This window comes from Mirounga leonina, unplaced genomic scaffold (genome assembly GCF_011800145.1).
Source record: "Mirounga leonina isolate KUSES-001 unplaced genomic scaffold, KU_Mleo_1.0 Mir_376, whole genome shotgun sequence".
In the NCBI taxonomy this organism is placed as follows: domain Eukaryota; kingdom Metazoa; phylum Chordata; class Mammalia; order Carnivora; family Phocidae; genus Mirounga; species Mirounga leonina.
Window position 1 is genome coordinate 3484943 of NW_023270718.1, and position 68653 is coordinate 3553595.

The window sequence follows — 68653 nt, forward strand, 5'->3', positions numbered from 1 at the left end:
ACATTACAAGCAGGGCAACCATGATTCAGGTAATCCTGGATTTCTCCAGAAACGGAAACCAGAGACAGCGAAACAACATCGTCAAGAGGCTGAAGGAAAACTGTCAACCCCAGAATTCTATAACCAGTGAAAACAAGTAAAAAGAAGACTAAGAGAACTTGTCACTGGCAGAAATACACTATACAAAATGCTAATGGAAGTTCTTCAGGCTTTCGGGACATTATCCCAGGAGAAACTTGGAACTTCAGGCTGCATCGAAGAAATGGTAACCCCACAGGGAAAGATTTCTAAAGACTATCTGGTCTCTTCATTTCTTTGAAATCTATATGATTTTAAAGCAAAAGTTAAAGGGCGCCTGTGTGGCTCAGTCGTTTAAGCGTCTGCCTTTGGCTCAGGTCATGTGACAACAAGAACGACAGCACAAAATGGTGGGAGGAGTGGAAAGGACCCATGGCCTGAGCGGTGGCGGGTTCTACAATGGAAGTGAAGTGGTACGATACGGACTCTGAATAGACCGAGAAAGAGGTACGCGTGAGTGGAGTACTGAGGACTGAACTACCAAGAGCGAAACCTCAAAGAACTGGAAAAAGCATTCAAATAATCCAAGAGAAGGCAGGAGAGAGGAAACTGGAATGAAAAGGGAAAACAAATACTAAAATCTATAGACCTAATTCAGCCATATCATAATTCCACGAATGGTTACTGGAAAGGGAAAGCCGTCGGTTGCCAGAGTAGGAAGCATCCTCTGCTGGGCACTGGACAGCGGGGTGTGAACGCCTCCACTGGCCAGGGGCCTTGGCCTCTCTGTGCAGCATTTAAGCCCCGATGGAAAATATGGAGAAAAATATAAAAAACAGCCAGGTACCTGCCATCATTTTGCTACTTGCTTTTTTTTTTTTTTCTTCTTTCTCTCTCACCGTTACTTGTTGTTTATTCATAGAGTTGTAGTTCATCCGGCTACCCGCTATTTTTCTGTTGCATGCCTAAAGCAGACTTGAGACCCTTTCGACTGCTGTTGGAGAATTTAGAGAGTTGCCAACCGTTGGACACTTGCGCACATGCACTTCTAAGGAAGGACACCCAGGAAGGCGATTGCTGGCATAGATGTGCGCATCCTCTGCTTGACAAGCTTCTGCCAAATTCCTTTCCAAAGTGATCCTGCCTATTTACCCTGATCTTTTTTTTAAAGATTTTATTTATCTATTTGACAGAGAGAGATACAGCAAGAGAGGGAAGGGAACACAAGCAGGAGGGGTGGGAGAGGGAGAAGCAGGCTTCCCCCTGAGCAGGGAGCCCGACGTGGGGCTCAATCCCAGGATCCTGGGATCATGACCTGAGCTGAAGGCAGACGCTTAATGACTGAGCCACCCAGGCGCCCCTACCCTGATCTTTTAGAAGGGCCTTTTCCTGAATTTTGCTCTACCAGTGAGGACTATCAGAAGGGCCAGAGCTGGGTTCGAAACCTGTGTCTGCGCTAGTCGTGTAGGAGAGGGCATAAGGAAAGCATTTTCCTGCTTGCCCTGTTTTCAGGAAGATAACGGTAGGAGCTCCCCTTCTTATATTAATTAACCACAGGCTTTTTATGCCAAGCGGCATGTTCGGCCTTAGGGCAGCCGCATGGGTGAAGCCCCACTTTGATCTTAGCTTGAGATGCTCTCCCGCCACCAGGGCGGGGACAAGGTCAGCCTCATTCCCAACATGTGCCCCAGGACTCCTCGTGGTGGTGCTTCTGAAGAAGTTCTAGGTTATTCATTCATTCAGTAAATGTGGAGCTTCCAGGACATAATTTTATCCAGTGGGGATAAAGTGAGGATAAAGCACCAAAGAAACCCACCCCTCTGCCCTTGGGGTCCTGGCTGACTCCGTGGGTGGAGTGTGGGACTCTTGATCTCGGGTTTTGAGTTCGAGCCCCACGTTGGGTGTGGAGATGACTTAAACATAAACTCTTAAACACGACAAAACAAAGCCCAGCCCTCATGGGGCTTTGCTTTTTTTGTTGTTGTCCAGTAAATAAGTTTTTTTTATTATGTTAATCACCATACATTACATCATTAGTTTTTGATGTAGTGTTCCATGATTCATTGTTTGCGAATAACACCCAGTGCTCCATTCAATACCTGCCCTCTTTAATACCCATCACCAGGCTAACCCATCCCCCCACCCCCCCTCCCCTCTAGAACCCTCAGTTTGTTTCTCAGAGTCCATAGTCTTTCATGGTTCATCTCCCTCTCCGATTTACCCCCTTCATTTTTCCCTTCCACCCTGAACGCGCCCAATCTCATCTGATCTCGGAAGCTAAGCAGAGTCGGGCCTGGTTAGTACTTGGATAGGGCTTTGCTTTTAATGGGAGTTGTGTAGGGAGGCACGAGGCCTGGGTATATACAGTGGCGCCCGTGCTCCTTAGCCTCCCTTTGGATACAGCTGGACAGCCAGATGTGCTCTGTGGACCGCCTCTCCCACCTCCCACCTCGTCCCAGATAGAGGTCACAGAGGCTTGGACCCGGCCAGGCACTGGGGAAAGAAAGCAGAAAGAGTATCCACTGTTCCAATCTGATTTTATTGAAAAGGAAACATACAAAAATCATGTACAAAAAAAATTAACCAAACATGTACAGAAAATTCATTCCGGTATCTACAGCAGCGCATATACAGTATTTTACAGGCTGGGCCTTCCCTCCCCGCTCCCAGACTCCTCCCTCTTCTGCGATTTCCCCCCCTCCCTGACTCCCCGTCTTCCCCCCAGCGCTTCGCCCTGGGGACTAAGGCTGGGGCGGTTTCCGCCAAAATATCCCACCCCCCAAATGAATGCCAGTGGTCACACGTGCTCTCTCTAAACCTATGCAATGGGATTGATGGGGGCGGGGGGTGGTCACGGGCAGAGCACAGGATTCACAGTCTGGGCCCCTCCTGGCCACCCCCAGATGAAGGTGAGGCAGGCATGCCCACCACCCGCCGGCTGGCTCAGGGAAGATGGCTGGGCGCTGGGCTGGGGCAGCCATCAGACCCACCCCATTCTCTGGCTCCAGGAGGCTAGTGGTCACGTTTGGCTCATTTGCTCTTCACGGGCCCCCTCCCCAGGAGGAGGGGGGGAAGCACCAGGGGCCTGAGGCCAGGCCCAAAGTGAAGGAGCACTGGGAGGGAGACTCCCCCCAGTGTCACCCCTGCAGCTGGAACGGGCAGCCAGCACCAGCAGCCTTTCCTGAGATGGTGGTGGGCGGCAGAGGCGGGCGGCTCCGTCCCCACCCTCTCCGTCACCGCTGCCTTCAGACACTGAGTCCGTCAGCCCTCTCTCCCCTGGCTTCCCAGCCAGGGACCCAGGAGTCCACATCTCCCATCAGTGCACCCAGGCTAGGCCGGGGCTGGGGCTGGAGTGGCTGCCCTGGCCTGCCCCTGGGACAGGCAGGGCTGGTAGTCCAGTATGCTACATGGTGCAGAAAAAGTCCCCCGCGCTGGCCAGGGCATCAGGAGGTGGGAGGGTCCTGCCCCCCAAGTCCCTGACGTCCACCGGGCGGCTGCAGGCACCTAATTGGGCTCCATCTCCGGGGCTCCGCGGCCCCTGGGTAAGGGCAGGAGTCCCATGATGAGATTGTACAGGACCCTCCAAGGTGAGGGGCGGTGTCGCTGCCGCTCCTCTTGTCTCTAGGGAGAAGGGAGAAGAGGAAGTCAGAGTGAGTGTGCCACAGGGGGACCCAGGCACGTGGGTGGTTAGGCCCAAGGGCAGTGAGGAGGGAGGCATGGTCCTACAATCTCCCCCAACCCTCAGCAGTAGGTACTATTACTGCTGATTGGGTCCAAATCCCAGCTCCTCCCACCACCTGGGCCCACGTCGTCACCTCGAGGACAGTAACTTCATCTAGAACAGAACAGGACGGAGAGGATGCGGACCGAATGCCCTCAGCACTGCCTGTGCCCAGCAAGTGCTCCCCTAGTCTCCCAACCAAAGTCAGCCAGGGCTGGGGCCTTGTGGGGGTGGGGGAGGCTGGATGGCGCCCTGTCCTGCCCTCCCCTCAAAGGCTGGGAAGTGAGAGAGAAGGGAGCGGGGAGCCCATCGTCTCAGTGATTCTAGAATGATCTGTGGAAGGACAGGCCCTGGGAACCACAGTTCACATTCTTTGCTGAGGCTGCACAGAAATATATCCAGGCAAAGTTAACCCCTGCCCTCTTTCCAGCAACAGGATAGGATGAAGGCTTGGGGTGGCCTCTAGGACCCTCTCAGTTCCAAATTGCTAGGCAAGTGAGAACGAAGGAAGCCACATAGAAGAAAAGACTCCCCACCAGTAGGAATTAAAGGTAAGCTGTAGCACTCTCCCACCCCCTATCCTGAGTGCATGGCCAGGCCCGCTGCTAATAAGCAGGGCCCACCTAGTCTCATCCCCGTGAAAGGATGAGAAACTCTTCTGACAGATGAGAACAAAGTCAGATAAACCATCCTGATGATCCTAGTGGGTGCCAGGCTGTGGGATGCCTTGTACCAATCCCCACCCTCTCATCACTCCCCACCAACTCTTGCAGCCAGGAGGTGGCAAAGGGGGCACGTCAGAATGGCATTAGTTGGAAAGCCTGCCAACGTCTCACTGCTGAGGGGTGCTGCCTGGCACAGTCATCTCTGTGAGCAAGCTAGCAACCATCTAGTAAAGCTGAGGTGGGCAGAGCACCCAGGTATCTACGCCAGAGGTACACACAAGTGCACTGCAGATGTGCATCATCGGAAAGAGACAAAAACCAAAAAAAAAAAAAAAAAAAACAAGCCACACAAAAACCCAAGCCAATGAAATTTGAAGCATTCTTTTTTTTTTAATCCTAAATATTCATCAATGAGAAAATGAACAAGGATACTATGTGTTGATCCAACAGAATGCTACATAGCAGGGGAAATGCAGGAACTACAAGCTGCTTTGCCCACATGGATCGATCTCAAAGCCTAATACGGGGGGAAAAGTTTGGAGAGGAACACACCACACCACGTATATGCAGCATTGTTTGTGGCCTGATAAATAGGTAGTAAAAGAATCAACACCTGCGGAGTCAGGGGACATGCCCGCTTGAGAGGTGTCCTTTGGAAAGGGGGAGGAGGAGAGGGTCAGGGAGGAGAACAAGGGGCTTGACAACATCCGGGTTTTGTGTTTCTTTCAACAAGCAAGCACTGCGGGTGTAATGTTCAGATTGGACAGAGCTGGGTGGTCGGCGCCCTGATATTCGTTATTCTCTGTTCTAAGCCATAGGCTTCAAAGATTTTCTTTTAACGAGAGGCCGAGGCGTGGGCTGGGGCGGGGCCTCCCGCGGGGGCGGGGCTCCAGGGCCCGCCCCCCGCCGCCCGGGAGGCTGTATGGCGCGCTGCGGGCCGCGCGCGCCGGCGGGTGGGAGGGGCGGGTGCGGCCGCGCCGCCGCTGCTGACTCACCGGCTATAAATAGCCCGGGATATATGAGCCGCTCCGCCGAGCGCCGCCCTCAGTCCCCGCGGCCGCGGGCCCCGGGCGCGCCGCGGCGCTCGAGGCAGCCCCGGCCCTCGCCCGGCCTGTGCCAGCCGCGGCGCGGGCCCTTCGGCAGGTCCGCGGGCCCGCCGCCCCTCCCACCTGCCTGTCCCCAGCGCGACCCCGCCGCGCCGGGCAGCAGCTGCCGCACATCTGGCGGGGCCCGCCCGCAGCCCCCTCCCGGGCGGGAAGCCCCACCTGCCGTCTACCCCGCCCCCAGCACTCACCCGCCGCTCGTACAGCGCATTGAGGTCGTCCGCCATCCGCCGCAGCTGGGCCCCGATCTCCCGGGCCCACTGCTCCTCCTCCCCCCGGACTCCCGGGGCTGCCTGGGTGGGGCCGCCCGCCAGGGCCCCCGGGGCACTGGGCACCGGCGATTCCAGGTGCTGCTCCGCCGGCGAGAGTGAGGGCTGAGGACCTGGGAAAAGACGGGGGGGGGGGCGGGGGAGAGAGGGGGCGTGGTCAGCACCCGCCACCCCTTGTAGGCGCTGAGGTGGCCCCGAGGGACCAATTAGCCAGGGCCCGCTTCTCCCTTTTCCAGCCTCCCGATTTCCTTTCTGCTCCCCGCCCCATTTCTACCGATTCCGTTTCTCCCCTCCTAAAGCCAGATTTCTCAGCTTCTGCTCCCCAGGCACCAGAAAGCATGAAGAGGTCCTGAGGAGGCCTCTCTGGGGGTTACCTGCCTAACCAGCTACCACCCCACTACCCGTGTTAGTCTGGAAGTCCTCCCTCTTATCCGACCCAACTATTCCAAAACGGGACCAAATTTTGCGGCTCCATTTAACAGATGGGGAAACTGAGGCCCACCCTAAGAAGTGGCCCAAGGTCACATAGGGATACGGCGACTGACTACACCCAGTCACAAGCCTCAGGTCTCCTGCCCTCTGGTGTCCAACCACAGTGAAGCCACACCCCCGGATGTGGCAGGGGCACGGAGACCAGAAGGCCAGACTGGCTGCCTCCGAGCGAGCCCGGGCCCTGGGGGGCTGGGATTCGGGAGATGCCTTCCTGCCCCACCCCCTTCTGAGCCGCCCCGCAGTCTCTGCCTCCCTCCAGTCACACCAGGTCCGGGTGAGAGGGATCCTAAGGCCTAAAATCGGGGCCTCAGTTTCCACACCTAGGCCTGTGGTCTTGAAATCGGGGCCCCTCTTGAACCCCGCTGCCAGGGAACCCAGCCGGGGAAGTTTTCTCTCCCCTGCCCTCCGTGGTGCTCCAGGGACAAGGTGAGGGGTTGGGGTGGGGGGGGAGAGCAGGACAATCTTCCCTGCCACCGAGCGTGCTCGCCGGGATGGGGCTAGCAGGGCACCACAGGGTTAACAGCCCATCCGGTAGGGGACCTTTAACCCTTCCCTCCCCAAGACTCACTTTCCCACTCTCTCGCCTCCCCCACCCCCACTTTCCCCACACAATGGCCCCTCCCCCTCTCCTTCCTCCTCCCGGACTGCGGAGAGGGGCGGCCCTGGCCAGAGATGCAGATAAAGGCAAAAGGCCAACCGCCCCCCCCCAAGTCCTGAAGTGACAGTCCTCTCGCTCTGCCCACGCTCTCTCCAACTACAGTCCTCGGGGAGGTTAAGGAGACCCAGACTAGGGGAGGGGGGCTGGGAAACAGCTGCTGCCCCGGGCCCGGAAAAGGCCGTGGGCTGCAACTCGGGGACTGCAGTCAGATTCCAGGAGGGACTTCCCACTCGGCCTCCCCCCACCCCCGGCCTCCCACTCCGTCTTCCTGCTTCTTGCAACACAAAGACCACACTGGCCACACCCTCCCTGTGGCCCGGCCGGCTCGCCACCTCCCCCCACTCGCTCCCACTTCTCCAGTTCCTCAGTGTCTCTTTCCTGGCTCCCATCATCCCGGGGCGCCGGCGTGGGGCGGCACTCACCGTCGGGGCGCGGGCCTCGGGGCCGGCTGCGGGGACCCCCAGGCCAGCGGGGGCCCCCCAGGGCGGCGGTGACGGCGGGCGGGGCGGTGGGGGCGCAGAGGTAGGCAGCGGGCAGCAGGGCGGGGGCGGCGGGGGCGGCGGGCAGGCCGGGCTCGCAGAGGCCGCAGGACACGGCCGAGGGCACCAGGCGGCTGAGGGGAAAGGGGCGCGGGCCGTCGCGGGCCAGGCCCTCTACGGGCTCCGGGGAGCTGCCCTCCTGGCGTGCTCGGGCCATGGCGCTCCCTGGGGCCTGCAGGACAGGGGGAGAGGTGCAGTCAGCCGGGCAGTGCCGGGGGCACCAGGGCCCCACAATACACACACCCTACCTGGGGTACACAGGACACCCCCATTCCTGCACACAGCTATCACCACATCTGGGGGGCAGGGAAGCCCAGGGAAGGCTCCCACAACAAACGGCCCAGATGGGACACTGTAGGCGGGTGTGATGGCCCCACAAGACACATGCCCACCGACGGTCTGACGCAGGGCCGCCCAGGTGGGGACAGCCTCCCATGCACACGACGGACAAGGAAGGGGGCACAGGACGGCTCTCACAGCAAGCCCAAGGGCTCACACAGGACCCAGACGGAGGAGTCTGTCAGGTGTGTGTGTGCAGGAGGGGAGACAGTCTCAAAACACAAACTCACCCAGCCTGGGAGTCACCCAGGGCACGGGCTGGTGGGGCTAACTTCCGGAACACAGTGATGCGCACACACAGGGACTCATGCGGGACCCAAATGGCAAAGACGAGTGGGGGGGGGGAGGTGCGAAGGGTACATGTCACACATGGAAGGACTCACTCAGGACTGGCCAGCCTGGCCTCCCCCCTCATCTCCCATTTGCACAGAAATGGTTCCAGTCTCTGATAGTGCTACCCAATACAGGACACACACACACACACACACCCCGACCAAAACGTGGACATACCCATACACACAGACCATGAGAAGAGTGTATACACAATGCAGACTGACTGCTACAACCCACCCCCCGTCCCCGTGCATACACAGATACGAACTGTCCGAACCTCACACGCTTACCCGCTGTGGATATGCATGCCCGCGGACACACACACACACACAATGCAGCCATCACAAACACAGAAACACACTACCTGGGCACCGGCACACTTCTCCGACACACATGCCCCCCCCCCATACACACCCACGAGGTCAGACCTGCACACCTCAGGACTTACACAAATATCAACACCAAACGGACATCCATGGACACACGCAGGCCAACACACCCGAAACCGCCCCCCCCCCGCCCGGGTCACCAACTCTCAGACCCCAGGACACACGTACAGTGGGCACACGCGGACTCCTGTCATCAGACCCAGATGCATCACCACGCACACCAGCAACGACACACAGATGCAAAAGAGCAGACATCAACTCACCCTCCTCCGCCAACCTCAAAACACCATCACCAACTGTCAGCCCCGGACACACACGCACACACGCACACACCCAGCGAACTCTAATCCCACACAGCCGTGGCGGCGCGCACACCTAGAGCACCCACAGAAAACACTGGTCTCACGTGACTGACATAAACACTCCACACACGCAGCCCACATGACACACATGAGCCAGCGGATCACAGAGACAAGCCCCTCAGACCCAACACACACACACACACACAGGCTCAGACACAGCCCCACACTACAAGAGGCTGCCAGCAACACCCACTGACCACTGCACAGACCCCACAGAGCTGAGATCCTCAATTCCCAGACACGGATGCCAGACACACAAGCCAAACACAGACCGAGACCCCCCCCCCACCACACACACACACACACACACACACAGAACTCACACACGCACCTGGACAGAAAACAGAGGTTGCATTCAGCAGGCACACCATCACAAACGCTTAGCTGAGACCCATGCCCTGGAGATATACACAGACAGTACACACACAGTCAGGACACACAAACACAGCACATAGGGCAAGACACACACATAGAGACCCTCAGACACAGCTCACTCAAGCAACACACAAACACTCCAACCACACACCGGAGCCCACGCAGGCAACACAGACCCAGAGAATCACCCCCAAACAGCACACACAGACAACTCTCACAGAGCACACAACACACACACACACACACAGGTACACCACACATAAACAGCACCCGTCCCTCGGGCACGGCATGCACAGACAGAACCTCACACAGACACACATGGGGACTCCAGCACACACCCCGACGGGCCGCAGCCCCAACATTCCCCTGGACGGACACCACCACCCCCTGCAGACCCCAGCACAAACTCGGAGCCAGACACACGCACACACCCAGGCGAGACACCTGCAGATCCACAACCCCGCACACGCGCGCTCCCACGGCGGGCCCAGACGCCCCCCTCTGCTGTCACAGCACCCCCCCCCAACCCCGCCGCCGCCACGTGCGCCTGCCCCGCCCGCCAGGCGAACGAGGGGCCAATAACCGGCTGTTGCTGGGGCGCAGCCCCCGCCCGCAGGAGCCGCAGACTCCACGGCCCGCGAGCCGCCCCCTGTCGCCGCCCCCAGCGGGCGCGCGCCTGGGGTGTGGCCGCCCCTACAAGCCGCCCCCCCACCCCGCGCGCGCCCCTCCGGGACTGCGGAGGCCGGGGCAGTCGGGGTCGACTCACTTCCCCGGGCCCGCACTGGCCGCCAGGGGGCGCTGCCGAGCCCGCACCCCATTGTTTGTAAACAAACCCGCCAGACCGCTGAGGCACCTGCGCTCCCGGACCCTTAGTGCCTCCCGCCCAGCGACCCCAACCCAGGGTCGTTCGTGGGATAGAGGGTGGGGGGAGAGGGAGGCACGGTGTGGGGATGCAGCGCGCCCCCACTGCTCTCCCAGCGCACTCCTGCCACCTCCTCCAGGGAGCCCACCCGGCCTGGCCAATCGCGGCCGGCGGGCACTCGAGGTGCGCACACTCACCCCGGGGGCATGAACACGCCGGAGGGGGCGGTGATGGGGGGGCGGGCGGCTTCCTTCGAGAGGGCGCGCCCGCCGAGCGCCGCTCGCTGCGGCGGCTGCTGCTGCGGCGGCGGCTACTGCTGCTCTAACTGCAGTGGCGGCTGCTGTGGCTGTGGCTGTGGCTGCCGCCGCTCCCGCTCAGGCTGCAGGCGTGTCCGCGTCGTGGCCGCCGCCGCCGATTCTGCTGCCGCCGCCGCCGTCGTGGCCGTAGTCGCCGCCGCCGCCAGGCGCCCGCTCGCATGTGGCTCGCGCCGCGTCTCAGGCCGCCCGGCGGATCCCCGGCCCGCTCGGCGGCCGCCCCGCCCCGCCCCGCCCCGCCCCCGCCCGGCGGGTCCCACGCCCCGCCCCCGCGTGACGCCACGGCCCCGCCCGCCCGCCCGCCCGCCGCGGACAAGTCGGGACTTGCAGGCGCGCGCCGCGCCCCCCTACCTCCGCGCGGGGGTTTCCCTGCGGCCGGGGGCGGGGCGGGGCCCGGCCCGCGGCGGGGAGGACCGAGGCGTGCGGACGCGGGCGGCCGGGCCGGCGGGACAGCCGGACACACACGCTGACACACTGACACACTGACTGGGACCCACAGACACACGCGCAGAGACATGTACGCAGACTGACCGACTGGCGCTCCAGGGAACACAAAGTCACGTGCTGACAGGGCCACGGCGACAAGCCGACTCACAGGCACTCGGCCACACTCGCACAAATGCACACCCTGGACCGGGGCGTGGATGTGCAAACTCACACGCTGACTGGGGCACACGCTCACGCACCCAGGCACAGACACAGAGGCCGGCTCGCTGAGACGGCCCCAGGGACACGCCGACTGAGGAAGGGGGAGGGGAAGGGGGCTGTGTTGCACAAACACCCACACTGATGCGCACACGGGGACCCACAAACTGTGTTCACAAACATTGCCACGGGGAAGGTACCCCCCAGCACACACGCAGTCACGGGCTGAGGCTGAGAGCTTCTCAGGACACACACACACACACACACACACACACCTGTCACAGGGACGCCTGGACACACAGCTTGATCTAGGTGACCCTCCTACAGGGACACACACAAACGCACGCACGCCAGTTCACAGCAGACACAACTGTCAGAAACTGACCCTCACGGACACAGATCAAGTCAGACATAAACAAAAACTGACCCCCCAGCACAGTCACAAAGCACACCTGTAACAGGTTCCTGGTAACTGGCCCACTGACGGGGACACACTCTGGAGCAAGCACACCTGGCCACACTCGCCACAAATCTGGCGGGGGGACTCAGGGCAAGAAGGAAACTCCTGGCACCTGACGGGACATGCCCGGGCAGCCCCTGCATTGACGTGCTCGCACCCTGCCTCCTGGCTTTCACTTCCCTTTCTGTTTCTCCTTGCCACTCTTTCCCTTGCTTGGACTTGGTGACCCCATAGCCTTCCCTCCCCCAGGACTCAGGAGCCCTGGCTCCTCGGTCTGCACCTTCCCTTCCCGCGATGTCACACCCCTAGCCGAACCACGTCACCACAGGGCGAGTCATCTGAGCACCTGGCACTGGGCTGGCTGAGAAGGAATGCCAGATCTGAGCAAAACGGGGCTTCTCCAGGTTCTCAGACTTGGTTTCCCTCCGGCGCCAGATCCCTTCATTTCCCAAGAGAAGCCGGAAGTGCACATCTCCTGTGAAATCTCCCTACTTTAAATACTGGGGAGTTGGGGGCGCCTGGCTGGCTCAGTCGTACAGCATGTGACTCTTGGTCTCCAGGTCCTGAGGTTAAGCCCCACATTGGGTGTAGAGCTTACTACTTAACTTACTTATGTAATAAATGAATAAATGAATACATACATACATACATACATATATACTTACATACTGGGGACTAATTCAGCCTCCCTCCCTCCTTCCCTTCCCTCATTCATTCATTCCCCCCTTCTTTCCTTCCAGTGTTTTTCAAACTGTGGGTCATGAGCACACCATGCATCGTGAAATCACTTTTGTGGATCTTACTGTTTTTTACTTCACTTTATTGAGATATATTTACACGTAATGAAGTTCTCTCTTTTTAGGTGCACAGTCTGGTGAGTTGTGACTAACGTCCACCGTGTTTCAATGCATGTACACCACCCAAGCAAGATTTGGAACATTTCTGTCACCCCCGATACTCCCCTGGTGCCCCTTTCTCGTCAATCCTTCTACCTGCGACTTGAGGGGCTCTTGACCAGACTTTAAAAAACCAAAAATACAAAAGAGAACATCCTTTAAAAAAAATCATGAAGTCAAAGAAAATACTGTTTTGTGAAAACATTGCTCATACACAGTGTATCAGGTCACGGAGAAAGTGTATTTCTGACTGTAGACCAAGTTCAAAGGTGTGTGAGAGATGCTCCTTTGGACATTTATGAAATGAGATCGTGCATGGAAGTCACGGAGTACATTGTCTGACACGGAGTGAGCACCTAATAAATGGCAGCTATTATCACTAGTATAACTAATTATTGTGAGGGGCGCCTGGGTGGCTCAGATGATTGGGCGTCTGCCTTCGGCTCAGGTCATGATCCCAGGGTCCTGGGATCGAGTCCCACATCGGGCTCCCTGCTCCTTGGGAGCCTGCTTCTCCCTCTGCCTCTCTCTCTCTCTCTCTGTCTCTCATGAATAAATAAATAAAATCTTAAAAAAATAATAAGTAATTATTGTGGGTGTTTGCTCTGTGCCTAGCACTGATGAAGCTGAGAGACAGGCCCCAGCCCTGGGCTAGCTCACCCCCTACTCGTGGGTCTGTGCTCTCCGGCTGCCCAATCTAAGACTGGACACCAGGAAACCAGCGTGCTGGAGTGTCCTGGGGGGGGGGGGGGGGCGGCGGGGATGAATGTGAAGAATGGTAGGAATCTGGCTTGGTGGGTAGAGGTGTGGGCCAAGAGTTTTACGAGGCCATAAGCATTGTCACCAGTCACAATTCTTCCCACTGTCTAGTCCAGATCCTGTTACAAATTCTGGCATCCTATCACCCCGGACCAGGGGGCTCAACCTCAAGGGCCATGATCAAATAAATGAGAGAAACGAGTCCAGTGTCATACCCCAGGGAGTGGTGGGGACTGGGGCTGACGAGCACACCGTGCATCGTGAAATCACAGATCTTACTGTTTTGTTTTGTTTTTTTAAGATTTTATTTATTTATTTGAGAGAGAGCATGAGAGGGGGGAGGGTCAGAGGGAGAGATCTTACTGTTTTTTACTTCACTTTATTGAGATATATTTACACGTGATGAAGTTCTCTTTTTTTTTTTTTTAAAGATTTTATTTATTTATTTGAGAGAGAGAGAATGAGAGACAGAGAGCACGAGAGGGAAGAGGGCAGAGGGAGAAGCAGACTCCCTGCTGAGCAGGGAGCCCGATGCGGGACTCGATATCGGGACTCCAGGATCATGACCTGAGCCAAAGGCAGTCGCTTAACCAACTGAGCCACCCAGGCGCCCCAGAAGTTCTCTCTTTTTAAGTGCACAGTCTGGTGAGTTGTGACTAAGGTCCGCCATGTGTGTACACCACCCCAAGCAAGATTCTTTGTATTTTTGTTTTCCTTCTAGAAGCATACAAACTCCAGAATAAACGCTGTGTGGGCAAAGAGATAAGAACATTTGTGACTAGCTCGAGGGCTGCCCTTTTGAGACCTCTACCCTAGGGGCACAGGGAAGGAGAAGGCCCCACCTGCATCTTCCAGACTACATTTCCCCACCTCTATCTCCTGAGGGAGCAAGGGACTCCCTCGTCTCTAAGTTCCTGGAAGAGCATTCTGGGCCTCCTTCCAACCCTGCTTCTGGTCCATGCTCCCCTGGATAGGGGACAAGGGCCTCTTTTTTGGAGGGGGAGACAAGGGTCTCTTAAGATTGGAGGGGTCACCCACACCTCTGATGGAGGGTGAGAAACAGAGAGGTAAAAAGAGACACTAACAGAGAGACAGGAAGACTCAGCTCAGGGAAGTGGAGAAAGTCAGAAAGAGACTGAGGGAGAGACCAGGTGGAGAGAAAACGAGAGGGGTCGGTGGCGGTGGTGGTGTCATACTTGGCATAGACCAGGGTTTCTCAACCTCCTCTATTTGGGACCGGATGATTCCTTGTTGTGGAGAGTCGGCTAAGAGAAATTAGTCAGGGTCCCCACAGCTGTAGCCCATCCCCCCCAAAGCCTGCTTGCAGAGCTCTGAACTCTGGTCTAAATGGCCTGAGTTAGAATCCCCAGCTCTGCCACCTGCTAACTGTGTGGCCTTGGGCCAGTGGTCATGCCTCTGAGCTTCAATTTCCTCAGCTTGGAGTTGGGACAGCACAGGTCCCTACCTCATAGGATTTTGCAGCGTAAGAAGGTCAAAAAAAGAAGGCACTGGGGCCTATTGGTTGATTAATATACATGTTACCCATCATGAATATTACCAATGTGGGAGTCCGTTGACTCTGGAGAATCCAAATAAGGACTTCAAGCTAAGACCCTCAAGTTGGGGCAGGGGTCTCCAACCAGGGGTCCACGGGCCAGCCACCAGTGTGTTTTGCTTGCCCTGCAGTTTCTCCCGGACTCTTGATCTAAAGGTCCTGAGCCCCAACTCCACGTCGGGGGCATAGAGTTACTTAAAAAATAAAAATGATACAAAATAATTTTAAAGAAAGCTGTGAATATGAATGCCTCTCAGAGGGACATTCAGCTCAGACTCGGGAGCCAGGCTGCCTGGGTTCAAATGATGACCTTGAGCAAGCTTTCCCTCTCTGTCTCAGTTTCCTTTTCTGTAGAAAGAGGGTCACCGCGGGACCCGAAACGAACTGTGAAGATTACATGGGTTTATGTTTGCAACGCACTTAGAGCAGTGCTCTGCAGGAGTAGCCTCCGTGTGAATCGTTGGTTCGAGAAAATAAACGTCCCAGCTGGTTTACTGCAGACCCACCACCTTCCCCAGTATCTTGTTTGCCATTCTGGGTGAGTCGATTTCGCAGCTCGGGGAGAGGGAGTTGGGAAGGACTTAACTTTTCACTGCAGGGCCTGAGTCCTGGCTTTCCACGGTGGGGAGGGGGCCTCCTGGGTTCCTCGGTGCAGCCGGCCCCCCAGGCCCGGGGGCTGGACCGGAGCCGCGTGGGGGCTGGGCGGGGGCGCGGGTGTCCGCAGGGTCCGAGCGGCCGGCGCGTGTGAAGGTTACCGCTCCCCGGCGGGGCGGGGGCCGCGCGCTGTTGCTGGGGTCTGCGGGGCCTGCCTGCGCCCGCGCCCCCCCTCCTTCCCGGCCAGCCAGTGAGCGGTACCCGCCGCCGTTGCCAGGGGAAACTCGCCGCCCCGTTACCCAGCAACAAGCCTGGCCCAACCAGGCGCGAGGACCCCCCAGGCCCCGCCCGCCGCTGCCCACCGCGTGCCCAATGCCAGGCGGGCAGAACCGGCCCGGCTCCCGGAGACGGCGAGAGCGCTCATTGGCCGCCGCCGCGCCCGCCCGCCCCGATCTGGGGGAGCCCTCGGCGCGGGGGGCGGGGAGCCGGGCCCCGGGGAGCTGCCGGGCGCACGGCCTGCAAGCCTGCGGCCGGCTGGGGTGAGACCCGGGCTGGGCACCGTCCCATCCCCCCTCCACCCCGCCCCGCACTCTCGGGCGAGGATGGGCACTTGGGATGGGCTGGAAACAGGGGCTGCGCATCCCGTGCCTCCACCCCGCCAGGAAGGTACGCTGGAGTTGGCCTTGTGAAAACAGGGACGGAGCGTTCCCCTCCCAGAGGAGACCTGGGCGTCCTGACCCCGCGAAGGCAGGGTCTGTTTATCCCTCCCACCCCACCCCACCCCAAAACAAGATTCGGGCATCTTGAAAGAGAAGCTGAGGATTCCCTACTCCTCCGAAAAGGACCCAGCGTCCTGACCCCATAAGAAGTGCCCCGCCCTCCCCAAAGGACCCAAGCATGCCCTCTCCTGTGACATCAAGATATGAATCCCTTCGCCCCAGGGGATGCTAGTTTCCCAGCCCCAGGAAAGAAGGGCTGAGGGTGCTCCCAAAAGGGGATTCCAGGCCTGTCTGATGCTATAAAAGTTAGGTCGCAGCATCGCCCACCCCACCCCCGCCCCCCATCTCCCCAAACAGGGACTCGGGCCTTTGGACCTCAGGCTCTGAGCTGCCCAGAGAACCTGGGCATCCTGGCCCTCACCCGTATTGGTACAGGAAGCCCCTCCCCCGCCCCAACAGTCACCAGACCCTCAGGTGTCCCAACTTATCCAGATGACCGCCTGCCCAGACCCAGGTCGCAGACCTGCTAACTTCCCTCCCCTCTGAGCCCTTTTCCCCAGGCTCAAGCTTGCTGATCTCCCAGGACCCAGGCCTCTGACCCCACAGCCACTCCCTCTACTCCCTGGCACCCGCCGCCACCCCCCCCCCCCAGGGTACCAGGCCTCACAGTGCCAAGGACCCGGAAGTCTAAGCCCCAAGTCTCTCAGACACCCACCCCCTCCAGACACCTGCCGAGGTGACCCAGCCCCTCACAGTGGTACAGGGGGGCTCTTCCCAGTTCCAGGACCGTGCGATGTTCTGGACCCCAGGTCTGGAAGTTCCAGCTTTCCAGTGCCTTTAGCTGGCCACCAGGGATCCAGGACTGGGAGCCTCCAGCCTCCAGGGACCCTGATGTGAGTCCCCAGGCCACTCCAGAGAGGCTCAGATTCCTCAGTCCCCACCCCAGGGAGGCCCAGGGAGCAGAGCCCCTAGCTCCAGACCCTGGTGAGCCCAGGTGCGGCCCGCCCTTACCCCAGTACCTGGGGGGGGGGGGGGGCGGAGTCGAGGATTACTCAGCCTCCAGAATGAGGCGATGACATCATCCTGGGGGCGGTTGACTAATGGCCGCGCTGGGGGGGGCGGGGAAGTTTACCCGGTAACAGCGGCTGCCGCATGGCCCCGCCCCCCCAGGAAGGGCCGGGAGGGGGAGGCATAAGCACACACACACGCACACCCGAGCCCACTCAGCACACGCACCCCCTCCAGCATCCCACGTTGCACACATCTTAGTGGGGCAAGGGCAAGGATGGGGGCAGTGTTTGTGTGACTGTGTGTTTGTGTGCTGGAGAGTTCTCTGGAGGTCTGCTGGGTCAGTGTGCTGTGTGTCAAGGGTTGACCTATGAGGGTGGTGCTTGTGTCAGGGTGCCGTGTGTGGGTGTGTGTGACTGTCAGCGCGCTCTTGCGTGTCAGTCGACTGTGTGTGTCAGGAAGATGGTGCTGTGTGTCAGCCTGCTACATTTGTCCCATTGGGTGTCTGTGGCCGTGATTGTGCGTCAGTGTGTTATTGAGTGATGTTCGGGTGTGCTGTGCGGGTGATGGTGTGTCTGTGTGTTGTTTGTGTCATTGTGTTGTTTTGTGCAGTGTGCTGGTGTGTGTCCGTGCGGTTGTGTTTGTGTGACACGGGGGCTGTATGTGACATGGTGTGTGTCCGTGCGGTCGTGTTTGTGTGACACGGGGGCTGTATATGACATGGTGTGTGTCCGTGCGGTTGTGTTTGTGTGACACGGGGACTGTATATGTGTTGGAATGATGCGTGTTAGTAGAAATGTTTGTGAAAGTGCTGCGTCATTGTACCCTTGTGTTAGTGTGATTGGATGCATGGGTGTAACATCACTGTGGTGTAGTGTGCTGGGTATGTTGTGTCACTGTGATTGTGTGTGCCATTGTGCTTTTGCTGTGTGTCAAGGGGAAGATGCACATGCGTGTCCCTGTTACCATGCGTGTCTGGACAGTGCTGTGTATAGTGGGATTGTGTGTGTAGCATCGTCATTGTATCTGAAGTGTTGTGTGTCCGTGGGACTGTGTGTGACTGAGAGTATCCGTGCAACGCTGCATCCGTGCAACGCTGCGTGTCATTATGATTATGTGTGTCGTTGTAATTGTGTGTCGTTGTGGTTGTGTTGTCAGGGTCATGTTGTGTGTCTCTCTCTATGGGACTCTCTCTATGTTAATAAGATGGTGTGTCTCTGCAATGTCGTGTGCCACCGTGGCTGAGTGTGTCATTGCGTTTGTGTGTCACTGGGATAAACTGGCTGTGGGATTGTGAGGGTGTCACTGTGATCGTGTGTGTGTCCCTGATACTGTGTGTTCTAGGAACTAAGTCATGGAGACTACCTGTGTCTGGGCGATGCGGTTGTGTGTTGGGGTAAGGTGTGTCGCGGTGGTTGTGGGTCTGGGCAGGGCTCGTGCGTCCTGGGACTGTGCCGGCTGACCGAGATTTGGGGTGCCCGTGTGATGCCGCGTGTCTCGGCGCGATCCTGGTGTGTGTCCGTCTGTGTGCGTGTCACGGTGATGGCGCGCGTGTCGGGGGCGATGCTGCGCGTCCCTGGGACAGTGCGTGTGTGCGAGCTGCTGCGATTGTGTGTCGGCGCGCTTCGCTGGGTGTCGGGGGAAGGTGCGCGCGTCTCCGGGCCTCCTGCCCGAGAACAGCGGCGCTGCCTTCTGATTGGCTGCGGCCGCGCCAGTGAGAAGCTCGCGAATCCTGCGGTAACTTGGTAACTCGGTAACTCGGCCGCCGCCGCCGCCGCCGCCCCGGGGATGGGGGGGGAGGGGGCCGCCCCCCGCGCCCGGCCCGCCCCTGCGGGCCACCCTCTCCCCGCCGGCTCGCCCACGGTCCGCAGCTCCGTCCCCGGGACTCCATCCCTGTCCCTCACGGGTCTCTGTGCCTCGGCTTCCCGCAGCTCTGCCGCCCGCTAGGTCTCTGCGCGGCCCCGTCTTGCCCACGTTGCTCTCTCGCTGCCTCAGTGTCCCTGCCGTCTCTTTCTCTGCCTCTGTCTCCCACACCCCGCCCCTGCCTCTTCCAGGCTCCCCATCTCTGCTTCTGCCGGCGTCTCTCTGTCTCCCCATCTCTCTTCCTATCTCTGTCTCTCTCCATCTCTGTCCCTCCATCTGACTTTGCCGAGTTGTCTCTCCTCTCTGTCTCCCCGTCCTCTGCCTCAGTCTCCCCAGCTTTGTCTCCCCTCCCCTTGTCTCTCCCACCTCTTGTCTCTGTCTCCCCCCATCCCCTTTCTCTCTCACTCCCACGGTCATGCTCAGAATTCACTTTTCCTTCTGCGGAGACGGCCAGGGGACTATTCGCTACCTCATCCTCGCCCCTCCCCGCAGGCTTAGGCTTCTGGCAGCAGGCCCCACGCAGGGCAGACATCAGGAAGGACTTCCCGCCCGGGCTCAGCACCGGAACTTTATCGCTCGGGCCAGGCGGAGGCCAGGCGGCCCCGTGGCTTCCGGAGGCGCCCGGGCGGGATGAGCTCACTGCTAGTTTGGCTTGGATTTCATCAGCTTCCTCTGCTGGAGTTGCCCCCGCTCCTTTTCCCGCGCGGGCCGCGCGGGCGAATCCTTCGGGCGCCTGCTGCCCCCGAGCGGCGAAATGCGGAAGCGCAGGTGCCGCGCGGAAAGTCCACCTCTGCCGCTGACCACGTCGTGTCGCCAGTTTATGAATGCTGCAAATATGAACCCATTTAATCCTCACAACGACCCCTTGGGGAAGAGACCATCTTAAATTCCATTTCCAACGGGTGAACTGAGGCCAGAGAACTGAGGTCGGCCGCCTACGGTCACACAGCTGGTGAATGGAGCCCTTTGGGGGCTTACACGGGGAGAGAAGGGAATGGGTATGACCACCAAGATGTCTGTGGTCATTTATTCTTATACTCATTCATTCAGCAGAGCTCTACCGAGGGCCTCCTCTGTGCCAGGCACGGGGTGGTCTTATTCACGAGGGTGACCAAGGAAGCGGTAGTTCAGTAAAGGCCCAGAGGAGGTGAGGAAGCAAGGAGTGAGCGCCCAGACAGAAGGAAGGGCAGGTGCAAAGGTCCTGAGGGCCGAGTGGGCTTGTCCAGGATGGCGAGGAGCTCCTCCGCAGCTGGGAAGAGCTGGGAGTGCGTGAAGAAGGGGAGAGGGGTGGAAGGTGAGGTCTGAGAGGGGGTTAAATCCGGATGAAGACTTTAGCTTTTACTCTGACAAGGGAGGAGCCACTGGAGGGTTCTGAGCTGAGGGAGGTGAGCCGATTTAGTTCTAACAGGCGCCCTCTGGCGGTCACGTGGGAAACAGGCTGTGAGCCGAGAGCAGGGAGCCCAGAGAGGAGTCTACTGTCCTAACTCGGGCTGGGGTGGTGATTGTGGGGTCAGATCGAAGGGGGAGCCGATGGGATTGGCTGAGGCATTGGGTGTGGACGTGAGGGAAAGAGAGAAGTTTGGGCGACTCCAGGTATTGGCCTGAGCAGCTGGAAGGAGGAAGGGGCTGAGAGAAATAATAATCGTAAATAATGACGCACCTACTGTGTGCACGACCTCGTTAAATCCTATGAGTATCCTGAGAGGCAGGAAGTGGAGGTGGGACATGTGGTAGGATTCTGGATTTATTCAGATTTATAGATTTTGAAAGTGGAGTCTACATAATTTGCTCAGTAGCTATTGGTGGATTCAGTGGATCATTGCAGTAATAGCAAAAACATAGAGTGTGTGCGTCACTGTACTTATCTTATTTAATCCTTACAACCTGTTATCACGAACGCCGTTTTCCATATAGGGAAACTGAGTCACAGAAAGATTAAGTACCTTGCCTAGCATGATACTACTGAGAATTATAATAGATTTGTCATAGAGGTGGTATAGTGAGCTCTGGGAGTCAGAAAGATCCCTGTGGGCTCAAATCCCAGCTGGTCGTGTGACCTTGGGCAACTCACAGCATCTCAGGGCTTTAGTGTCCTGCTTTGTAAAATGGAGGTTAGAAGGGCACGGTTGGCACAGGGCTTTGGGATGAGTTTAGAAGATAATTCATGCAACAAAAGTGAGGCCGCCATGTAGAAAATGCTCTTTAAACACTGTAGGTTGGGGCGCCTGGGTGGCTCAGTCATTAAGCGTCTGCCTTCGGCTCAGGTCATGATCCCGGGGTCCTGGGATCGAGCCCCGCATCGGGCTTCCTGCTCCGTGGGAGGCCTGCTTTTCCCTCTCCCACTCCCCCTGCTTGTGTTCCCTCTCTCGCTGTGTCTCTCTCTGTCAAATAAATAAAATCTTAAAACAAAAAAGTCACCTCCTCAGAGAAGCCTTCCGGAACCATCTCTGTCCCCTCACCCAGCCTTATTTTGCTCCACAGCGCTCCTACTAACATATTCATTTGTTTAGCTATGTATGGTCTGTCTCCTCTTGGAGAAAGTGAGCTCCACGGCGACAGGGACGTGCCTCCAGGACAGCTGTACGTTCTGATCTCTATTTCACAGATCGGAAAACCAGAACGAGGCCGGGCACAGAGAGGGTTTTCATGGTTCAGGGACTGTTTGTTGAATGAATGCTTGTCCCGCGTGTAAAGCGGCAAGGAGTGCGCCACAGCGCCTCCTGGTGGCGGATGGGAATCTCGCACCGCGAAAGTCGGCCCGCTCGGCGGTCCAATTTCCCACCAGATCTTCATGTAGTCTGAGAGTTATGTATGTACTGATGCTAGAACTTAACTCCATTTCACATACAAACACAAAGTACTTTTTACGATGTCTTTTTGAACTTGCACATTTTATTTTCAAAGTTCTTTAAAACGTTGTTGAAACGAAGGCGTAACTTACACACTTTTGTAAAACCCACAAATCCCAAGTGTAAAATTCCATGTCATCAGCAGCCCAGGGGAGGAAATAAAACATAACAACCCCCCCCCCCAACTCCCCCAGGACCTCTTCGGGGCCCCTTCTAGCCCCTCCCCTGGACCATCATTATCCTTGATTCTTTGGTTTTTCGTTTTATTTTATTTATTTATTTGACAGAGAGACAGCCAGTGAGGGAACACAAGCAGGGGGAGTGGGAGAGGGAGAAGCAGGCTTCCCAAGGAGCAGAGAGCCCGATGTGGGGCTTGATCCCAGGATCCTGGGATCCTGACCTGAGCCGAAGGCAGATGCTTACCCGACTGAGCCACCCAGGTGTCCCGTTATCCTTGATTCTAAGAGCAGAGGTGAGTTTTGCCTGTTCTAGAACTTCCTATCAATAGAATCACATGGTATGTGCTTCTTTGTGTCTGTCTGGCTTTTGTCACTCAGCATAATGTTCATGAGATTCATCCACGCCATAGCACGTAGGTAGAGAGGGTTCATCCATTGCACCTCTGATGGGCATTCTGGTTGCCTCTGATTTGGGGCGGTATCAGTTTGCTTAGTTAGAACAGCTACCACCAAGTAGCCCAGGCTGGATGGCATGAAGCAACAAAAACTTTCTTTTCTCATAATCTTGGAGGCCAGAAGTCCTACCTCAAGGCGTTGGCTGGGTTAGTTTCTTCTGTGGCCTCTCTCCTGGGCTCGAGGATGGCTATTTTGTCCCTGAGGCCTCACCGGGGCTTTCCCGTGCGTGTGTACGAATCTCCTCTTCTTACAAGGACACCAGTCACACGGGATTAGGGCCCACCCTACTGACCTCATTTTCACTGAAATACCTCTGTAAAAGGCCTACGTCCAAATTAGGTCACATTTTGAGGTGCTGGGTAGGGGGGCGTTGGGACTTTGACACATGAATCAGGGAGGGGACACAAATCAGCCCGTAAGAGGGGCAATTCTGTTAAAGCTGCTATGAACATTTTTTTTTTTTTAAGATTTTATTTATTTGACACAGAGAGAGAGAGAGCACAAGCAGGGGGAGCAGCAGGTGGGAGCAGAGGGAGAAGCAGGCTTGCCGCGGAGCAGGGAGCCAGAGTTGGGGTTTGACCCTCGGACCCTGGGATCATGACCTGAGCGGAAGGCAGACGCTTCATCCACTGAGCCACCCAGGCGCCCCGCTGCTATGAACATTCTTGTACGGGACATGTCGTTTGGTGAACGTGTGCACGCATTTCTGTTGGGTCAATCCCTCGGGGTTCATTTGCTGGCTCATAGGGTGCGCGTTCGCATCCCACTGTAGCCGAACTTGCCAAGTGGTTACCCCACAGTGGCTGGAGCCTTTTGTGTCCCCCTCCAGCAGGGGGCGAGAGTCCCCGCGGCTGCACACATCCTCACCAGCACCTGACCTTGTCAGGCCTTTGCATTTGAGACATTCTTTTGTTGGGAGACACAAAGTGTTTTTTGCGTGGTTTAGTATATCCTGAATTTTCCAGGGAGTCCACTACTTCCGTCGAGGGAAAATTGTGCTACGTTGCGTTCAGAAATCAGCCAAGGGTGATGCACCATTTTGGGTCATCACGTCACCCCTGCAACCCCACTCCTGCTATCCAGGGGCTCACCACAGCGTCCAGCTGCTGCATTCGAGAGTCCACATGCAGGCAAGCACCGAAGATGGGGCTACCCACGCGCATGCGCACGCGCTCAGCCCTTTCTCAAATTCTCAGATACCACAAAAGGGTGTTGTTCCATTAGCAAGCATTCCAACTCTCTTGCGCTCAACACATTCATTGTAAGAGCCAAAAACATTTGACTACTTCTTGACGATTTCCAGTGTCGTCGTACGAATGCATTTTCACGTGTGTTGCTTTATTATAAATTTCTTCCCTTCGATTTCTGTAATTTCTCCCTTATGGTAAATTCAGGTTATTACACTAAAAATGATGTATATAGGGGTGCCTGGTTGGCTCAGTCGGAAGAGCATGCGACTCTTGGTCTTGGGGACATGAGTTCGAGCCCCACAAAGATTGGGGCGCCTGGGTGGCTCAGTGGGTTAAGCGTATGCCTTCGGCTCAGGTCGTGATCCCGGGGTCCTGGGATCGAGCCCCGCATCCGGCTCCCTGCTCAGCGGGGAGTCTGCTTCTCCCTCTCCCTCTGCCCGTCCCCCTGCTCCTGTTCTCTCTCAAATGGATGAATAAAAATTTTTTTTTAAGATTTTATTTATTTGACAGAGACACAGCGAGAGAGGGAACAGAGCAGGAGGAGTGGGAGAGGGAGAAGCAGGCTCCCCGCAGAGCAGGGAGCCTGATGCGGGGCTCGATCCCAGGACCCTGAGGATCATGACCTGAGCCAAAGACAGATGCTTAACCAACTGAGCCACCCAGGCGCCCCTGGATGAATAAAATCTTAAAAAAAAAAAAAAAGATGTGTGTAGGTAGGACATACTGTCTAGGCATTTCATTTCGGGATAGTACAAGGGGTATTTGAGTTTGTGTCATAAAGGGCATTTGGGATTCGATGGGGTTGCGTCCTGCTGGTCTAATGGGTTGGGGACACAGAAGCTTTGGGAGAACCAGGTTGCTTTAGTGATTCCATTTGTATTCAGAACTACGTGGGCTTGTGCTGGACAGTGCTGGGGACCCCGTGGAGACAGCGACAACCGCAGCCCTGCCCCCACAGGTCTCAGAGTCCAGTGCGGGACACTGACCTGACCCTGGGCAGTGAGGACCCGAGTGGCCAGGACTGGGATGTGAGAATCCAGGGGGGGATGGGGACAGCACAGAGTGGCACCCGACCTAGCTGCGGGTCAAGGCGGGTTTCCTGGGGGAGGTGACATCGGCGCTGAGCCCGGAGGAAGAGGTTTCCAAGCAGGAGAAATAGGCTATGCCACAGCCCAGGCATGAGGGAGAATGTGCTGGTTTCATGGAACCAAAAATATTGCGCAGCGGGGCTGGAGCAACATTTCTTTCTTTTTAAGATTATTTATTTATTTATTTGACAGAGAGACACAGTGAGAGAGGGAACACAAGCAGGGGGAGTGGGAGAGGGAGAAGCAGGCTTCCCGCGGAGCTGCGAGCCCGACGCAGGGCTTGATCCCAGAACCCTGGGATCACGACCTGAGCCGAAGGCAGACGCTTAATGACTGAGCCACCCAGGCACCCGGGAGCAACATTTCTTAAGATCGGCTCCATTGGGTCCTGGGCAGCGTCTTTTGGTGTGAATCAGGGCTCTTTGGAGGGCTGGGCCATGTGAAGGCTCGCAAGACCTGGGACTGGGTTCCAATCCTGGCCCTGCCACCGCCGTCGTGGGTTGAATTGTTTCTCCCAAGGTACCTTCGCTGGAACCTGGGAACATGACCTTCTTTGGAATAAGGGTCTTTGCAGATGTACTTCGATTAAGGATCTTGAGATGCGATCATCCCGGAGCAGGGGAGGCCCTACAGCCCATGACAGGTGTCCCTGGAAGAGACAGAAAAGGAGAAGACACAGAGCCACAGAGAAGGAGGCCACGTGAAGACCCAGGCCAAGATCGGAGTGATGCATGTGCCAGCCAAGGAACACGAAGAATTGCCAACCACCGCCAGAAGCTAGGAGAGAGGCCTGGGACAGATCCTCCCTCAGGGCCTCTGGAAGGGGCAACTCTGCCCACACTTTGATTTCAGACTTGTGGCCTCCGGAACTCTGACAGATACACTTCTGCTGTTTTTAAATTTTTTTTTTTAAAGATTTTATTTATTTATTTGACAGAGAGAGAGCGAGAGCAGGGACACAAGCAGGGGGAGTGGGAGAGGGAGAAGCAGGCTTCCCGCGGAGCAGGGAGCCCAATGTGGGACTCGATCCCAGGACCCTGGGATCATGACCTGAGCCGAAGGCAGACGCTTAATGACTGAGCCACCCAGGTGCCCTGTTTTTAAATTTTTAAAAATATTTTATTTATTTGAGAGAGAGAGAGAGAGAGAGCACCCGTGAGGGGGGGGAGGAGCAGAGGGGGTAGGGAGAGAATCTCCAAGCCGACTCCCCGCTGAGTGCAGAGCCCGATGTGGGGCTCGATCCCACGACCCTGAGATCACGACTTGAGCTGAGACCAAGAGTTGGACGTTTAACCGACTGCGCCCCCCGGGGCGCCCCACTTCTGCCGGTATAAATCACACAGTGTGTGGCCATTGGTTACGGCAGCTGCTGGAGTGGCTGTGACCCACTGTGCAGGGGAGCCTCGGCGAGCCTGTTTTCCTCTCTGTAAAATGGGCATAAACAAGGCCTGTCAGGCCCCTGATGTGAATGAAAAGACAGTAGCCTTTTAACCAATAAGGCAGCAAACGTCCGTGACTGTGACCTATCGCCAGAGGCCATGGGCTGGCCGGGGGTGTTTCAGGTAATAACAAGAGTAACAGTGGGGCGCCTGGGTGGCTCAGTCGTTAAGTGTCTGCCTTCGGCTCAGGTCATGATCCTCAGGGTCCTGGGATAGAGCCCTGCGTCGGGCTCGCAGCTCCGCGGGAAGGCTGCTTCTCCCTCTCCCACTCCCCCTGCTTGTGTTCCCTCTCTTGCTGTGTCTCTCTCTGTCAAATAAATAAAATCTTAAAAAAAAAAAAAAAAAGAGTAACAGTTAAGGGACGCCTGGATGGCTCCGTGGGTTAGGCGACTGACTCTTGTTTTCGGCTCAGTTCCTGATTGATCTTGGGGTCATGAGAGCGTACCCAGCGTGGGGCTCCGCACTCAGGGCGGAGTCTGCTTGGAGTTTCTCTCTCCCTCTCCCTGTGCCCCTCAATCCCGCCCCCCTACCGCATGCTCTCTGTCTCTCTCTCAAATAAATAAATCAGTCTTAAAAAAAAGAGTAACCGTTAAGTGCACCTGCTGTGTACCAGGCACTGTTCTAAGAGACTCTTGCTGCCATCAAACAACACATATTTGTTCTCTTACAGCTCTGGGGGTCCCAGATGCAGAAGCAACCTCCCTGGGCCCAAATCAAGGTAGCATGGCCACACTCCCTGGGGAGGCTCTAGGGGAGAGTCCGTCTCCTGACCTTTCTGAAACATTTCCCAGCTGTATTCTTTGCATTCTTCGGCTTGTGGGTCCTTCCTCCACCTTCAGTGCCAGCCACATAACATGTCACCCTGTGTTCTGTGTCAAATCTCCCTCTGCTTCCCTCTTATAAGGACCCTTGGGATTACAGTGGGCCCCTCCAAATGGTCCAGGAGCATTGCCCCATCTCAAGATTCCTTTTTTTTTTTTTTTTTTAAGTAGGCTCCATGCCCAGCGTGGAGCCCAATTTGGGACTCGAACTCATGACCCTGAGATCAAGACCTGGACTGAGGGGCACCTGGGTGGCTCAGTTGGTTAGGTGTCTGACTCTTGATTTTGGCTCAGGTCATGATCTCAGGATTGTGAGATTGAGCCCCAAGATGGGCTCCACACTGATCATCGAGCCTGCTTGGGATTCTCTCTCCTTCTCCCTCTGCCCCTCCCGCTCTCTCTCTCTAAAAAAAAAATAAATAAATAAGATAAACTTAAAAAAAAAAAAAAAGACCTGAGCTGAGATTAAGAGTCAAACACCCAACCAACTGAGCCATCCAGGCGCCCCCCCCACCCCATGTCAAGATTCTTAATCTCATTTGCAAAATCCCTCCTGCCATGTAAATTAACATTCACAGGTTCCAGGGATCAGGATGTGGACATCTTTGGGGGCTGCTACTCAGCTCACCACACCTTCCAGTAGCCTGATGGGATAGGTGCTCTTATTGTCATTTCACAGATGAGGGCACTAAAGCTCAGAGAAGTTAAGTAACTTCCCCAGGGTCCTACAGCCCAGGTGGCAGATCTGGGATCTGAAGTCGGCAGCCTGGCCCCAGAGATCATGCTCTTACCTGTCCTCCACATGGCATCCCCGTGGTCAGGTGGCCCCAGGTGCAAATCCCAGGTTGGCTGCTGGGTAGCTGGGTGACTGAGGGTCAGCACCATCGGCTCTCTGGGCCTGTGTCTTCATCTCTAAAATGATAGTGAGACCGCTCACCTCCTTGGTGGGCTGGGAGGGGCGAGGAAATCAGAACCATCTGGGGCTTGGGTCAGTGTCTTGGCTCCAGGGAGCTGCCCAGTCGGGGTAGCTTAGCTGAACTTTGGATTCTTCTTCTCCTTCTTTATATTTTTTTTTAGAGAGGGGGAGGAAAGGAGAGTAGGGAGAGGGGAAGAGAGAGAATTTTTTTTTTTTTAAGATTTTATTTATTTATTTGACAGAGGGAGACACAGGGAGAGAGAACGCAAGCAGGGGGAGTGGGAGAGGGAGAAGCAGGCTTCCCGCTGAGCAGGGAGCCCGATGCGGGGCTTGATCCCAGGACCCTGGGATCATGACCTGAGCCGAAGGCAAATGCTTAATGACTGAGCCACCCAGGTGCCCCTCAGAGAGAGAATCTTAAGCAGACTCTGCACAGAGCATGGAGCTTAACATGGGGCTTGATCCCATGACCCTGAGATCATGGCCTGAGCCAAAATCAAGAGGCAGATGCTTAACCTACAGCCACCTGGGCGCACCCCTCACTTTTTTTTTTTTTAACAACACAGACACGAGCAAAGAGAGAATCTTATTGTACTTTTCAGCATCCCTCTTTCTCTCTACCCCTGCAAGCAATGGATATATGCATATATGTATGTGTGCGAAAATGTGACTTTTTAGCCAGGGAGAAGTGACTCAGACTACACCACCCTTGGGCCATCAAGTTGGTGAAGATCAAAAGTGATAAAACACAGTGTCAGCGAGGCTGTGGGGAAACATGCACTCTGGCCTTGCTTGGGGGAGTGAAGTGGGCTCAGCTTCTTTGCTGAGCTGCCAGTATCAGACGTGGCTTTTCTGTGAGGTATTGAAGCGTGAGCCTCCAGATGCCTCATCCAACGGAGCCAGCACTCTGTCCAACACCCTGGGAGGTACTCTTGTCTTATACTTTTTTTACTCTCTTTTTCAAGAGGGCTTCCAACTTTGTAGGCACTTCAGGCCCTAAACTACCTGCATCCACTGTGGTTTATTTTTACTGAAAAGTCATAATGTGAATTAACTTTTGATCCAGGAATTTGTCTTCCTAGAAGCCATAATAATGGTCTCCATGTATTGAGAACTTAACAGTATTTCAGGCCTCGTGCCAAGCACTTTCTGTGTTTTAATTCATTAATCCATTCAATTCTGCACCACAGATCCAGTAGGAAGGTGTTACGATATCTCCTTCACAGATGAAGCTGAAGTCCAGAGCAGTTCCACACGTTGCTCAAGGTCACGCGGTTGGTAAGTGACAGAGCTGAGATTAAAACCCAGGCCTTCTGGCTTCAGAGTCTGTAGTCTTAATCATGATATTCTGAGTCCTTTTTGAGCAAGATTACAGGTCATGTACTTACAAAGCTGTGTGCCTGGAGAACTTCAACGCAGCATTGCTGGCCATCTCCCCAATCTGAAAACAACTTAAACATCCATGAGACCAGGTAGGGCGAATTATGGCCCATCTCCAGGAGGGAATATCCCATAGCAGTTTTAAAGGTTGTCAACCGTCCATTGTTAAAATAAAGATATATGATCTCAGTGCAGTATATATGCTTTTACTTTTTGTTTCATAAGAAGGGAAAAAGTAGTAATAATAAAGATTGACCCATTTGTAAATTTTTTTTTTGGAGAGCTTATTAATGTATGAGGCCCTGTTGGAGGCACTGGGGACGTAGCAAGTTATAAAAAGAGAGGATACAGGGGAGGAGACAGAGAACAAGGGAAGTAAGTAAGACACTGGGTAGTTCAGAGGGTGAACAGTAAAATGCAAAAATGGAGTGGGAAGAAAAAAAGGGATGGGAGGTTTCGCAATTTTCAAACAGGCAGCTTCAGGGAAGGCCCCTGAGCGGATCTAACATCTGAATAAAGAACTGAAGCAGTATATAGTGAACTTGGCAGGTATTTGGGGAGTTACAAGAAATTCAGTTGTATATGTAGAAAAGGTCTTTGAAAAGCTGTTAACAGTAACCTTATAAGGGACCAGGGATTAGCAGGTACTTCCACTTTTTCCCGTTTTAAGTCACAAGGTAAAATTACCAGCAACCTCAGGGAATCCAGTCTGCCCACTTATAATTGTTCTTGTTATTTCGCATTTACTTGTGCCTTCCCTCACCAGGGAAGGGATGGGGTCTGCCTTGTTCATCGCCTTGACTCCCCTCCTCTCCATGCACCCCACCTCCCCCAGCCTGGCACTCAATGCAGATTTAGAGAATGAATCAAAGATTCTATCGATTGAAAATTTTAAGCTTCTACAACTAACTCTAAGGTTTCACTGGCAGGGGGGTGAGGGATTCCCCGCCAATCCCCCACATGAGCCTGGCAGGTCAGGCTTCCAGGAGTCATTGCCCCGTGCGTGCCTGGTACCTATTTATTGGAACCAGGAAAGAGGACGCAGGTAAAGCAGGTAAAGGCCTGCCAGAGAGAGAACGGTGTCTCCTTTCCCTGGAAGGAAGTAATCTAGGCCAAACGAAGGTGAGCAAGCCTCCAGAATACCCTTGAGGACCACCTATACACACTCCCGCCTGCACCCCCGGGGGCGCGGCGCCTTTAAGGCTCCCGGAAACGGGCCGGCAGGACCGGAAGTGACCCTCTTTAGTTCCCCTCTTCACGTGGTGCGGGCGGGAAGTGACGCGCGCGGCCCGGGAGCTGCGGACGCAGAGGCCGACGGAGCCGGAGTCGCGGACGCCGCGGGGTCTCCGGGACAGGTGACCGGGGGAGGGGGCCGGGAGCGCGCCCGGAGAGGGCGGGGCCTGGCGCCCCACGTGGGGGGAGCGGGAGCGGGTGCGGGCGGGGCAGCGAACAGCCGGCGGGGGCGGGGTCAGAGTACTCTGCGGGGGGCGGGGACAGGACGCCCACATGGGAGGTGAGAGGGGCCCTGGTGGGGCGGGACGTCGGCGGGTGGGCAGGACCCGGGCGGGTCAGGCTGTGGGCGGGGCCGGGGCGTGGGTGGGCAGATGGGGGTGGGGCTGAAAAAGTTGTGTCCGGGCTGGGGGCGGAGCCAAAATATAGCCCGGGGAGCGAGGGGCGGGGCCGGGACTTTGGCCGAACGTGCTGGGGGCGGGGCCAGAAAGTTTTGCCTGAGCTTGAAGTGGGTCCAGATTGTCGGCCCCGACTTGCGAGGCAGACGCGAGGGCGGGGGCGGGGCCAAAAAGTTGTGGGTGACAGGGGGCGGGACCAGAGTACTGGCGGGGAATGCTGGGGGTGGAGCCAGAAAGTTTTGCCGGAGCCAGGGGCGCGGTCAGAACGTTGGCACGGAAGCTGGCGCCGGAGGCAGAACCTCGGCTGGGGCTCCCGGGGGCGGGGCCATAGTTTGACGCGACGAGGCGTGGCTGGGAAGCAGGGGGCGTGACCGGGAGCTTGGCTGGGCAAATCGGAGGCGGGGCCGGTGTAATAACGCGAGAATAGGGGGAGGCTTCAGGCTGTTGCCTGGGGGCCCAGGGGGCGGGGCCGGGGATAGGCTGGGAAAGTCAGAAGGGGGCTCAGATTAACGACGCGCATGTGGGCGGGGTCAGAGGTCTAGCGGGAGAGGCGGGGCGAGAAAGTTGGTTCTGGCGTGGGGCGGGGCCGTGCCTTCCGGACGCGGTAGAGGCTGGAGGTTTTCCCTGCAAAGGAGTGGGTCGGGAAGTTTCGTCCGCGCCGGGGCGGGTAGAGTATTCCTTGGGAAGGTTGAGCCAGGCCCAGGAAGCCTCGCCAGTGGGCACCGGGCCTGTTTTCGGAATCCTTGCGGGGTTGTTGGGGAAGCAGTGGTACCTTTCTCGGGATGTTGGAGGCGGGGCTGGGACATCCCAGAGCGAGGCGTGGGTCTAAAGTCTTCTCCCAGGGTCGGGGCAACTTGTAGGCATAGGGTTCGAGCTTGTTTTTGTGTGGGGTTATTTTGAACCGTTCCTGGGAAAGAGGTGCGTTTAGAGTTTTCACGGGGATGGAGTGGCACCAGAGTGGGCACAGAAAGGTGGGCCTAGAATCAGATGGGGGGGGCAAGAGGATGTATCTAAAGTTCTCTGGAGATGGAGGCCTGGATTGAAACTCCCAGCACTGGGGTGTGGAGGCTGGGCTAGAATCTTCCTTTGGAAGGGAGCAATGTTGGATGTTTCCTTAAGCTGTAGGGTAGGACCAGAACTTTCCCAAGGTGGGTGCGACTCTAGTGTTTAACTAGGGAATGGGTGGGCACAAATGTCTGGGAGGTGGTGGAATGTAAATTTTTCCAGGTAAGTGTTGGGCTCGCACAAGAAGAGGGAGTGGGAGCGCGGGGCTAGAATTCTCTTGGGGGTGCAGCTGGTGTTGTTTATGTGCATGTATGTTTGAGAGGAGTCCCTGGTATGGGTGAGATGGAAGCAGATTGGGGAGGCATTAGCCTTAGTCCTTCTCTTCCCTCTGCCCTCAGGAACCCCCAGTGCTGTGTCCACATTCTAGAGGGGAAGTTTGCTGGGACCCTGGTACCACCTTGCCAGTGGAATGGTGAGATGGAAAGTGGGGTCTCAAATCTGAGCTTTGGGTCAGGGGGCTTGGGAGGAGGGGACCCAAGACTCAGACCCTGGATCAAATGGTGCTGGGTTGGGTATAGGTTTTTCTTACTGTTTCTCAACTGTCTCCTCTTCTCAGTCAGCCACACTGGATCTGAAATCGAAGGAGGAGAAGGATGCTGAGTTGGACAAGAGGATCGAGGCTCTTCGGCGAAAAAATGAGGCCCTCATCCGGCGCTACCAGGTGCCCTAGCCCCGCCCTGGGAGACCCCATCCCCTCTCCTCCCCGCAGTGAGTTTCCCTCACCTCTCCCTTCCTTCAAACCTTTTCATGGCTCCCCATCACTCTCAGGATAAAAGCCAAAGGCCTTAGCCTGCCATTCCTTCCTTCATTCCATCATTCCATCATTCATACATAAATACTCACCAGGGTCTTCACTGCCAGGCTCTAGGCTGAGTGTGGCAGGGAATATAGCTACGACTGAGACAGCCCTGAGGTCATTCCAGACTTCACAGTCCAGAGTTCACAGTCCAGTGGGAGCACCGACCGTTCTTCAGGCAGTGATGTCCCAGAGTGGGCTGGGTTGGGCTGCAGGAGTTCAGAGGTCTGGGGGGCGCCCAGAAGGGGCTCTTCACCCACCCAGATATTAGGGAGGGCTTCCTGGAGGAGGAGATTCCGACACCTGAAGGGGGTGAGTTAGCCAGCTGAAAAGAAGAGCCAAACGTGTTTCAAGCAGAGGGAACAATTTGTGCAGAAACCAGGAGCTTAAAGTTGGAAGGTCAGTAGAGGAATGTTGACCCTGGCAGCCAGGCTGAGAATTTGGACTTTCTCTTGAGGGCACTGGGGAACCCTGGAGGGCTTTGAGCAGGAGCAGGAGCAGGTCAGAATAGCCTTTTAGGAAGAGCCCCCTGGCTGCTCTGTGGTGTTGAGTGGGAGGAGGTGATACCGGAGCCCAGAGACCAAGGAGGAAGGAGAGGAGGTGCCCAACCTGGGACAGGGCTGTTGAGAGGGCTCAGTGGCAGTGGTGGAGGTGGGGAGGAGGTGGGAGGGGCCAGCATGCGGCCCAGGTCCTTGTCAGAAGTGCCAGAGTAGTTGGCGGGGCTGTTCCTGAGAAGGGATCTGAGAGAAAGAGTGGGTTTCATTTATTCATTTTTCATGCATTCATTCATTTATTTTAAAAGAAAAAAAAAAGAATATCGAGTTTCTGGTGTGTGTCACAGATTGTTCTAGGTTTGGGGTATACATTAGTGAATAAAACAGCCAGGTACTCCTGTCCTCAGGCAGCTTCTGTTGCAAGCTTCAAGGCAGACAATAGGCAAAATACATATAATGCCAGGTAGTGAACAAGAGAATGGTAGGGGAGGTGGTTTCTGTAAGCTGGTCAGGGAAGGCCTCTCTGAGAAGGGGACGTTTCGGGAACAGAAACCTGAAGGAGATGAGGGACTGAAGGCTCTCTGGGGGAAGAGTGTTCCCAGCAGAGGGGACAGTAGGTGCAAAGGCCCTGAGGCAGGTCTGAGCCTGGTATGTTCTAGGAACAGTGAGAAGGGCAGAGTGAGTGAGGGGGAGAAGAAGGAGAGAGGATGGGGGATGAGGTCAGGATAGTCATGAGGCCAGACCCTGTAGGGCCCCGTAGGCTGTGAGGAAGCCTTTGGCTCGTACTCAGAGATGGGTACCACAGGAGGCTTCTGAGCAGGGGAATAGCATGGTGCTGGGGGAGGAGGGGGAAGATGCTGAAGTGACCAGCTTTCTTGCCTGGAGCTGAGGATAGAGGCCTAGGTGGGGGCTAATCTTGGGGGACGTTTAGGGGGCTGTGGGAATCCAGCTGGCGCCGGGACCCCTGACACTCTCCTCCTGCTGATGTTTGCCCCTAGGAGATTGAGGAGGACCGGAAAAAAGCCGAACTCGAGGGAGTGGCCGTGACAGCTCCCCGGAAGGGCCGCTCGGTGGAGAAGGAGAACGTGGCAGTTGAGGCGGTGAGCTCCACACCAGGGTGGGGGACTTGTCAGGACAAGGAGGGGGTGAGAGTTGAGACCTGGGGCCCAAGAGCCCTCCCCTGCCTGCCGCCCCAGCCCTGTGGGCGGCCCCAAGTCTCCCAGTTGCCTTCGGGGCTTGGGTGGCCCAGTCTCCTCATCCCAGTGACTGTACTTTTCCTCCCTTCTCTTCTCCAGGAGAAGAACTTGGGTCCCTCTCGGAGGTCTCCTGGGACCCCACGACCCCCAGGGGCCAGCAAGGGAGGCCGGACGCACCCCCAGCAGGGAGGCCGGGCAGGCATGGGCCGGGCGGCCCGCAGCTGGGAGGACGGTTCTGGGGAGCAGTCTCGAGGAGGATCTGGGGGCCGTGGCCGGAGGGGCCGGGGCAGGGGGTCCCCTCAACTCTCAGGAGCTGGAGATGCCTCAGCTGCCGACCGCAAATCTAAGGTAGAAGCCCGGGATAGGCTGGAGTCGTCTGGCCAAGGCTCTTACTATCTCGTTTCTCTTTGGTTCTACTCTCAGAGGAACTGGTGTCCCGTTTGTCCATCTTTTCTCAGCCCCTCCATTAGCTTTTTCAGCCCCTCCATCGGCTCTTTCTCTCTCTCCTCCCTCCTTTCCTCCGTCCCCCTGACCAGGGCTTCATGCACTCTCCCTGTCTTTTTATCCCCCCTCGTTTTGCTCATTCTGGTGCAGTGTTTCTGTCCAGTACGTGTGCGCTTGCTCGCTCGCTCTGTTATTCTGTCTGTCTCGCAGCCTGGATTTATCCGTGGTGATCAGTGATGTTCTTACTGTAACTGCTCTCCCGCCCTGATGCGCAGGTCAGCGGGCTGGGAGGCTGTCTAGCAGAGGGCCTCAGGGCCCACCATGGACTTGGGGTCGACTCGGTTCAATTAGTTCCCTGTCGTTGGGCAGCTCACTTCCTTCTGGGAGGTTCTGGGTTCTCAGGGGAATAATAATCAGGTCTCAAAGGTATCGCGAGCATTTTGGGATATCAGGCATTGAAATCCTCAGAGGAAGCGCTTGAAGAACGTTACTTATGGATGTTTGTGATTTGTACACATTAAGTTGCTGTCCTCGAAAGACCTCAAAATACCATGGCTTAACCCAAGTGGAAGTTTATTTCTCCCCTGTGTGCTGAGCCCCGGGAATGAAAACGTCCTCTCCAGCAACTTGGCCTTGTACTCCTCTAAAATTCTGTTACTGTGGAAGAAGGGGAGAATGGATTGGGGGGGCGGGTAGTCACCTTGCCATCTGCCATGTTATTACTCCTATTACTGGCATCACTTCTGTGGCAGCCATGGCGTGTCGGGGTCCCCAGCTCCTTTTCCGGGTTCAGTACTCCCCTAGTAAGATTGATGGCTGAGATTTATTACAGCGCGAAGCTGAGGGGAGAAGGCGCAGGGGACGAAGTCTGGAGGGGATCAGGCGCAGGCTCCCGAGCGATCTCGTCCAGTGTAGCCACACCTCATGGTGCCCTTACTTCCTCCAGCGTTGAATGGTGATGACACCCATGAAGGGCTGTCTACCAGGGACTCCCTCGAGACCCCCTACCTGGGGTTTTTATTGGGCACTCGTCATGTAGGTCTCCTCTGCCTCCTACAAACCCAAATTCCAGACCCCAGAAGGAAAGGTGCTCAGCACGTACCATACCGTTGGCACCTCCAGCCGAGGCACCTGGAGCCCCCTTTATAGCTAACCGTTGCCCAGGAGCACGCCGGGAGCCAAATTCCCAGATGCCAGCCACGAGCTGGCCTTGCGAGCAGGCCCATGTACGGAGAGATTCTCAGGCCTGCTGTGGTCATTCTTTTTTTTTTTTTTTTTTCTTTGAAGATTTTATTTATTTATTTGACAGAGACACAGCGAGAGAGGGAACACAAGCAGGGGGAGAGGGAGAGGGAGAAGCAGGCTCCCTGCGCATCAAGGAGCCCGACGTGGGGCTGGATCCCAGGACCCTGGGACCATGACCTGAGCCGAAGGCAGACACTTCACCGACTGAGCCCCCCCAGGCGCCCCCGCTGTGGTCATTCTTCCGCGCACATGCTAACATGCCAGGGTCGGGCAGTTCCCCCTGATGCCCCAGCGTCTCTGTCTCTGTGTTCTACCTGCCCCCAGGAGTGGGAGGAGCGGCGCCGGCAGAACATCGAGAAGATGAACGAGGAGATGGAAAAGATAGCAGAGTATGAGCGCAACCAGCGGGTCAGTGCCGGGGGTGTCCCCGCGGCGGGGCGGAGCCACCTGGGCCCCAGTGAGCCCTCCAACCCCCCCGCCCCCCATTCTCTGTGCCCGCAGGAAGGTGTGCTGGAGCCCAACCCAGTGCGGAACTTCCTGGACGACCCCCGGCGACGCAGCGGACCCCTGGAGGAGCCCGAGCGGGACCGCCGGGAAGGCAGCCGCCGTCATGGGCGCAACTGGGGGGGGCCCGACTTCGAGCGGGTGCGCTGCGGCCTGGAGCAGGAGCGGCAGGTGGGTGCTGGCGGCCGGGGCTCCCTGGGTCGGGCCCCAGTCTACAGCTGGTCTGTCCTTCCTGCAGCCTCCGTTGATTGGGGCTGTGCCGGAGCGCTGGGCCCAGCGGTGGCCGGGACAGCAGCGAGGGGTAGCCTCCCCTCCCCATCTTTCAGCCCCAAGCTGATGGTCCGTTCTTGTGGGGACAGCATACCACTTTCCTCTTACAGCTTTATGGGCCTTTGGGTGATGTTCTCTCTCGCTAATGGCAGTAATGTTTACTGGGATCTTTTGAGTGCTGGAAGCAGACTTAGGTCCTGGGGCTGAGTTTTGTTTTCTTTTTTAAGATTTTATTTATTTGAGGGAGAGAGAAAAAGAGCACAAGCAGGGGGGAGGGGTAGAGGGAGAGGGAGACGCTGACTCCCTAATGAGCAGGGAGCCCGATGTGGGACTCGATCCCAGGACCCTGGGATCATGACCTGAGCTGAAGGCAGACGCTTAATGACCGAGCCGCCCAGGCGCCCATTGGGACGGAGTCTTCAGGCCAAGCCCCTGCCCCGGTGAAGTTGATTCTGGGGGCGGCTCTCTAAACGAACATACCGTAAGGTGTCAGGGAGTGTCAGACATTGTGAAGAAAAATCCAGCAGGGAGAGGGACTAGAGGGGGTTGCTACTTGAGAGAGAGCTCTGGGATGGCCTCTGTGGAGGTGCCACGTGAGCAGACCTGGTCCCAACCTCCACCCTGTCATCTCCTCCTCCTGTGACCTTGAGCACGGCCCTGCCTCTCAGCCCCGCGGGCATGGGGGAGAGGCCAGGGTGGGCCGGCTCGGGGAACAGGGCCCTGACTGCCTGTCTGTGTGTGGGCAGGGCCGCCGGGCCGGCCTGGGTGGCGCTGGTGACATGACGCTGTCCATGACGGGCCGCGAGCGGTCGGAGTATCTGCGCTGGAAGCAGGAGAGGGAGAAGATCGACCAGGAGCGGCTGCAGAGACACCGCAAGCCCACTGGCCAGTGGCGGCGGGAGTGGGATGCTGAGAAGACTGATGGCATGTGAGTGTCCCTCTGCTTGCCCGTTTGGTTCCTTGACCTTGACCCCGACTTACTCCTCTGTCTCTCTCTGACGTCCCACCTAGTGTATCAGGGAGCAGTCGCCGTGCTGCGTCAGAACCACCAACTCCCTGGCAGATAAAACCATTTCTTTTCTTTCTTTTTTCCTTTTCAAAACCATTTCTGTCTCATGTTCACAGGTCAGCCGGATTTGGCTGATTCAGGCTGGGCTCTAAGCTGTGGGTCCAGCTGGGCTTGGCTCCCCATGCAGGCAGAACTCAGTTCTGCTCCCCAGGGGTTCATTCTGGGGTTCAGGCGGAGGCCGCTCTCTGGAGGAGTGCCCGTTCCGGCATCGGGGATGGGCAGGAGGCAGGCGGACACGCTGTCTGTTCTGTTGGCGACAGACCTGGCGGGAGACTAAGCTGCTCTCATCAGGGGTACTCTGGTGGCGCCCCAGCTAAGGGCACGGATGGAAATTCTAATTAGAGAAGGCGTGAGGAAGGGGTGACGGTGATTAGACCTTCAAACTGCATCCCTGCCCCCAACCCAAACTCCTTATCCGGGTGGTACTTTTACCCTTATCTGACTGGGTCCCCTTTCGGGTCCCAGGAAACATCCAGTTAGTCCAACTTAAACGGAAGCTCTACCCTTATGTCATTGACAGGAAGGCCAACTTCCATACCAGAGAGCCAGCCAACAGCACTCTTAAGATCTGCAGCTGTAGTCATTTATTTTATTATTTTTTTTAGAGTGAGAGTGTAAGCTGGGGGAGGGACAGAGGGAGAGAGGGAGAGAGAATCCTCAAGCAGACTCCCTGCGGAGTGCAGAGCCCCACTCGGGGCTCGATCCCACGACCCCAAGTTCATGACCGGAGCGATGCCCAACCGACTGAGCCACCTGGGCGCCCGTACCGTTGTCGTTTTTATGGCATCCTGCACCCTTTGCTGCTTTGGAAGTTTTCATGCCAGTCACGTTTATTATTGGCGCTGGCTGGAGAGAGAGGCTGTTGTCTGTGCGCCCAGTGGTCAGAGCATTCATTGTGGATTGTGAGCCAAGCTTGTGCAAGTGCGAAAAATACTTTGCACAGATACTGTAGCTGATCCTTTTAAGGCTTTTAGGGAGACGTTCTCAGGGTTAAGAATGAGAGTAAGTAATGGTGTCCTCTTGTGTCCCCAAGGCAGCCTGCAGCAAGTCTCCTTAGTGCACGTGTGCTTTGATTTCGTCAGCAAATCTTGAAGATTTTATTTATTTGAGGGGCGCCTGGGTGGCTCAGTTGTTAAGCATCTGCCTTTGGCTCATGTCATGATCCCAGGGTGCTGGGGTTGAGCCCCGCATCGGGCTCCCTGCTCAGTGGGGAGCCTGCTTCTCCCTCTCCCACTTCCCTTGCTTGTGTTCCTGCTGTTGCTATCTGTCAAATAAATAAAATCTTAAAAAAAAAAAAAAGGTTTTATTTATGAGAGGGAGGGGCAGAGAGAGAGGAAGAAGCAGGCTCCGTGCTGAGCAGGGAGCCAGATGCAGGACTTGATCCTGGGACCCTGGGATCATGACCTGAGCCAAAGGCAAGACCCTTAACCGATTGAGCCACCCAGGCACCCCTGTCAGGAAATATTTATTGAGTCTCTCCTCTGTGTCATGAAAGGTGATGCGGATACAGTAATGAACAAAACACTTCTGCCTTCAGGGAACCTAGACTCGAGTTGGAAAGGTGGACACTGACTAGATCCAGTGGCAGGTCACGAAGAACAGAGAAGAGTATGGAGAGGGATGGAGGCTTTTGTTTTAGACTTTGGTGATATATATAATATGTGATGACTTTATTTTTTAAAAATATTTTATTTATTTATTTGACAGAGACAGCGAGAGAGAGAACACAAGTAGGGGGAGTGGGAGAGGGAGAAGCAGGCTTCCCCTGATGCAGGGCTCGATCCCAGGACCCTGGGATCATGACCTGAGCCGAAGGCAGATGCTTAATGACTGAGCCACCCAGGCGCCCCAATATGTGATTATTTTATTTTATTTTATTTATTATTATTATTTTTTTAAAGATTTTATTTATTTATTTGAGACCGACAGAATGAGAGACAGAGAGCATGAGAGGGAGGAGGGTCAGAGGGAGAAGCAGACTCCCTGCCGAGCAGGGAGCCCGATGCGGGACTCCAGGATCATGACCTGAGCCGAAGGCAGTCGCTTAACCAACTGAGCCACCCAGGCGCCCCAATATGTGATTTTTTTAGACAGGTGTTTAGGAGGGTCTGAGCTGAGGCCTGGAGGAGGTGAGGGTGCAGGCCACTGAAAGGTCTGGGGAAGTGTCCCAAGAGCAGCAGGTGCAAAGGCCCTGAGGCAGGAGTTCTGTGTGCTAGGTGACTCTGCTTAGCCGAGGAGATGGGGGACAGTGATAGGAATTGTGGCTAGACTGGAGGCTGGGGATCATGTACGTTCTAAATTTTTGTTTTGGGGTGTCAAATACTGAGTTTTTTCTTTCTGTATTTGTCACTACAATGTCATGTTTGCCTCTTGTCCATCACCTGATCCTGTCTGCCTTCTAATCAGGGACCCCCTCTGTTTGACCGTCTCTCCTTCTGTGATCTTGATTTTGACCCTGGCCCCCATCTCTCCCTTATCTCTCCCCACCCCTCTTGCCCCCACTGTTCCCCCAGCTGCGTGCTCACCCCCTTTCTCTTTTCCCCAGGTTCAAGGATGGGCCAGCTGCTGCCCTTGAACCATCCCACCGCTATGGTGAGTGGGCGTTCTCGGTGGGGGCGGGGGGCGGGAACGGCAGCTGGCAGGGCCAGGCATGGGGGTTAACTTTGTGTCATGCCCTCCATCCCCCACTCCTCCTGGGTTCTCTTGCAGATGACCAGGCCTGGACTCGGCCCCCCAAGCCCCCCACTTTCAGGGAGTTCCTGTCCCAGCACAAAGCTGAGGTCAGCCGCAGGAGGAGGAAGAGTAGCCGACCCCAGACCAAGGCAGCCCCTCGTGCCTACAGGTGGGGGCGCCCCGACCCTTGGTGTGTGCACACCCCCGTGCCCCCAGCAGGGCTGTTTGGCTCTATCCCTGGTTGTTCTGACTCCGCGGGGGCATGTCTGTGCTGTCTCGTCCCTGTCAGTTCTTGGCTACTGTCTCTCTGTGGGTCAGGCTCTTGTTTGGGGGGAGTTGGGGCCTAGCTCTCTAGGTAAATGCTTTACCTCCATCTCTCCCTTCATCTCCTTTCACTCCTTTTCTGCCACCTGGCGCCCCTCCGTCTGTCTGTCCCTGACACCTGGGGACACACACCCACCATTCCCTCCTCAGAGCTCCAACATGTGGACCCTCACCTGGAAAGCTGCAGCCCCTCTTGCCCTGAGTTGAATTTTGCAGCTTTTCTCTGGGGGAGGACCTGGAGGTGGGAGGCCCCTTCTTCTCATCCACCCGGGCCTCACCCCTTCCCTCTGTCCCCTCCAGTGACCATGATGACCGCTGGGAGACTGAGGACACAGTGTCCCCAGCCCCTGAGGCCCCACAGCCCGCTCCACCTGAGGAGACGCCCTCGCAGGTAAGGCGGGCTGTCCTCTCTGGGCAGGGGGCGTGGGGTGCTCAGGGCCCACCCCCTCGCCCCAACCTGCCTTATGTTCCCCACAGCCACCCGAGACCCCAGCTCCTCCTGCCCACCGGCCCCCTGAGGATGAGGGGGAGGAGGACGTGGGGGAGGAGGATGAGGGGGAGGATGAGGAGTGGGAAGATGTGAGTGAGGAGGAGGAAGAGGAGGTCGAGGAAGAAGAAGAGGCTGATGAGGCGGAAGAAGAACCAGCCCAAGGCCATGAACCCCAAGAGGCTGAGCCCACCGGAAGCCCTCCCCGAAGCCACACCGGAAGTCCCACCGGTGAGCAGGCTGACAGAGAGCGGTCGAGGCCAGAGGAGCCCCCGCCACTGCCCCAGGCCCCTGCCACGCCTTCTAGCCCCTTTTCACCCCCTGGAGACCACCAACCCGTGTCTGACTGGGGTGAAGAGATGGAGCTGAATTCTCCCCGGGATGCCCACCCGGCCAATGCCCTGTCTCCGGGTGAGGCCTGGCCTTTTGGAAATGCATGAAGCTGGCTGCTTGTGTGTGTGCGCTTGAGGGGTACACTCGCAGGGGGGACCGTCAGGGGCTGGGCCCCGGGACCGTGTGTGCCCCACCGCCCTGGTGGCTAGGGAGGACAGTCCATGTCTGTCTTTGGAATGCCCCCCCCACCCCCATCCTGCCCCTGCTCTGGGCCACAGAGCCCCCTCCCCAATAAAGAGTTCACGTCCTCAAATGATATTCCCCAAGTGTGTCCTTGAACACCCCTCACTTCCCCAGGGCCTTCTCTCTCAGGGTGGGGGGAAATTTGGAGGGGTAGGGGCTTGACTGGGCCTCCCCCTTCCCCAGGAGGTGACCAGCCAGCCCCTGCCTCCCTTGAGAGTGGGTCCAGCCTCCCAGGAACCCAGAAAGCTGAAGAGGAAGGGTCTGAGGCAGCTCCAGGTGGGGGAGTGGATGGGGCCCGAGATGGCCTTCTTCCTTCCTCTTTTTCTCCCTCCGGGGCTGAGGGGAGGGTTTGGGGAGAGTAGGATAGAGTGGAGCTGGGTGTGTGGGGTAGCAGTGGACCTGGGGGTGAGGCTACAGTGCTAGGATACTGTGAGAGGAGCCAAGGTCAAGGGGGTGGAGCTAAGTGGAGAATCTCTGGGGCGCTAGGGAATTGAGTGGAGGGGGAAAGGGGGGCCGTGAGGAGGTGGAGCCAAGATGGGATTGGGATTTGGAGGCCGACCCCAGGCGTTTGGGGATGTAATCTAAAAATAACGGGGTGGGGCTAGGTTCAAGGGGCGGGGCTGAGGGCAGGATTAGGAATTTAAATAGGTCAAAAGTAAGAATGGGGGAGGGGTAGAATCATGGATTTGGCTGTGGGCAGGACTGGAGTTTTGAGGTCTAACCAAGTAGGGTAAATTAGAATAGAAATGCAGGCCCCATTAGAATGCTGGGCCCAACCCCGTCTTCAGCTCCATCAGCGCAAGCCAGGTTGCGAACCAGGGACCTCCCCAAGAGCGGGGTTAGCGTTTGGGGCAGAGCCAAGGAAGATCTGGTCAGCACTCTCGTGGGCAAGGGCAGAGAGGGACAGATCCGATGGCGGGGGGCGAATGGGAGTTAGTTTATGCCCGTGGGAGCCTGAGGGGGGCGGCTGGGGGGCGAGAGGACAGAGTTTAGGGTGATCTCGCTATCCCAGATGATTTCCTCGATTGTAAACAGGGTTCTGTTGGGGTGCGTGCAGCTTGTGGGTCCCCTGCGAAGATTAAAGGAGTCTGAGGCCCATAAACCACCTAGCGCAGGGGGACTGCAGCCGGGCTCAGTTGGGATCAGAGACGGAACTGGACGGGGGGGAGGGGGCAGGGGGAGACTGTTCCCTCCGCTGACTGCCCCTTCTCTCCCCAGAGGCGGGTACCGAGGGCCAGGAGACCGCGGAGATCACCGACTTCCAGAGGGTGCGTTTCTGCAAGGTGGTGGCGGCCGCCCCGCCACCGGGGGCCGCCCGCTGACCGCGCCCGCCGACTGTGGCCTCCGCTCTCTGCACTAACCTCCTGCCGCCTTGCTCCTCTGTCCTCTGCTTCCGTCACACTCCCGCCAGGAGAGGGTTAAATGTAAGGGGGGCGGAGCCAGGGACAGTGAACGGGGTGGGGCCAGGGCAATAGTCCAGTCTCCCGCTTCGGGGGCGCCGTGGCACCGGGAGGGCTGAGACGCCCCCGAGTTACCCACCTAATGGAAGCCATGGGGGGCTAGGTGCCGGCCCCCAGGCCTAGATTGCCGCCTCCTGGAGTTTACATCTGGGGCCTGGCAGATAGCCGGTGACTCTTCCACAGGACTCGGAATTACTCGGCCACCGGCCCCGTCTCTTATTAAACGCAGTGCTTCCGCTAACCTTTGAACTGTATTTCTGGCAGGCCCGGCTGGGTTGCTGTGCTTGGCTGGCTTTTCCGTGGCGGAAGAGGCGGGAGGAAGGGATCTTCCTTCCTCCACTCCCCTGATACGTCTTCCCTCCCCCCCTCCCCGCAGGCCTCCCCGAATTCCTGAAGACGCTGCTGGGAGGGGACTGAAGCTTCCCCGCCTTGATGGGGTGGGGGCGGCAGGAGGGGGTTAGTCTGGATTCCCAGGCTGCGCTCTCTCCTCCCCGGAGACCGCTCTGGATCCCATGGCTTTAGGGAGAGGGAGAAATTGAGGGTGGTGGGGAGGAGTTGGGGAAGGGGCGTGATTGGGTTGTGGGGCAGAGGTGGGGCTTCGGGGAGTGTTTAGACCTCAGTACACTGAGTAGCGAGGAGGTCCCGCCAGGGGCGTGGTTAGGATGCCTGGGCGGGGCCAGAATTCTGGTGGATGGAGTTAGAACACAGGGCGGCCTTAGATGTCGGATCGGGCCGCGTGAGCCGGTTTAGATGGGAGTTCCTAATGCGGGTGTGGGGTGCAGCCCTCGGTCGAGGGCGTGTTCAGTACAGTGCTAGAACTAGTGGAGTGAGGCGGAGGAAAGGGGTGGAGCCTGGACTAGAGAGCGTGAATCCAGGGAGTGAAGAGGGTGGCTTCGAATGCTAAGAGTCGAGTCTGACTCAGAGGCACGTTAGAAGCGGAGCGGGCCTGCGGCTAAGGAGTGTGTGTGTGGGGGGGTCTGTGAGGCCCAAGCCTCGCGCGGCGGGGGGGCTCGGAGGCGGGGCTAGATGCCTGGGAGAAGTGTGAGTCGCGAAGGGGACGCGGTTAGGGCTTGGGGGAGGAGGCCAGAAAGGGGAGGGCGGGGCTAGGCGCTGGGCGGGCTCGCAGGTAAGAGGCGTGGGCATCACCCCGAAGGCCGGCAGTAGTCGAAAGAGCAGAGAGCTATCTTTGCAGGCCTGGGGCGGGGTCGAAATACTAGTTAAGCCATAGCTTGATAATGGTTGGCTGGAGACAGGGGAGGGGGCAGGCCCAGAGCCCGGAGGAGGCCCGCCCGTTCGGGGGCGTGACCATGCTGGCGGGGGCGGGGTTGGACGAGGGAGCTTTAGAGCGCGGAGGCGGTCCTCCGAGGGGGTGGGTCAGGGGGCGGGCCCAGGGCGCGGGGGCGGGGCCTGCACGGGCCGCTGTGCTGGGCCCAGTGGGCTGCGGGGATGCGGGGCACGAGCTGCGTGGGCGGCGGCGGCGAGAGCCCGGGGGGCGCCGGGCTGAGCGAAGGCCCGCGGGGCCGTTGGCTGCGCCTCGCCCCGGTCTGCGCCTACTTCCTCTGCGTCTCGTTGGCCGCCGTGCTGCTCGCCGTCTACTACGGGCTCATCTGGGTTCCCACGCGGCCCCCCGCGGGCCCCGCCGGCCCGCCGCCCAGCGCGCCGTCCCCTCCGTGCGCCGCCCGTCCGGGCGCGCCGCCTGCCCCGGCGCCCGCCGCTGCCTCGGTCTCCTGCCTCCTGGGAGCCCCCGGCGGGCCGCGACCCCAGCTCGAGCTGCCGCGCAGCCGCCGCCGCCGCCACAGCGACCCCAGCAGCCGCCCGAACCGCCAGACACCCAGAGAGACGCCGGAGGCCGCGGGGGGGCGAGGACCCGGGTAACCCTCCCTTCCACCCAAGCTGGATCGCCGGCCCTCAAGAGCCCGCGCCCCCACGGCGGATGCTCCGTTACCCGGTTGGGCCCGGACTCCCTCTTCATGACATCGCCTAGCGTCTCCGGAGTCGTCATCCAGAAGAATGGGTGGGGGGGCAAGGGGAGCTGGCCCAGGGCCTCGCTCCTCTGCCGTCAGGCCGGGGTCCTCCACCATCTGGCCGACCCGGTCCTGACCTCTGCCTCCTGACACTCTCCGTAGGAGTCTGAGCACAGAGCCCACAGCCCACCGTCCTCTTCTCTGAATCTCCGTGTCCATATGTCCCCCTGCAATAAACTCCAGCCCCAACTGCCTGGTGCTGTGTTTGTTGTATTGTTTGCAAGATGTCTCCCCTTTCAAGTTTGTGAGGGGAAGGCCTTCCTGGCGTCTGATCTTTGTCTCTCTTGCCCTGGGTGGGCTGGGTGGATTCTCCCCTGACCTGGGTGGGGGTGAGGGGTGTGTTAGGGGGTCCTTCTCCCATCGCCATCATGTAGTTTTGGGGGCTGGGAGAGGAGGCTTATCTGCAACAGGGCAGTTGAAGGTCAGACAGCGTGAAGGACTTTTCAGCTTTCTGTATCCCTGAGGCAGAAGACAAGTGTGTCTGGAGAGAAGCAGGGGGTCTGCCCTCCTGTTACAGCCCAAGATTAGACGGGAGAGGTGGGATGATTAATTGGGGCTTTGGGGGATTGTGACTAGTATGATTACAGTGTCAGGGACAGAAGCTAAGTCACCCTGAGATGTCAGGATGCTGCCGGGAGGGAATAAGGCCTTTTTCCTGGGGTCTGAGAGACCAGGGTGAACAGGGGTGGTGGGGAGCTTCTCTGCCTCCCTGGAAATCACAGAGGAAGTTATCAGCACTGCGCTGCCTTTGAAGATAAGTATAACCTCTCTGGTCTGCAATGCTCCTGGTAGCAGGAGGCAGAGAAACTTGGGTCCTGTTGAAAGAGTCAAAGGTAGTTGAATCTATCTTCCCACCAAGAAGACTGAGGCCTGGCTCCGGGCAGGGCATCGGACCCTATAGGCAGGAAGTGGTTTTCCTGTCCAGCCTCCTCCCTTGAACTGGAGGCTTTCCCAGAAAGAGTGAAGCTGAGCCTCCTCCCTCAGGCTGGGACATCTGTGGATGAGGACCGGGCTGAGAATGTCAGTCATTCTGGTTACCTCCCTCCCCCACTTCTACCCTTCTGGCACCACTTCACAGAGGGGGTTCTCCAGACCGAAGGGCAACCCTGGAAGCCAGCACCCCTTTGTAGTGAGCACAGGTGATGGTTGAAGGGCACTGACTTTGGGGTCAAATGCCCAGGTTCAAATTCCCACTTTTCCTCTCACTAGCTGTGTGACCTTGGGCAGGTTCCTCAACCTTTCTGGTCCTGTAAAACCAAGATGGTAATAGTACTGAGAGTTTCTGTGAGGAATAAATAAGCTAGTGATCTGCAGCTTTTTGAACAGCATCACATGTTCTTTCTCTCTACCCACCTCTGTCCCTCAGGGATTCAAAAACCACAGCCTGCATCCCAAGGGATATCAAGTCAGCGCAGAGCTTCTGGAGACCGGCAAGTGGTGAGTTGGAGGTGGGGACTGCTGCATCTCTGTTCCCCTGGGCTCTCTTTCTAGCTTCCCGCCCTCTTCTCCCCAGCTCCATTTCTCCCCGGCCCTCAGTTTCTCTTCCTGTCTCTGTGTCTCTCTCTCCACCCTCCTCTCTCCCCCTCCTCTCGTTCTGTCTCTGCCTCTCTGTCTCTCCCTGACCTCTCTCAGTGTAGTCTCTGCCTCTGTCCCTCACTCGGCTCTCTGACTCACTCTCCCACCTCTGTCGCCCTCCAACGTGGCTGGCTCTCTTTCCATTTCTTCTCCTTCCCCCATCTTGCCCCAACACCCCCACCTTGCTCTTCCCCTCTCTCCCCCCGCCCCACCTACTTTCCCATTTCTTCTCTGGTTTAGCCCCTTCTGCCCTATCGCCTTCCTTGTGTTGGTCTCTCTTCCTGATCTCTCAGTCTCTCTTTTGGCCGCTGTCTCTTAATTTTGCACTTAGCAAACATTTACTGAGCCTTTACGATGTGCCAGGCCTTATTTTAGGCACCGTGGTCACAGCCGTGAACAAAACAGGCAAAACGTCCTGCTCTCGAGGGAGCTGACAAATTACTGGCGAGACAGACAAAAGATAGGATTAGTAATGTAGATATATGTTATGACCAGTCATAAGAAGCACCAAGGAGGAAAATAATCAGGGTCAAGGTGACGGGGAGGGATGGAGTTGTTGATCACTGGGCAGAAGCGAGGGCAGGGCATGCCGATCTCTGAGGGAAGCATGTGCCAAGAAGTGGGAACAGCAAGGGCAGTGGCCCCGAGGCTCAGGTGCTTGGCTTGTCCAAGGAACCACCAAGAGACCAGTGAGTGAGCAGAATGAGTGATGGGAAGAGCAGGAGGAGGTGAGCCAAGGGAGAGAAAGGGGGCAGATGGTGCAGAGCCTCATGGGCTGCCCTGAGGACTTTGGCTTTTGCTTGGAGAGAGCTGAAGCAATGGGAGGTTTGTGAGCTGAGGAGGGACAGAGCCAACCTAGGTGTCAACAGGACTCTCTCATTGCGGGGTGGGAAGGAACGGTACGGGGCAAGGGCGGAAGCCGGGAGCCCAGGGAGGAGGCCACTGCCATCGTTCAGGTGAGGGACAGTGGTGGCTAGAACAAGATGGTGGCCTGGAGGAAAAGTGGGTGGTCCAAATCTCTGTGTGTGTGTGTGTGTGTGTGTGTGTAAATACACGTAGCATAAACGTTACCATTTAAACCACTTTAAAGTGTACAGTACAGGGCATTAAGTATGGTGGTGTGCAACCATAACCACCTCCATCCATCTGGTTGTCATGAAAGGAGGGAGGGAAGGAGGGACTGGGCCAGAGGGCCTCAGGCTGTAACACAGTCCTCAGGAAGTCGGGGGGGGGGCGGAGGTGTGTTTCCGGGGGTCCTTAAACAAAGGCTGCCCATCAGAGGAGTCCTGGGTGGCGTGGTAATGGGCTGGCTCTAGTACCCGCTGTCGTCGTTGGGAGGAGCCCCAGGGAAGCACGGCCTTGGCACCAATGCGGTGGCGCTGTCGGACAGCTGGGCCCTCGGCCAACTGTTTCTAGTTCTTTCTGTGCATAGGGTCAGCCTGCTCCCCAAGCGGCTTCGCAGGGTGCCTACAGATGGAGGCACCTGTGAACTCATTCCCATCCCTCGGAGGGAGGGAGGCCTGGCCCGTATTGGTGTGCTGAAGGGCTTTCCTTCAACTTGATTGGGTCAGTGCAGGTCACATGACAAGCCTGGAACCAATGCCTGGGCCTGGCGCCGTCAGGTGCTGTTGGTTAAGGCTTGGGTTCAACCACTCACTGGCAAGTGGAGGCGGGATTACTCGGAAGGTTTAGCCCAATCAGGACCCATCGCTGGATCAGGCCAAAGCCTGTAGACATCGCGTCTGCATCTGAGCTTCGAGGAGCGGGACTGCCAGGAGGGGGCGCCGAAGAGTCGCTGTCCTCCCCGACGCCTACCCCTGGCCTGGAATCCGAGGTTCACAATCAGAGCAGGAATATAAGTGCGTGCATGTGCGAGGGGCCTGCTACTGGGATCCCTTGTCTCTTATCCACAATTCCGAATTCGAAAAAGCTGTGACAACCGAAAAATATTTCTTTGGGGGGTAATTTTGGCCCAGTGTCACATGGTGGCAGATCAACTGATATGAGTTATTTACACTCTTTATTTATCTCCTTTTAGTGTGAATTTTCACACGCGTTTTGCTGCAAATATATTAACATGTCTGATGGTGAGGGGGCTGTCTCAGGCCCCTGGGAGTGTTACGTAAAATATAGCATTAGCTCAGAATTACCTTTCTAAAATTGGAACAATTCTGAGTTCTGAAATGCATCTGTCCCCACGGATTTTCAGCTAAGGGATTGTGGACCTCTAATTGGGCATGCTGCCAAACCTAGATTCATCTTAATTACTTGTTCAACATTTATTTAATGGTTTGGGGAAGAAACTCATTTTCCATTACAATAAAAAAAAATAGAGAATGGGGGTAATTTACCAAGTCCCTTTTGTTAATCATATGCTATTTTTAGGGTCGTGTGTGTATGCGTATGTGACCGAGTATGTGTCCATGTGAGGTTGTGTCTCTTTGTATGTGTTACAGTATTGCTGTGCATGTGTGTGTGTGCATATGTGGGTCTGTGCAAGAGTTTGTGTGTGTGAAGGCGTGTTTGATCATGTCTGTGTGTGTGAGCGTCTAGTTGTGTTCTCTACAAAATTACCGAGAAATTTTGCGCCGTCAAGCGATACCTTGTATTTCCACTAGAGGTCGCCTGTCTGCTTTGGCCAGAAGAAATGTAAAACTACATTTTTTGCCATTTAATCCGGAAATTGTTGATTCTTGCAGAGATGTGTCAGGGACAGTTAGCTCAGGCTCAGCTCAGCTGCTCATAGAGCAGAGGTTCTCAAACTTGTTGCTCTCGGGATTTTTTTTTACATCCTTAAAAATTATTTGAGGACACCAAAGAGCTCTTGTGTATTTGAGTTGTATCTATTAATAGTATTAAATTAAAACTGAGAAGTTCAAAGGGTGCCTAGCTGGCTCAGTCGGTGGAGCCAGCGGCTCATGATCTCAGGGTTGTGGGTTCGAGCCCCATGCTGGGTATGGAGATTACATAAAAATAAAATCTTAAAAAAAAAAACCCTGAGAAGTTCAAAAATTTATTTATGGAGTAATTTAAAAATAACCATAATAAATTCATTGCATTTTTGGTAAATATTTTATTGTGGTAAAATGTACGTAACATAAAATTTACCATTTTAAACATTTTAGGGGTACAGTTAATGGTATGAAGAACATTTCCTTTGCTGTGCAGGCATCACTACCATTCCTTTCCAGAATGTTTCCATCTTCCCAAACTGAAACTCTGTACCTATCGAACAATACTCCCCATTCCCACCCCCCCACCTTCCTCAACCCTAGGTAACCTCTAGTCTACTTTCTGCCTCTGAGAATTTCCCTGTTTCTTGTGCCTCCTGTAAGCGGAATCTTCCAATATTTGTCCTTTTGTATCTGTCTTGTTCCACTTAACATCATGTGGTCGAGTTTCATCCATGCTGTATCATGTGTCAGAATTTCCTCCTTTTCTAAGGCCAAGTAATATTCCATTGAATGTATCTATCACATTTGGCTTATCCATATTCATCTGTTTTTGTTTTGTTTTGTTTTTTGTTTTGTTTTTGAGAGAGAGCATGAGCAAGGTGGGGGGAGAGGGAGAGAGAGAATCTAAGCAGACTCCACGCCCAGCATGGAGCCTGACGCGGAGCTCGATCCCATGACCTCAAGATCATGACCCTGAGCCAAAATCAAGACTCAGACACTTAACTGACTGAGCCACCCAGGTGCCCCAATCCACTCATCTGTCGATGGGCATTTGGAAACTCCTTGCATTTTAACGTAAATAACATTTTAAATGAAAAGTCTATGTTGGGGCACCTGGGTGGCTCAGTTGGTTAAGTGTCTGCCTTCAGCTCAGGTCATGATCCTGGGATCGAGCCCCGCATTGGGCTCCCTGCTCTGTGGGGAGCCTGCTTCTTCTTCTCTCTCTGCCTGTCGCTACCCCTGCTTGTGCTTTCTCTCTGTCAAATAAATAAATAAAATCTAAAAAAAAAAGTGCTGTGTTTTCCAAAATAAAAAATTTAATGAGAAGAGTGGCCTTGTTTCACATTTTTGAGAATATTTAATGTCTAGCTCAAGAGAAGACAAGTGGATTCTCAAAGCTGTTCTGCATTCGATGTATTGCAATGTTATCAGGCGTCTAGCCTCTGGAAAAATCTGGGTGAAGTCCAGCCAAGTCATGGGAAGTCCCGAGCATGGGCTTTTCAAGCCTGTTAACCCTCCAACCACAACGTCCTGAAACTTATGTGGTTGTAAAACTGCCTTTAGTCATCCAGGTCATGTACATTTAACATCTGGTGCTGGGTACAATTTCTTACAACGTTCCCAGCACTGTCTTGCTATGTGGCCTAAGGATCATAAATAAAATAATCTGGTGGTCACATAGTCATGCTGCAACTATGTAATGATGGTGAGTCCGTGGATACACTGCTGGTAATGTATCCGTTCCCTCATCAGGTGATTAAGAACGAAAACCTGTACACATACTGATGTTTATTTAGCACATGCATCTGGGGGTTGGCTGAGGGTCAGCTGATTGTGCTTGGAAGGCCTGCTTCTCCCTCTCCACTCCCCCTGCTTGTGTTCCCTCTCTCGCTGTGTCTCTCTCTGTCAAATAAATAAAAAAATCTTTTAAAAAAATAAAAAAGATTTTATTTGTTTATTCGAGAGACAGAGAGCATTAGAGAGAGAGTGCGTAAGCAAGGGGAGCTGCAATGGGAGAGGGAGAAGCAGACTCCCCACTGAGCAGGGAGCCCAACACAGGGCTCGATCCCAGGACCCCGGGATCATGACCTGAGCTGAAGGCAGACGCTTAACCGACTGAGCCACCCAGGTGCCCTGGGCTTGCTTTCTCCTTAGATTTATGTAAAAGGATAGGGTCACAGTTGTCCATCAGTGTCACAAGTAAAACAAAAAAAATTGGCCAGCCCCCCCCCACATATGCCCTTTGCACTGTGATTTTGTAGTTGCTCTTCTCAATTTTGGAAGTCAGTTTCCCCAACCCTTGAATTTGGGCTGGACTTGACCAATAGAATGTGACGGAAGGGATGTGGTGTCAGTCTCGAGTCTAGGTCTCAAGAGTCTGTGTCTTCTGTTTGTTCTCTTAGAAAGTGTCCACTGTCATGGAAATCAGCTTAGGTTTATCTGCTGGAGGATGAGAGACTGCACCAAGGAGATCTAAGTTACCCAGCTGATATCCCGCCAACTCCTGGAGACAGAGCCACCTGCCCAACCACAGCTGATGGTGTATGTATGGATGAGCTCATCCAAGACCAAAAGACCCATCCAGCTGACCCACAGACCTGTGAGCAACAACAAAGGTATTCTTTCTTTTTTTTTTAAAGATTTTTATTTATTTATTTGACAGAGAGAGAGACACAGCGAGAGAGGGAACACAAGCAGGGGGGGAGTGGGAGAGGGAGAAGCAGGCTTCCCGAGGAGCAGGGAGCCCTATGTGGGGCTCGATCCCAGGACCCCGGGACCATGACCTGAGCTGAAGGCAGACGCTTAACGACTGAGCCACCCAGGTGCCCCAACAAAGGTATTCTTTTTTTTTTTTTTTTTAAAGATTTTTTATTTATTTGAGAGAGAGAATGAGAGAGAGCACATGAGAGGGGGGAGGGTCAGAGGGAGAAGCAGACTCCCTGCCGAGCAGGGAGCCCGATGCGGGACTCGATCCCGGGACTCCAGGATCATGACCTGAGCCGAAGGCAGTCGCTTAACTAACTTAGCCACCCAGGCGCCCCCAAAGGTATTCTTTTAAGCCATTAATATTTGGGGATATTTATTACATAGCTCTCTTAGTCCATTAGGGCTGCTATAACAAATTACCAAAGACTGAGCCGCTAAAACAACAAATATTTATTCTCATGGCTCTGGAGGCTAGAAGTCCATGGACAAGATGCCAGCAGATTCCCGCGTCCTGGTTTGCAGATGGCCACTTCTCATGGTGTCCTCACATGGCAGAAAGAGTGAGAGCCCCCGAGGTCCTGTATGTAAGGGCGCTGACCCTGGGGCTCCTGACTGGCTCAGTCAGTGGAGCACGCAGCTCCTGATCTTAGGGTTGTGAGTTCGAGCCCCATGTTGGGTGAGAGGATGACCTAAAAAATAAAATTTGGGGGCACCTCGGTGGTTTAGTTGGTTGAGGTCTGACTCTTTGTTTTGGCTCAGGTCATGATCTCAGGGTCGTGGGATGGAGCCCTGCATTGGAATCTGCTCTCAGCGGGGAGTGTGCTTGAGGATTCTCTCCCTCTCCCTCTGCTCCTCCCCTTGCCCGTGCACGCACTCTCTCTCAAATAAATTAAATCTTCAAATAATAAATAGAATCTTAAAAAAAATAAAGGCACTGATCCCATTCATGAGGGTTCAACTCTCATGATCTAATCACCCCAAGTCCCTGCTTCCTAATTCTGTCACACTGGAGCATAAGGTTTTACCATACGAATTTTGGGGGGACACAAATATTCAGTGTATAACAACAATAGTTAACTGATACACTGTGGGCTCTTCATAGCTCCTCTTAGTGCGACAGTAAAGGTCTTCAGAGCAATGCACAGAGCCTGAGAAATCTCTTTGTCGTCTGTCCTTGCTGCCCAGGACGCCTGGGGCTCGGGACTGTGGGTGACTGAAAAATTTCCTTCCTGGCAGAAGACAGAAGCAACGTAGATGAACACTTAGGAAGTGCTTGCACTGAATTTGATAAGGAACAAGGGGTGCATCTCTTGCTATCTGCTTTCTGTTTGACCGTGTTCTGATGTCCACATTCATTGTGATAAGAAGAATCAAATGTGGTTTCTGTCAAGAGAGAAGGGGCAGCTGTAATCCTGGCAGCTCTTAAGGCAAATTGTCAGACAGGGGCAGGGAGGCAACAGAGGGGACAGTGAAGGTGGGAGGGTGGTGGGAGCTGAGTGGGCACTGAGATATGGGGGGGGCTGTGGCACCTTGGGTAGTGGGGAGTCTCTGAGGCCAAATGTGAAAGAGAAATGGAGGTGCAAAGAGATGTTAAGAGATGGAGAGATGGAGGGTCGCCTGGGTGGCTCAGTTGGTTGAACGTCTGACTCCTGATTTCAGCTCAGGTCATAATCTCAGGGTCCTGGGTTCGAGCCCCGCATCAGGTTCCCTGCTCAGCGGGGAGTCTGCTTCTCCCTCTCCCTCTGCTGCTCCCCCTGCTCATGTGTGCACTCTCTCTCGCAAATAAATAAATAAAATTTTTTTTTAAAAAAGAGATGGAGAGATGGATGGAGAGAAGTGGAGGGACAGAGGTCCCGAGAGAGACAGAACGCTTGCGGGGTTAAGAAGGAGGGAGACTGAAGGAAGGAGCAGAGGAAGGGCTGGGATATGGAAAAGAGAAGCCGTGAGGGGCTGAGGAGGAGAGAAACAGAGAACAGAAGCTCAGGAGGAAGATGGGAGACTGAGAAGTGGAGAGGTGGGGGAAGGGAAAGAGGAAGAGATGGAGTGAAGACAGAGAGGGGGCTGAACATGCCAAGATAGAAGGAAGAAGGACAGATGGTGGTTGTGAGGGCATGAGGCTGGAAGGGCCTGAGTTCCCTGGAAGTGGCTCAGAGACACCAAGAGAGTGAGGGTCAGAGGGTATGGAGAGCTCCCCCAGAGGCTGGGTGAAGGAGAGACGGGGAGGTGGGGGGAACCAAGGGAGAGGCAAGGACACCAAGAGACAGTGGCACAGAGCAGGGAAGCGGTCAGGGGCCGGAGGAAGACATGGATGGAGGAGGAACAGGAGGCTGGATGGTGGACAGAGGCCAAGGAGAGAGGGATCGAGAGAAGGAAATGCCGAAATCCGGGCTGACTTAGAGGAGGGGAACTCACTAAGAAGAGAGGGGCCAAGAATTCTGAGAAAGAGACAAGAAGGTGGTGTGCAATTAGCCCTGGAGAGAGCCAAACCAAGAAATGGAGAGCGTCCGGTGGCTGGGAAGAGAACAGGCACTGCAGGGAAGTGGAGAAGAGAGAGAAAGAGGGAGACAAGGAAACTGAGGCAGGGGAAGACCTGGGAGGTGGTTGATATCCGGGTTTGGGGGTGGAAAGAAAGCTAAAGATGGAACCAAATGGAGATGAAGCCGCGAGAATTCTGAGAGGCGCAGAAGCTGAGAGACGCCCAGACAGGAGCGTCTGTTGCTCGTCCCTTTTGTGTTTGGTGACTTACAGAACCCAGAAGAGCTGTTATCATCAGGTTCATGACTTATCATAGGGCAAGGAGAGAGGTTTGAGTCAGCCGAGGGGAAGTGTGTGCAGGGCAGCATCCGGGAGAGAGCAGGCACGAGCTTCTGCTTGTCTGTCCCCATGGAGTCTTAGGGACAGCGCTCACTTTTCCTGGCAACCTTATGTGACCACACACACATGGTGTATTGCCAACCAGGGAGCTCCCCTGAGCCTTGGTGTCCAGGGCTTTTGTTGGGGGGTCAGTTACCCAGGCATGGAGCCCTAGGGGACCATGCTTCTGCCTACCACCCCTACAGTGGGCTACAGCTTTGCCAGAAAAGGGAATGGTCTATATGTGCACCATGATGGAGGTCCAGAGCATCATATGGAATGAAAGAAGCCCCTCCTGGGTGAGTCTATGCACACGTATGAAATTCTAGGAAATGCAAACTAATCTCTTGGGCTGGAAGGCAGAGCGGTGCTTTGCAGAGGGCAGAGGGTGGAGGGAGGTATTGATTACAGAGAAGTGCAAAGAACCTTCTGGGCATTATGGAAATGTTTGTTAATTTGATTGCCGTGATGGTTTCACATACATATTTCATTCTCGAGACTTGCTGTTTATAGCACGTCAATTATGCTTTAATAAAGTTGTAAAAAATAGCACATAGTAACTCTGTTATATACTCTGACGGATTTAGCAAGAGACTAATTAGGTGTCTTACTTCAGTTTTGCATCCTCAGCTTTTGCTCATTTGCCACAAGCACCAGTCATTTAAAAAGCTTTATTATGGGGGGCGCCTGGGGGGCGGCGCAGTCAGCTGAGCATTGGACTCTTGGTTTCAGCTCAGGTCATGATCTGAGGGTCCTGAGATCAAGCCCTGTATCTGGCTCTGTGCTCAGCAGGGAGTCTGCTTGAAGATTCTCTCCCTCTGCCCCCACTCAAATGAATAAATCTTAAAAAAAAATAGATAAAAAGCTTTATTATGGTAAGGTGTTTTGCATTTGATCATGACATTCTGACAGCAACCCTTAGCACTATATCTTCTTTCCCTCATTTTATAGATGTGGGATGGATGCAGAGGGGTCAGAAACATGTCCAGTCACATACGAGGGTTTATCTGCCTGAAAAGACCTCTGTGAATTTGGAATTCTTTTTTTAAAAATTGAGGTAAAATTGACCTATCACATGTTAGTTTCAGCCGTGCAACATAATGATTCAATACTTGTATATACTGCAAAATGATCACCACAATAAGTCTAGTTAACATCTGTCACCATATGTAGTTAACAAAAAAAATTTTTTTTCTGGTGATGAGGACTGTTACGATCTACTCCATTAGCAGCTTTCAAATCTACAATCTATTATTATTGTTATTATTTTAAGATTTTATTTTTGAGTAATCTCTGCACCCTATGTGGGACTTGAACTCACAACTGTGAGATCCAGAGTCACATGCTCTACAGACTGAGCCAGCCAGGAGCCCCTACAATATACTATTATCTATTTTACTCACAGTGCTGTACATTGAATCCACGTGACTTACATATTTTATCACTGGAAGTCTGTACCTTTTTTTAAAAATATATTTTTATTTATTTATTTGACAGAGACATAGCAAGAGACGGAACACAAGCAGGGGGAGTGTGAGAGGGAGACAGAGGCTTCCCGCTGAGCAGGGAGCCCGATGCGGGGCTCGACCCCAGGACCCCGGGATCATGACCTGAGCCGAAGGCAGATGCTTAACTGACTGAGCCGCCACCCAGGCATCCCCCAAATTTACACTCCATAGCAGTTTTCCATAGGGGCTGCACCAGTTTACATTCCTGCCAACATAGCACGAGGGTTCCCTTTTCTCCACATCCTGGCCGACTCTTGTTATCTCTTGTCTTTTTGTTATTAGCCATTCTAACACGTGTGAGGTGGGATCTCATTGTGGTTCTAACTTGCATTTCTCTAATAATTAATGATGGAGCATCTTTTTCATCTACCTGCTGGCCATCGGCGGGAGACACGTCTATTCAGATCCTCTGTTCATGTCATTTCTTTTTCTTTCTTTCTTTTCTTTCTTTCAACAGAGAGAGAGAGAGCAAGAGAGGGAACACAAGCAGGGGGAGTGGGAGATGGAGAAGCAGGCTTCCCGCAGAGCAGGGAGCCCGATGCGGGGCTCGATCCCAGTACCCTGGGATCATGACCTGAGCTGAAGGCAGACGCTTAAGGACTGAGCCACCCAGGCGCGCCGGGAGGTTTTATATAATACACAGTATATGCATTCTACTACCAGCCTAGAATCGGCAAATTTTTTAAAAAATTATTTATTTGACAGAGAAAGAGGGAGCACAAGCAGGGGGAGTGGGAGAGGGAGAAGCAGGCTCCCCGATGAGCTGGGAGCCGGATGTGGGGCTCGATCCCAGGACCCTGAGATCAATGACCTGAGCCGAAGGCAGACGCTTAACGACTGAGCCACCCAGGCGCCGCACCTCTGTTCATGCCTTAATCGTGGTTTGTGTTTTGCTATTGAGTTATAGGAGTTCTTTATATATTTTGGATATTAACCTCTTATCAGATATATGATTTGCAATTTTTTTTCTCCCATTCAGTAGGTTGCTGTTTCATTTTGTTGATGGCTTCTTTTGCTGTGCAGAAGCTCTTTAGTTTGATGTAGTCCCCCTTGTTGATTTTTGCTTTTGTTACCCTTGCTTTTGGTGTTGTTACCATGCTCTCTTACTGTTTTAATTTTTTACTCTCATCTTCTATTGAGTATATCAATTATTTTTTGGCTATTACGTTGAAAGTTTCTTTAAGATTTTATTTTTTTAATAAATAATCTCTACCCCTAACGTGGTGCTTGAACCTATAACCCCGAGATCAAGAGTCGCATGCTCCACCAACTGAGTCTGCCGGGTGCCCCTTGAAAGTTTCAATATAATCCCTTTAATGATCCCCCTAACTTACTGAGGGGCAATACTAATACTTACCTCTTTCTTATCAGTTTTTTTTAAAGATTTTATTTATTTGACAGCGAGAGACACCGTGAGAGAGGGAACACAAGCAGGGGGAGTGGGAGAGGGAGAAGCAGGCTTCCCGTGGAACAGGGAGCCTGACGCGGGGCTCGATCCCAGGACCCTGGGATCATGACCTGAGCCGAAGGCAGATGCTTAACCAACTGAGCCACCCAGGCACCCCTTACTTATTTATTTATTATTTTTTATTTATTTATTTTTAAAAAGATTTTATTTATTTATTTGAGACAGAGAGAATGAGAGAGAGAGAGAGAGCACATGAGAGGGCGAGGGTCAGAGGGAGAAGCAGGCTCCCTGCCGAGCAGGGAGCCCGATGTGGGACTCGATCCAGGGACTCCAGGATCATGACCTGAGCCAAAGGCAGTTGCTTAACCAACCCAGCCACCCAGGCGCCCCTCAGTTGTCTTTAAACTTGATAGTTTTTTTTTTTAAAGATTTTATTTATTTATTTGAGAGAGAGAATGAGAGAGAGAGAGAGCATGAGAGGGGGAGGGTCAGAGGGAGAAGCAGACTCCCTGCCGAGCAGGGAGCTCGATGCGGGACTCAATCCCGGGACTCCAGGATCATGACCTGAGCCAAAGGCAGTCGCTTAACCAACTGAGCCACCCAGGCGCCCCTAAACTTGATAGTTTTACCTTACTTTTCTTTGAGCATTGATTTAGAGGTGAAGCAGAGAAACTGATTTCTATTCGTCAAAAAAAAAATGTGGATAGAAAGTGAATTACTGCTTCTGACCAGAGCAGATACAATTTTCTGGTAAAAAAAACAAATCATCAAGGGTCATCCATGTGTGATAGACAGTGTGGATGCCTCTCCCCACTGAGGGGCTGACGGTTTCCAGCACATGGGCAGCCTCTCAGCTCAGCTTTTTCTGCCATCACTTAATTTATTTGGACTTCAGGTGCGGCCCCCAAAGTGGGAGGAGTTTACAATCTCCCAAGTTGGGGCAACCCATACCCAAAGCAGGATAGGAGTGAGGGCATCAATGCCCATCAATGCCCAGCCTCCCCGTCTTTCCGTGGGAAGATCCTGGGGCATGTTCTGCCTGGTTCCTCATAGGGTCCCCGGCAGGATTGAGCCCCAGGTGCCCACAACTGTTACCCAGGTGATTAACACACCCATTTTTGGCCTTTCCCCCTTCCCTTGGGCTCCATTCTCTACTTCTTCACTCCTGCTGCCTGAGATCAACCCCCACATAAACTACCGCCACCCAAATCATTGTCTCAGTCATTTTCTCTGCTTTTGGGGAAATGCAAGCAAAACTGTGAATCCTCTCCATATCTTGTTCTATTTTCATTCTTCTCATGTGCTTCCCCCGCCCCTTTTTCATACTTGCTCTTCTTCTTGGTGGGGGGAGGAGGTGCATGTTAAATAGTTTAAAATTAGAGAATAATATAAATTGTTTATTTCCAAGAAAACGTCTCTGCCTTCATTTCAGATTTTCAGCTGATTGCAAATGTATGCACCCATGGGGTGCCTGGCTGCCTTAATCACAAGAGCATATGACTCTTGATCTTGGGGTTGTGAGTTCGAGCCCCATGCTGGGTGTAGCAATTACTTAAAAATAAATAAATAAACTTAAATAATGTATGCACCCATGACCAAACACAATAGAGACAGACCCTAAAAAGGACAAGTCTTAAAACATCTCCACAGGAGGACAGCATCTACGTAGTGAGGGCAGAATAGGAAACTTGACCAGTTTCTCCCAGGGATGCTCTAGTGCAGCGCTTCTTAGTCTTTAAGTTGTCCAGGAAGCACCCGGGCCTCTTGTTAAAATACAGGTTATAGGGGCACCTGGTTGGCTCAGTCGGTTGAGCATCCGACTTGGTTTCAGCCAGGTCATGATCTCAGGGTCTTGAGATCGAGCCCCACATCAGGCTCCACACTAAGTGCAGAGTCTGCTTGAGATTCTCTCCTTATGCCCCTCCCCACACTCTCTTGCTCTCTCTCTCTCTCAAATAAATAAATAAATCTTGAAAAAAATACAGGTTATAATTAAACAGGGCAGAGCCTGAGATTCTGCATTTCTTGCACACCCAGAAGATGCAGGTGCTGGGGACTGGGGACTGCACTTTGGGGAATGAGGGGCTTAAAGTTGGGGGTAAAGATGGATAACCTAAAGAGGTACCACCCCACCTCACCTGACCTGACCCATTTCCCCTCATTCCCCCCAAACTTGATTTAGGATCTTTACTTTATTATTTATTTATTTATTTTTAAGAATATATTAATTTATTTGAGAGAGAGCACTCATGATGGTGGGGGACAGAGGGAGAGGGAGAAGCAGACTCGCTGCTGAGCAGGGAGCCCCGATGTGGGACTGAATCCAGGCCCCCGGGATCATGACCTGAGCCAAAGGCAGACGCTTAACCAACTGAGCCACCCAGGCGTCCCTAAAGATTTTATTTTTAAGTGATCTCTCCACTCAATGTGGGGCTCGAACTCACAACCCCAAGATGGAGAGTTGCACACTCCACCAACTGAAGTGGGCTGATAGCAGTTTTTTTAGTAACCGTCCCAAACTGGAAATGACTAGAATACCCTTCAGACTGATGAACGAAGAAACTGTCTGCCCCACATCTGTACAGTGGAATACCGCTTACGGTTCCGAGGGACTTTTGCTACACACAGTGACAAGGATGAATTTTCAACGTATTATGCTAAGTGAGAGAAGTCAGGCTCAGAAAGCTGCATACTGCATGATTCCATTTATAGGACATTCTGGAAAAGGCAAAACTCTGGTGATGGAGAAGAGCTCAGCGGTTGCCAGGGGTTATGGGTGGGGGAGGGGTTGACTACAGAGAGGCATTTTCTGGGGGTGATAAGACCCTTCTGGGTCTCGTTTGTGGTGGTGGTAACGCACCTCAGGGTTTTTGTCAAGACGTGTAGGACTGCACACCCAAAAGAGTGGGGTGTGTTGTATTAACGTCAAAATAAATGAACACAACTTAAAAAAAAATAGGGGGTGCCTGGGTGGCTCAATTGGTTAAGTGCCTGCCTTTGGCTCAGGTCACGATCCCAGGGTCCTGGAATCGAGTCCCACATCGGGCTCCCTGCTTGGCGGGGAGTCTGCTTCTCCCTCTGTCCCTCCCCCCTGCTTGTGCTCTCTTTCTCTCTCTGATCTCTCTCTCAAATAAATAAAATCTTAAAAAAAAAAAATCTTGGGCGCCTGGGTGGCTCAGTTGGTTAAGCGACTGCCTTCGGCTCAGGTCATGATCCTGGAGTCCCGGGATCGAGTCCCGCATCGGGCTCCCTGCTCGGCAGGGAGTCTGCTTCTCCCTCTGACCCTCCCCCCTCTCATGTGCTCTCTCTCTCTCTCATTCTCTCTCTCAAATAAATAAATAAAATCTTTAAAAAAAAAAATCTTAGGATTGACATTTTAGGATCAGAGATGCTCACACTCTTCACATCCATACTGTTTTAGAATTAGAAACTTCTAGAAATTTCAGAGTACTAATTATCACGTAAGCTCCCATTCTGTGTTGGGTCAGGCCTGGCACTTCTCATCGTGACCTGTCTCGGTTATTGTGAAGCGTGTGGTGCGCTTCTTCTTGTTGATGGTGCTGTTTTCCGCCGGCCTTCCAGAGACCCTCTGCCCGACGCTGTGGCCTCCGCTTCCTTCTCCCAGCTCCCCCTGGGGCCTCCTGTCACCGCCTGGTTCCCGGGCTCAGCCAGGGCTGGAAGTTTTCTGGGAGTCAGTCTGGCCAGGGTCAGAAGATCGTGTGGGCTCTACCACTGCTTCCAACGGGCCCACCACATCCTTCCTCAGGGGACCCTGTGGCCACCGCGGAGAGCCTCAGGGTACAATGGCCAACATGTGTCTGGCTTGGGGCTTCCTGTGGTAGCTGACAGGGTGGTGGCTGGCCACAGCTACTCCTCTCTGGGGCATGGAGGCTGCAGGCACATGCTTGGCCCAGACAACTTCAGACACTAGGAAATGCAGACGCAAAGTAACGTGGCTTGGGCCCCCTGGGTGGCTCAGTCGGTGACGCGTCTGCCCTCAGCTCCGGTCATGATCCCAGATCGAGTCCCACGTCGGGCTCCCTGCTCAGCGGGGGAGTCTGCTGCTCCCTCTGCCTCTGTCTGCCATTCCCCCTGCTTGTGTGCGCTCTCTCTCTCTCTGTCACCTATAGAAAATCTTAGAAAAAAAATAACGTGTGCTTTGTATGCCACCTGGTCATGGTCCCTTTCTGCTCCTTTTCTTCCCATCCTATAAATCTGAAGCCTCTCGGGCCTACTTTAAAAAAACGCTTTGAACTGACATGTAACACCCAGGCAGGAAAGTTCAGCAGTCGTGAAGGTGCAGCTTAATGAATTGTCAACGTCCCTGTGGAACCGACGACATTCAGATCAAGAAAAAGCACGTTTCCAGTCCCCAGACCCCCTCGGCCCCAGCGCCCCTTATAGTTTCTGCCCCCAAGAGAAACCTCTACCCGGGCTTATGACACCAAAATCTAGTTTTTTTTTTTTAAGATTTTATTTATTTATTTGACAGAGAGAGAGATAGCGAGAGCAGGAACACAAACAGGGGGAGTGGGAGAGGGAGAAGCAGGCTTCCCGCTGAGCAGGGAGCCCGATGTGGGACTCGATCCCAGGACCCTGGGATCATGACCTGAGCTGAAGGCAGACGCTTAACGACTGAGCCACCCAGGCGCCCCAAAATCTAGTTTTTGTCCTCAAATTTCTTTCTTTCTTTTTTCTTTAAAGATTTATTTATTTTAGAGGTGGGGAGAGGCAGAGGGAGAGGGAGAATCTCAAGCAGACTCCACGCTGAGTGGGGAGCCCAAGGCGGGGCTCGATCCCACAACCCTGATATCACGACCTGAGCCAAAAATCAAGAGTCAGACGCTAAACTGCCTGAGCCAACCAGGTGCCCCTGTACAAATTCTTTATAGAGTCTAGATACAAATCCTTTGCTGGAGATATGTAATGTATCTTCTTACACTCTCTGAGTTGTCAGGCCTACTACCATTTTTTTTTCCCCCTCTCAAGGCAAACTGAAAGAATCCCAGCGCTTTATTTTGAAACTGTAGGTCTTTCTAACTACTGGTAAGAACAAATCTCAGCAAGAGCAGGAAAAAAAAATCTTTTCTCCTTCCTCCATAATTTCAGGAAAGCAGATATGATTCTGCATCATAAAAATACCCCTATAGGGCGCCTGGGTGGCTCAGTTGGTTAAGCGACTGCCTTCGGCTCAGGTCATGATCCTGGAGTCCAGGGATCGAGTCCCACATCGGGCTCCCTGCTCGGCGGGGAGCCTGCTTCTCCCTCTGACCCTCCCGACCCTCCCCCTTCTCATGCTCTCTCTCTCAAATAAATAAATAAAAATCTTTAAAAAAAAATACCCCTATAAATATTATTTCTAACAAAGGAATCTTATAAGACACCTAAACTTCAGATTTTGTTTTGTCCTAGGTAAGTAACTTAAAAAAAAATTTTTATTTATTTTTCATAGAGAGAGCACAAGCAGAGGGAGCAACAGAGGAAGAGGGAGAAGCAGGCTCCTCGCTGAGCAAGAAGCCCGACGGGGGACTTGATCTGGGATCATGACCTGAGCTGAAGGCAGATGCTTCACCGACTGAGCCACCCAGGCATCCCTATGTAAGTAACTTTTAACGCCTAAAAACTCTCTCATTATGATTGGTTGATATGTAGTAAAAAATTTACCCTTGTCCAAAGAGAGTTCTGGCTTTTCCTCAGCTCCTGGGAGATAACTGCAGCTCTTGGAATGAATGTCCTGCCTGATAACAGTGTCTTGGTTTACCTGGAGCCTTGGGCTACTCCAGATAGTCTAATAATGGGATTTAAGGTGGGGGCTTTGTGTCACGTGGCATCAATCAACTAGGCCACCAGAGGGTCTGAAGACCGAGATCAGCCACAGTGGTGACCAACCAGGTCTACCGGACCAAGCCCCAGCAAAGACTAGACATCAAAGCCTGGGTGAGCGTCCTAGTAGGCGATGCTCCATCTGTTTCGTCTCACGCTGTGGCCAACAAAGAGCTGTCCGCATCTCTGTGGGGGGAGGACAAGTGGAAACTCTTGAGTACAGAGCTCTCCTGGTCTCTGCCCCCTGCGTCTCTTCCCTTGGCTGATTATAGTCTCTATCCTTTGCATGTAATAAACTGTAACTATGAGCACAACTGTTTCTAGACTCAGAAGTCAGGGCAACCTTGTGGGCTGTTCCTGCATCTCACAGTTGTCTGATTTAATAATGGAAGAAATTCATTGGCCCATCCTTCTCTCACATATTTTCCTCTGCTAGATTTCTTGTTGTTGTTGTTGTTGTTGTTTTAAGACTTTTATTTATTGATTTGACAGAGCACACAAGCAGGGGAAGTGGCAGGCAGAGGGAGAGGGTTCTGCAGGCTTCCCGCTGCACGGGGAGCCTGATGTGGGACTTGATCCCAGGACCCTGGGATCATGACCTGAGCCAAAGGCAGATGCTCAACCAACCGACCCACCCAGGCATCCCTAGAGCTTACTTAAAAAAAGAAAAAAAGAAAAGTAAAAAGAAACAGATGAAATAATAATAGTAACACGCTCAATAATATAATTATTATATATTCGAATTAGGCCAATGATATTAATGACATATTATTATATTCTAGTCATAATGATCTTGATATTATATATTTATATTATATTGTTACAATACAGTATAAAAATTACTGAGATCTTTTACAGTCTTTTTTTTTTTTTTTTTTTGCAGTAAGTCTGAAATCTGGGGTGTGGGTTACACTCAAGGCACATCCCAGTTTGTATGCACCACATTTCAGTTACTCAGTAGGCACATGTGTCTGGTGTAGCCAACAGCATGGGTCTGGGTCTTGAGGAGGGAGAGACACCAACATTGGGGATGACGTACACCCACTCTGCCCCAGTTCCACTTGTGGAGAGTTATGTGCGAGAAATGCTTGTATGGGGGCGCCTGGGTGGCTCAGTCGTTAAGCGTCTGCCTTCGGCTCAGGTCATGATCCCGGAGTCCTGGGATCGAGCCCCGCATCGGGCTCCCTGCTCAGCGGGGAGCCTGCTTCTCCCTCTCCCACTCCCCCTGCTTGTGTTCCCTCTCTCGCTATCTCTCTCTCTGTCAAATAAATAAAATCTTAAAAAAAAAAAAGAATCCCTCTCTTGATTTCGGTCAGGTCATGATCCCAGGGTCCTGCTCAGCCGAGGGTCTGCTTCTCCCCTCCCTCTGTCCCTCCCCCCTGCACATTCTCTCTCTCGCTCGCTCGCAAATAAATAATAAGTAAAATCTTTAAAAAAATGCTTTTACACAAGCACCAAGGTAGTGTATGATGGTGTGTCACTGGTATGAACAAAAGTGCTGGAAACCACCTAATTCCACCAATAGGGACATGATTGAATAAACAGGTTTCTAGCTAAGATTTATTATGCTGTTGAAATGGACAAAAGGTGTTTTTCAGTGTAGTTACAAAAACATGATTTGGAAAGCAAAAGTGATAAGAGCACTTATCGGAACAACTGGTGAGATTTGGACGAGGACTGAGGATGGTATCCGCAGTACATTTCCTGCTTGCCCTGTGCTAAAGAGGCTCGGGGTTTCCAGCTTACTCTCAAGTGATTCTGGAGGAAAATGCAAAAATAGAGATATATAGATATAAATGTAGACCTTCTGCGTCAGTTTCCCAAGGCTTCCCAGCCCCCACAATTGCATGAGCCAGTTTCTTTTTCTTTCTTTCTTTCTTTCTTTCTTTCTTTCTTTCTTTCTTTCTTTCTTTCTTTCTTTCTTTCTTTCTTTCTCTTCCTTCCTTTTTTTTTTTTTTAAAGATTTTATTTATTTATTTGACAGAGAGAGACACAGCGAGAGAGGGAACACAAGCAGGGGGAGAGGGAGAAGCAGGCTCCCCGCAGAGCAGGGAGCCTGAAGCGAGATTCGATCCCAGGACCCTGGGATCATGACCTGAGCCGAAAGCAGACGCCCACTGACTGAGCCACCCAGGAGCCCCCATGAGCCAGTTTCTTAAGACAAATATCCTTCCCCCTCCTCCCTCCCCCCACCCCGTTCCTTTATCCTTTTTTTTTTTTTGAGGTTGATTTATTTTATTTTTTTAAAGATTTTATTTATTTATTTGAGACAGAGAGAATGAGAGAGACAGAGAGCACATGAGAGGGGGGGAGGGTCAGAGGGAGAAGCAGGCTCCCCGCCGAGCAGGGAGCCCGATGCGGGACTCGATCCTGGGACTCCAGGATCATGACCTGAGCCGAAGGCAGTCGCTTAACCGACTGAGCCACCCAGGTGCCCCGAGGTTGATTTATTTTAGAGAGAAAAAGCAGGGGGGAGGAGGAGAGAGGGAGAGAGAAAGTCTCCAGCAGAGTCCCCACTGAGCAAGGAGCTGGATGCAGGGCTCCGTCTCATGACCCTGGGACCATGACCTGAGTGGAAATCAAGAGTCAGCCGCTCAACTGACTGAGCCACCCAGGCATGCCTCTTAGTTTTTAAATTTTATTTATTTATTTAGTTTTTAAAAAAAATTTTATTTACTTATTTATTTTTATTTGAAAGAGAGAGGAGAGGAGCAGAGAGAGAGAATCTCCAGCAGATTCCTCGCTGAGCACGGACCCCCTGATGCAGGGCCCGATCCCATGACCCTGATATCATGACCTGAGCCGAAATCAAGAGTCGGTGCTTAACCAGCTGAGGCAGCCAGGCATCCCTCTTTATCCTGTTGGTTCTGTTCTTCTAGAGAACCTGATTGATTACCTGTCGCCCCCCCTGCCCCCCAAGCATATAGTGGGAGCATACTAAAGGAAGCACCAGGGGCAAATGCAACAATGAGTAAGTCTGGGTGAAGGGCATACCGGAGTTGCTTTTACTCTCCTTGCCACTTCCAATTTAAGTTGGAAATTACATCAAAATAAGTTTAAAAAAAAAAAATCTGAGAAGTTCATAACTTCACCAAGGGTCTAAAGCATAGAAAACGTTAAGAACCTGTGATTTGGGGCACCTGGGTGGCTCAATGGGTTAAGCGGCTGCCTTCCGCTCAGGTCATGATCTCAGGGTCCTGGGATTGAGCCCCTGGTCACTCTCCCTGCTCAGCAGGGAGTCTGCTTCTCCCTCTGCCTCTGCCTCTCCCCCCAACTCGTGCTCACTCTCTCTTTCAAATAAATAAATAACGTCTTAAAAAAAAAAAAAGAACCTGTAATTTAAGGCAATACACAACTTTGGTCCAAAATCCTAAAAAACATCAAGGAGGTGTGACCTGGCTTCCTGAGCCTCCCTCAGCCCCCGCGCCCCCTTGAGGTCAGAGTGTGTAACAACACCTCCTCCCAACCAGCACCAAACCCTCATAAACCGACCTTCCAAATTCTTTTTTTTTTTATTAAAGATTTTATTTATTTATTCATGAGAGACAGAGAGAGAGAGAGGCAGAGGGAGAAGCAGACTTCCCGCGGAGCAGGGAGCCCGATGCGGGACTCGATCCCAGGACTCTGGGATCACGACCTGAGCCGAAGGCAGACGCTTAACCATCTGAGCCACCCAGGCGCCCCCGACCTTCCAAATTCTTGCTCAGTCCCTGTAGACCCCACACATGGCTTCAATTCAGTGCAACTAAAACTTGCTAAACATAGTGCACCCACGTGTCCGTCCCCAAACACAAATACCACGCTTGTAAAAGTATAGCTGAACACACTCCAAACTCCATAGGAGTTTCAGAAGGATGGAGTGGAAACTTGTCACTTAAAGAAAAAAATTTTTTTTGGTAGGAGCAGTGCATTTCTGCATTGTTCAAATGTTTGCAGTGCTCATGGATTACCTTTGCCATGAAAAGAAAGCTAGATATTTACAAGGTTGAAGGCTGCTCTAGCAAAATGTTATTTGTGGAGGAAAGACCTGGGTGCTATATTCCAGAGCTGCCGAAGAGCACAGGAAAGGGGCGCTTGGGTGGCTCAGTCGTTAAGCGCCTGCCTTCAGCTCAGGTCATGATCCCAGGGTCCTGGGATTGAGTCCTGCATCGGGTTCCGGGCTCCACGGGGAATCTGCTTCTCCCTCTCTCTCTGCCCCTCCCCCTGCTTGTGTTCTCTCTCTCTCTCTCTCTCTGTGTCAAATAAATAAATAAAATCTTTAAGAAAAAAGAACATAGGGAAAGTGAGCCTGTCTCTGTGCTCATCATCACAACCACACTCATCGAGGTAGGCTCAGAAAGGTTCCCAATGATGTCCATATCCGAATTCCTAGAACCCGTGGCATGACCTCATATTAGCAAAAGGGACTTTGCACTTAAGGATCTTGAAATGGGAGGTTATCGGGGCACCTGGGTGGCTCAGTCGTTAAGCGTCTGTCTTCAGCTCAGGTCATGATCCCAGGGTCCTGGGATCGAGCCCCACATCGGGCTCCCCGCTCTGCAGGAAGCCTGCTTCTCCCTCTCCCACTCCCCCTGCTGTGTTCCCTCTCTCGCTG

The 68653-nt window shown here is 54.2% G+C and overlaps 3 protein-coding genes and 1 long non-coding RNA gene across 5 annotated transcripts; 3 read left to right on the forward strand and 1 right to left on the reverse strand.

Moving 5' to 3' along the window:
- Positions 1-2538: 2538 nt before the first annotated feature.
- BBC3 (BCL2 binding component 3) lies at positions 2539-10587 on the reverse strand. Of its 2 annotated transcripts, none has more exons than XM_034986856.1 (4): positions 10323-10587; positions 7349-7637; positions 5699-5889; positions 2539-3639 (listed from the first exon to the last, which is right to left on the reverse strand). In XM_034986856.1, exons 2-4 carry the CDS (start codon positions 7620-7622, stop codon positions 3523-3525), a joined length of 582 nt encoding a protein of 193 aa, XP_034842747.1. In that variant the 5' UTR covers positions 7623-7637; positions 10323-10587; the 3' UTR covers positions 2539-3522. The 2 variants fall into 2 exon arrangements, with proteins under 2 accessions (XP_034842747.1, XP_034842748.1); XM_034986857.1 differs by lacking the exon at positions 10323-10587 and adding an exon at positions 8035-9713.
- Positions 6563-12819, forward strand: LOC117998196. Its single transcript, XR_004675953.1, has 2 exons — positions 6563-6694; positions 12407-12819. It is a non-coding gene; the product is annotated as an uncharacterized LOC117998196 (long non-coding RNA).
- Positions 12820-30514: 17695 nt separating this feature from the next.
- CCDC9 (coiled-coil domain containing 9) lies at positions 30515-42124 on the forward strand. Its single transcript, XM_034986854.1, has 12 exons — positions 30515-30611; positions 32288-32361; positions 32506-32610; positions 34238-34339; positions 34535-34783; positions 36449-36532; positions 36626-36799; positions 37645-37826; positions 40513-40559; positions 40677-40809; positions 41265-41355; positions 41442-42124. The coding sequence occupies exons 2-12, from the start codon at positions 32359-32361 to the stop codon at positions 41889-41891; spliced, it is 1620 nt and encodes a 539-aa protein (XP_034842745.1). The 5' UTR covers positions 30515-30611; positions 32288-32358; the 3' UTR covers positions 41892-42124.
- A 397-nt stretch (positions 42125-42521) lies between these two features.
- On the forward strand, positions 42522-45705 carry INAFM1 (InaF motif containing 1). The gene is made up of 3 exons (XM_034986858.1): positions 42522-42898; positions 43246-43295; positions 43864-45705. The coding sequence occupies exon 3, from the start codon at positions 44934-44936 to the stop codon at positions 45360-45362; it is 429 nt and encodes a 142-aa protein (XP_034842749.1). The 5' UTR covers positions 42522-42898; positions 43246-43295; positions 43864-44933; the 3' UTR covers positions 45363-45705.
- The last annotated feature ends 22948 nt before the right edge of the window (positions 45706-68653 follow it).

Bases quoted from the DNA above. Each gene is read 5' to 3' on its own strand.
- CCDC9 (XM_034986854.1), top strand. The intron at 34,784-36,448 runs GTAGAAGCCCGG...ACCTGCCCCCAG, and splicing joins CTGCCGACCGCAAATCTAAG to GAGTGGGAGGAGCGGCGCCG. The intron at 40,560-40,676 runs GTGAGTGGGCGT...GTTCTCTTGCAG, and splicing joins TGAACCATCCCACCGCTATG to ATGACCAGGCCTGGACTCGG.
- INAFM1 (XM_034986858.1), top strand. From the start codon at position 44,934: ATGCGGGGCACGAGCTGCGTGGGCGGCGGCGGCGAGAGCCCGGGGGGC.
- BBC3 (XM_034986856.1), bottom strand. From the start codon at position 7,622: ATGGCCCGAGCACGCCAGGAGGGCAGCTCCCCGGAGCCCGTAGAGGGC. The intron at 5,890-7,348 runs GTGAGTGCCGCC...GTCTTTTCCCAG, and splicing joins CCGAGGCCCGCGCCCCGACG to GTCCTCAGCCCTCACTCTCG. The intron at 3,640-5,698 runs GTGAGTGCTGGG...CCTTCTCCCTAG, and splicing joins ATGCGCTGTACGAGCGGCGG to AGACAAGAGGAGCGGCAGCG.